General features: G+C 35.8%; 1 protein-coding gene across 5 annotated transcripts; it reads left to right on the top strand.

Annotated features, from left to right (window-relative positions):
* The first annotated feature begins 15,070 nt into the window (after positions 1 to 15,070).
* On the top strand, positions 15,071 to 63,529 carry LOC115456448. Of its 5 annotated transcripts, XM_037439876.1 has the most exons (34): positions 15,072 to 15,125; positions 15,296 to 15,492; positions 42,578 to 43,063; positions 43,421 to 43,502; positions 44,029 to 44,313; positions 44,750 to 44,922; positions 46,356 to 46,450; positions 47,195 to 47,258; positions 47,543 to 47,598; positions 47,949 to 48,078; positions 48,813 to 48,946; positions 49,256 to 49,358; positions 49,830 to 49,959; positions 50,462 to 50,554; positions 50,948 to 51,074; positions 51,435 to 51,533; positions 51,798 to 51,913; positions 52,175 to 52,279; positions 52,394 to 52,454; positions 52,703 to 52,797; positions 53,125 to 53,338; positions 54,108 to 54,232; positions 54,572 to 54,683; positions 55,126 to 55,199; positions 55,414 to 55,516; positions 56,136 to 56,223; positions 56,488 to 56,593; positions 57,204 to 57,344; positions 57,746 to 58,002; positions 58,193 to 58,279; positions 58,423 to 58,508; positions 58,750 to 58,865; positions 59,780 to 59,828; positions 60,037 to 63,529. In XM_037439876.1, the coding sequence occupies exons 4-34, from the start codon at positions 43,434 to 43,436 to the stop codon at positions 60,090 to 60,092; spliced, it is 3,549 nt and encodes a 1,182-aa protein (XP_037295773.1). In that variant the 5' UTR covers positions 15,072 to 15,125; positions 15,296 to 15,492; positions 42,578 to 43,063; positions 43,421 to 43,433; the 3' UTR covers positions 60,093 to 63,529. The 5 variants fall into 5 exon arrangements, with proteins under 5 accessions (XP_037295777.1, XP_037295774.1, XP_037295776.1 ...); XM_037439880.1 differs by having other exon boundaries at positions 15,071 to 15,492; positions 48,816 to 48,946; positions 51,810 to 51,913; XM_037439877.1 differs by having other exon boundaries at positions 15,071 to 15,492; positions 48,816 to 48,946.
* Positions 63,530 to 72,089: the final 8,560 nt, after the last annotated feature.

Here is a 72,089-nt window from a genome sequence, read left to right as displayed (position 1 = left end):
CTACGAGGCGTGGCCTACAGGGAAGGGATAGCAAAAAATCCCGTCACAAAAACACATACAAGTACATAAGACTAACACGTCAATAGCATCTCAACACGTTTTTTAAACACACCAACTCGTCTGATTTCAAATCGTCGGCATTAGCATATTTTAATAATAACCAGTGTATCGTGACATTTGGCTGGGACTACTTTCGCTTGAGTTAGAGGTCTCGCTAACTGGTCATGCTCGTTTGCCAGGCAGTTAGCGACGAATCAAGGTTCTCGTGTTATTTTCCATTCTTAATATGCTTTATACATATATTCAGTTTTTTATGTATAAGAAATACCTGATTTGTATTTTTGATTAAAATATTTTAAATAAGGCAACGAGCTCAGCTGGTCGCACGTAGGTGAACAGTGCGCATGCGTGAGTGAGTGAATTATCCTGGTCGAGGAACGATCCGATTCAGTAGCATAAATAGCGGATATTTAAATAAAAAGGATGTTAATCTCCCGTAATACAAGGATTACGTAGCTATAGGTAACGAAATTTATATTCTTGTCACAGGCCGTAGAATCAAAACAGTAGAATAATATGATGGACTGGCCGGTGTTACATTTATAAAAGATTATAAAGCCTATCTCAATCAAAAAGATATATTTGCAACAATTACCCCATGTCTAGTGGAAGAGAAAAAAATCGACGCACCTTTCCATATTTTTATGGGAGTTGGAGTAAATGAAATACCACAAGATGGCTTTTTTTAAACGAGGCGCTATTTGTATACATTTAGTGCTTTTCATCCCTGAACATGATTATAGAGAGGCCTGTAGTGTTGTTCTATTTAGTATATTATAATATTAGAAAACAAAAAGATTTAAAAATACGTTACAGCGGCCTTCTTAGTCTGGCGCAGTATGAATGGGATGTGGACCAAGAGGTCCTAAGTTCGAATTTAGCTAGCCAACACTTTGTATGGCGTCTTTAATAATATTTGCAAAAACTGATTTCGGAAAAATTAAACTCATTGTTTCTGCAACATGATTGAAAGATTGTTGCGTCGATTTCACATTGGGATTGAATAACGAGTGGAAAAAGTCAAACAAATTTTCTAAGAAGAGTTGATGTTTATAAAATGCCCATACAGTTTGACGGAACAACCTCTTAATATAACTGAAACCGCATGCGTCAACTAGGTAAGGTATAATTACCACGTATATTATAAGAAAAACAATGTGAAGTCGAGGTCACCTTAGGGTCGACGATCAACATCGAATACATTTGAATCTCGGACAAATAACCACCAAGATTATTGACCAACATGTTTATCAACATATCGCTACTCTTAACTTGTTTATCAACATAGCCTGAGAGGTAACGAGGTGACGCGCGTCTTTTTGTTTGTATTCGCAAAAAATGGAACTCGTCACATAAATATTTAACTTTTTCGCTGGACATATAGAAAACTATGTGGGTGACCTATAGTATGATGTGTCGATGTCTATTTCTGCTACTGAGCAACACTGTGCCCTGATGTGTTTGTGATTTGAGAGACAGAGGCCACTGTCAATTATTGCATTCATTAAATTTTATACATTATTACCAAAGCCAAGTGTATTTTAATATAGTTTACTGCAGTGCTTCGTAAACAATTCTCATACTAGTGGCAAAAGGCGAAATTTTCCGAAAGAGAATCCGACACAAAATATAGGCACTACGTATAAATGCGGTCTGCAAATCATTCTAATAATTATTATTTTACATAAGTTACGAAAGGAATCGTTTTATGTAGACCATTCACCACTGCTTCATACCTAAAGTCTCTCAGTAAAAGCAGAATAAAGTATGGAAGATGAATATAAAATCTGATGGAGAAGTAAACCTTTGCAGGGTTGGTAAAACAATGCGATGGTCTTAAATTCCAGTTTTATCTAGTAAATTGCTCGACAGCCAAAGTCGCATGTAAAGATAGTGACATAAGATCTATGAGATCACCCCGTGGGCGTTAAGGTGCGGTCTCACGACTCACGAACTGGTCAAATTTCGACATTTAAACGTCAATAAAACAAAAAAACTAGCGGATGCCGATTGCAAAGCAAATTCACCTATCATGGCCGATGATTTACTTCTGCACATATTTAGATGTTTTGTCACAACTTAGTTCTAAAATTTGCGCATCCTCTTTCAGACAAAGTGAAAGTTGTAGTCGAATTCCCAATATACATGGAATTATTTTTATTTATCGTAACTGATAATCTTACTAATTAATATATATGCGAAAGTATCTGAAAATGTTTTTATGTTAGTTAAAAGGTAACACAGAAACAGTTCAACGAATTTGGTTGAAATTCGGCACATGAATAAATTGTCTTGTGTTAACACTTATACAACTTTTTATACCGATAATTTGCTGCCATGGGAGATAGTGAAAAAGTTTAATCTGATTTTTAATAGACGGCACTGGCGTGGCGCTTTGAATTGTTAGTGTTTTAGGAACTTTGCAGCGGGAAAGGGTTTTCAGACGAAGCCGTGAGCAACACCTAGCTATTGTATATTATTGAAGAGGACTGTCATTTAGTGGGCATTATTGTATGATTAAAAAAAATTGTAGGTTTGTGAGCAAATGCGAAAAAAATATGTTATAAAATATGTATTCTAAAATTTTTGTATAATATGTTATATTCTAAATATCCCTAGGATCATACAATTTTAATACTTACTTGCTCTTCAGGCAATATAATTTAAATTATATGCTATTTGGTATAATTAAAAAATCAATTCTCATATCACTGTGAATATTAGAGGAAATGATGCGCGTCATAAAATAAATCTTATAGATCCTCTACACTTAAAAGCAATTTATTGAGTTGTGTCTATGCACATAATTAATTCACACTATAATTATTGCATTACGTCAGCGCAGTCGAGGTAAACGTCCTTATACTTGGCACGCCTGATTTTAAACTACACTTTACACGTGGACACCTATGTAGGTCAAATTTTATGTATTGTTTAATTTTTTATTTAATAGCTAGCGAGTTGTTATTGTCCCTAATAGAGGAAAAAAACTTTGGGAAAGATGTCATGCTTGGTGAGCCGCGGTTCCTTATTTTTATACCTAATGTAATACTGACTTGGGGTCGTGATAATGTTAACGATCGTTAAGTAATAGCGATTCAATTATAAAGTTTTTTTTATTAATAAAGAAAACTATAAGTGTATAACGTAATATTTCTTGCATCGTTATTACTAAAAAATTTTAAATGTTTGTTCCTAAATAAATAAAAAAAAAAAAAGAAAATTATTGTCACTCAATTTTAATCTGTAATACTTTATTTTTAGGTTGGCTTGTTTATGAAAGGGACAGTCCCTTTGTACCGTAACAGCTCTATATTATATTATACCATGATATATACCGATATACTAGACTGACAGGTTTGATGTCATCGCAATTTTATTAATTATATGCATTCCTTATGAGTTTGCGTAATCCTCGACCAACCTTTTGATTTCCTGAGAATAGCAGTCATTAATTATGTATATTGCGAGTTGTAATTAATTTATGATAGGCATAATATATTACTAGAAATATTTCCCTTAAAATAGTCTAAGTTGCTAGAAATTAGAAAACATAAAACACAACATTTACTAAATACTGTAAATTTATTTGTTATCTATTAACTCGACTAAAGTAACTTTTTCAACAATTATTTTAATTTATATTTATTCAACATAAAATGTAATTTTAGCCTATTTTATAGTTATAATATATCAGGAAGCTAAAACAAACTAAAACGTATCACTCACGTTGCGTTCCACACAGGTGGAGAAGGTGCGCACGCGCAGCGAATTTTAATAATTACAAGATACTTCTTATTCTGTAAGGTCACAATCCGCAGGATCGTGACTTCCACACAAAGCTAGTGCGATTAAAGGTGTGTTAGTTATACCAGGCATTCCAGAAATACTTATCTTTATAAAAACGAAACGCAACCTCTAAATTGTTTGAATTCACCGACCGTTAAAACAAAAATTTGATACTGTTGAAGTGGATAATATAACATGGGACAGTGATCTAATAGAGTATATCTATAGGAAGATTCTAGTTATAAATTAACATATCTACTGAGATACATGTCTGGGTTTGAAATTGAAGAAAGAAGTATTCTTTCGGATTGTATGTAAAATTTGAAAAAGGAATGTCCGCTAATTTACTAGCCATGCAAAACACTCTCTATAGGTTAAGCTCGAACTACCCGTCAACAACAGCTATACCGCAAATAACTTAAAAACATTCACTGCATGGCATTGTGCTCATCATTTTGCGTAAAAATGACATGTATAACCTATTATACTAGTAAATTAAGAAGTATGGCGAATATTTATTTTTACATGGCATGTTGATTCATGGTGACAGATATGGACAAAGCAAAAGATCGTGTCCAGTCGACCTGTTGTTTACACATTTACTAAAAATTAAATAATACACACAATAAATAACCTATGAGCTCATTAGTCGATTTATACAATAAAAAAGAATGACACTGCAAGGTAGAGGAGGTATATAGATATATAAATATATGAGAAGAAGAAGTTTAATCTTTGTTTGTTAAACGTTTGCTCATTATAACTACGGGCAACCATGACATTTTAATATGACAGGCTTTATTGCTTAGCAATAGAAACGTCATTTATAAACTGAGATTAATTATTCATAAATACAATAATTTTGTTACATCAATGCATAATATTCTATACTACACTTTTCACCGTAGAGCAGAAGTTTGACACAAATGAAAAAAAACGCATAAATGTATTTGTAATGCGAAAATGGCTTCGAAATTTGAAATTAAAAACGCTATAAGTAAATTTTTTAGCATTGTGTAATATTGTTATATAGTAACTTTCTTGGTTATTTCAAATAATCTAAAACGCAAATTGGCAAGACACCGGTTATATTGATCACCAATTATAATTTATGGTACGACCCTTAACTTTTATGTAGGAGTCTTAATTGCACAATTGCCCAGTTGCATAATTTACTTAATTTTATTAGGTTTCCATCTGTTATGGTGTACAGTTTGACGGCCATTTACCTGACTGATCTATCGTATTTGAAATCACATTTTTATCATCAGTCTGCAACGGTCTTAGAGTGGTTTGCGTCAAGAATCTAAGTCTAATAAAGTAGACATTTGTCTTGATTAGAATAATAATAAATTTGAAATATTCGAAATATTGCAAGTACCTTTTTACTCTTCTTATTTTTATATTTATTCTTTTTAATCATATTTATACTATGAAAATTAATGTAAATAGTTACTTATATAAGCACTCATTTATTCCATAATAAAATTATTAACTTCGAATATTAGGGTGCTTGTTACTTAAGCACGCCTGAACGACTGAACAGATCTGAAGGAAATTTAACATAAAGTTAGATTATAGTCTGAAATAGCAAAGAAGACCCTTTAAATCGGGAGAAAATTTATAATGGGCCCTTTATCCCGAAAAACGTTTAAATATGTATAGATATGGCACACTACTACTTTGATATACATATATAAAAAAGGAGCTTTAAAAACCTAGGAACAAAGATTTTGAAAATTCTTAAAGATAATCTAAAGTTTGATATATTATAATTGTGTTTAGTTTGCTGCTCAACTTTTTTCACGCCGCAGTAAATTTTTGCGCAAAAATATTAGCGGGAATTGTATAATTTCAGTTAAATCTTAATTTACACTTCAGAGTTTAGACACAATTGTATGTGGGCTTGAAATATAATCTAAACCTGACTATAACTCTATATAGCATCATCACGGATCGTGTCAAGGTGTGAATATTTTCATAAAAATATATTAAACTTTGCAAGAGTTTTTTTTTCTTTTTACAAAAAGGTATATATTTTCTGTCTACATGTAGTGTATGATTTGGACTTATTGAAATAAATAAAGGTAGATTAAATATTGTTTAAAACTCTACATAGAGACCTAAAAAATAGAGTCAAAGTGGAAATATTATTATACATAAAATAATTTATAGTCATAAAAGTATTCAAAAGCCGTATTGAGGTTTCCTACATTATTATATTTATTACACAGGTTTTAAATGTCCTATCAAATGTAAAAAGTCAGTGAAGGTTATTTTTTACAATCGCAATTATCCTAAAATATTTTACATAACAACTAATTATTTTTATCTCCAGTTGTCCGAAAAAGTTATAAAATAAATAAATGTGACGTCAAGGCCACTGTACATACATATTTCCGTACATTATTTTTTCTAAAATTCATTCACAGTATCATATTAAACTGCAGACAAATCAAAATTTTGTCAACAGGCCTTACCTGCCGTCCATTACGAATCTCGTTTATCGATATAAAACTTACCAAAACTATGATCACAAGCGCACGTCCTGCGAGCACTAGCACACTGTACAAACTGACGTACACACGAGGCAAATGTGTGACAGAACACAATGTCCTCGGAAAATGTTTTAAAATCTTTGAAACTGGTTGTAATAATTAAAACGTGGCGCCGTTGAGGATGCGCCCGCCGCGCGCCGTCGACTTAGTCCGTTGGCGGATTTAAAAATAAGTGCCCGAAAAAACAACTACAGTTGCTTATGGTGATTTGATGCTTCGCTTGGGCAGATGGGTTCTGTATCTGAGTCTACGCTTAGTGAACCTTAGTGCATTTCGCGGTTTCAATGTTTCAGGGAAATTCCGGCGTAATCAGTCAGATTTCTTTATTAGGGTTTTACTTTTTCAATATATAAGAACAACCACTATTTAAATTCTTATTGGTTATATTTTTATAGCTGAAGAAGTTCAAAAACTTTGTTGAGTGGCAAAGAGGACTATAAACCTTATAATAGTAGGATTTTATAGCTTAGATACCATAGGAATTCTGTGGGATTAATATTTTACAACTATAATATACTTACCTTAAAAGCATAACATGCTTACTTACTCTCCCATACATAATATTTACGAAATAGCTCTGCTTGTAAGTAAAAAACCCACTATATTTTAAATTTAATAAAATGAAAAGTGAATGATTTCTTATGTTTACGCTAATGTTAGACATTAAAATTAAAAATCGAAAAGTGAAATCATACTTTTATTTCACCTGCACCATGTTCAAAAAAGTTCATATTACAGAGCATCACACAAAATACTGCAACTTTAGTATCTAGACAACTGTATCTTCGTATAATGTAAGATACGTACAACACATAAATCCAAGTAATGAGCCAATTACGTTATTTTCAAGTTAAAGTGTAGGCTATCTTTGTGTATATAAAAAATCATGACAGTGCTAAAATAGATGAATGGTAACGTGGTATAATATGGTAGGATGAATGGTAAGCTTTCTTTTCACAGAAACAGTGCAATTAATGATAAGCCTAGAGAAGACGTTGTCTCTTGCGAAAAGTTAGAGACAAGGTGATTATGTGGTTGGTCCGTAGACATAGCGAGAGTGTACTTTTCAGACATAGAGATTGAAACAAATATTAGCCCAGAGCCACACAATCGCTTGTCTCTCTTTACAAATCATTCGAATTGTGAGGTATTCCTAATTTTATTTTAAGCGGCGACAGCCTAGTTGGGTGTGGACCGGACTGCCAAGACGAATGTCCGCAGGTTCAAATCCCAAGGGCACACACCTCTGACTTTTCTAAAAAATCATGTGTGTATTCTTTGTGAATTTATCGTTCACTTTAACGGTGAAGGAAAACATCGTGAGGAAACCTGCACATTTGAGAAGTTCTCTATAGGAATTTCGAAGGTGTGTGAAGTCTACCAATCCGCACTAGGCCAGCGTGGAGGACTAAGGTCTAACCCTCTCAGTAGTAGAGGAGGCCCGTGCTCACCAGTGGGCAAGTATATAATACAGGGCTGATATTATTATTATTATTACTAATTGTATTCTATACGTCTATCGGTAATCCAAATGGTTTTACCCACACGCGCGTGCGACTCCGAATCCCGTCTCTAAAATGTCAATGTTCAAGGTTATTAAGTACATATGACAAGACGAAATGTCAAACGGTTATTACTATGAATAGATACTGGCGCACATAATTGGATATCAGAAAGTGACACGTGGATTTCTCTCTTTTTAGAATTTTGTAATACCTTACCAGGTTTTTAGGTGTAATTGCGACGCCTTAGCATCTGAATATATCTTGTACTATATTCCAGGTCCATGAAAGTTAAGGCTTAAGAATTTTGTTTCCGCTATCAGAGAATAATAATGTGTCCAATTCTGAATATAAAGCAGAGAATAATGATTTACTTACTGGACATCATTTTTACTATTATATATGTTTTAAAATATTTTTGGAACTAATGGTTTACATTTTTGTAAAGACAATCTTATTTCGTTAGTTTTAAGACGTAAAGTATACTACCTTTACTACAGATATATCCTGCATTAAAACGGCAGAAAAATACTTAATTTATTATAACATTGTTATTATTCTGAGACGAAATACTGCTTCGTCGCATGATCTAGTCTTAGCTATAAAGAGGACAATAGGCTGATCAAAGTATGTCGACATTGATAATATAAGATGCATTCTAATGTCCCACGTACGAAGCGACCTAGACATGCAGGTAACCTTTAATCGCTGCCTAAAATCTAATATTTGTAGTCCGTACACTCTTCTGGTATTAGATTTGAAGAGCAACGGTAGCAAACGGAAATATATTTTTTATCAAACTGATAGAACTATATATGAGCTATATGATAACATATAGGTACTTCTTTAAATCCATTCAAAGCAATTAGTAAAGTCATGATAGGGCAGCATAAATTAACAAATAATTCTATTTTAATTTCTAAACCATATAGTTTGAACATATGGTTCTGTAAAAGGTACGTAGTATTTCAGAAAATTAAGGGAAAACCTTTTAGACATGAAAAAAATGTCTGTGGATAGTTAGGTGTCTGAAGCATGTTGAAATTTTGATGAATCAATACATATATTTTTTCTACTAATTAAAGCAGTTTTTTTTACATAATGCTGCATTCTATTATAAATATTTTATAATGTTCAACGGAATATAATTATTTAATATATTTATGGCTTTGTGTAAGCTAAAATCACCTCTATGCCGTCTTCAGACAAACAGTGCCGCGGGTATCCTCTAGTGTTAGATAAAGGTTACAAACACGCACACAGCTTACATGATTCCATACATAAACAAATTCAATGTACAGACGTTTTTATTAACATTTTATTGTATACATAATAAAGCATGTGGGTTTGCTTGCGTTAAAATGTTTCATGGGTATCTAATTAATCTTGTAGTTTTAATTCTATAGTTTTGTTATCACTGTTGCGTAGGGAAGCTCCCTTTATCTATTTCTGATCGACCTCCTTCGGTTTTACCCCGAAATGATATCGCTGATAAATTTTAATTGATTATCAACTCTAATCGAAATGTCATACTGGTTATAATGAGGATGACACTGAAAATTAGATAGCTTTTGTTCTATTGGAAGTGAGTTTCTTAAAAAATAGTAAAAGTAAAAGTTAAAGTAAAAGAATGATATCTGCAACAAAAACTATGTAGACATAGTAACAGTAAATTAGAGAAACTGGTCAAATTATAGTTTTGCTAAACATAACTGACGCTCAGACTGTATACATAGTGGAATATAGAATGTGTTACTCCGAGACTCGCTCAACCTTGCATTCCTCGTGTGCTAAGAAAAAAACATCAAATATGGCGCTCCGGCGATTTCTAACATTATACTCCATATATAGATATTATACAAGAATGTTAGTTAATTGTGAACTGCCTGTCTCGTTATTGGTACACGGGTTTAGTTGCAAATTGCAATAGTTTAATAGTTAAAAAATTAATTTATTCAAATTAGTAACAATATTATTTAATCTGATGAATCTAAAATTATTTCACGTCGGATAGTGTTAAAACAATGAAGAATAAAAATATTGTATTAACGATAGGTACATGTCAAGGAAATAAATATACTCTAAAAATACACAAAGAATCATTGGAAGCCAATACATTTTTAAAACGTTAATTTTCAAAAATCACAAAATCAAGAGTGTCGCGTATTTTAATTTATAATTTTTGTGGAAATATTAAGTACTTATAGCTGTCCATGTTAGTATGGATGCATAGAATTTGAAAAATATCCTGTATAGGTAAATATAAACTGGATAAAACGTCATCTAGAAACACCAACGACAGAGCCTGGTGAATTTGGTGGTAAGCTTCGTGGCATAACTCTTTAAAGTAAAATGTCAGCTGCCCAGGATACCTGTAAGATCAATAGAAAAACTGATACAGAAATTAAGAACTCCACCTGTATACACGTAATATTACCAAAAACGTTACAAAAATCTTATGGTTCCAATACCGGATGACTTTTGCTCTTAATCTCTAACTGGCATTTGAAATAAACGATCCCATCTTCTTTTTTCTATCTGGAAAATGGACCAATCAAAGCAAAAGTATTTTTGACAAGCTTACAAGTGAGTTATTTGGATTGGTTCATTCTCGGACTCCGATTGAAGATTCAGTTTGGGACTGTTTATTGAAAACGGCTTTAAAATGTTGAATTTCTTAACGTCCTTCTTTGTTAAAACAGATTATTTCACAATATTCATATATTTATAACTTTAAAGTATTTGCAGTAAAATATTTGGCGCCTTATAACATATTTATTATATTGTAAGTATTTTTAAGTACCATACTACAAGAGCGTACTTGTAAATTTTGTTTTGTTATGCTTCTTGCGAACAGTTTTTCGGACGGCTCATATTGTATACGAAGTTTGATAGGCCCCTTGAACAAATTGGCTAGCACGAATATCATGTCTGTGCTTTCATTGATGATCAATAATAAATAGAGGTTTTCTAATTTACTTTAAAAAAAATTATTAATTATTTTAGTAATACGTTATAAATAATATATATTCAAAATATTATTGGTTCAATATCAATGGATATTTTAGAGAACTATTCAGCTAAGTCTTCCAAAATTAGACTCCGACCAAAACTAGACCGTATGTTACAGACATAGAGACCTATATATCTCAGATACTCGCATAATTTTCATAAGATACCTAGGCATCTTACTATGATTTTTTTTCCTATTCCCCTACCTCGTATGTACCTTAATTTATTGTACATTGTTTTGTTCACCACCCAATCAGTCAATAAATGTTTTTCTTTCTACCTTTCTAAGTATCGTAGCAGAGCGTTTATATGTATAATGGGAGAAATTAAAGCGAAGGTCTTATGGATACTTAATTATAATCAGAATGATATAAGCCGCGTCGGGTGTGTTACAAGTTGATATTCAAAATTCTCCCTGCGCCGCCGCCACAGGATGTGATCGAATGCCATGTCGACGAGATTTTTGGCTTTTAGGGGTCTCTATGTTAAAATGGATACGTTTGTTAAATCTTTCTGAATATGTTGGTAAAGCTTTTTCATTTACAATTAATAGATGCTCTAAGCTAAGTAAGTTTTTTCAGTCAGCCAGAGAAACAGCTAAACAAAATTCAAAATCTTTCGCCTAATAACGCGGCTGTCTGATAACACATGTGGTATGTTTGCAAAGTTTTCATCTGTGTATTCGTCAAATTCAATTTGTTACAACGATATCAATTCATGAAGACTTTTTCGTTTTATCCTGCTTAGTACTCTTCGTTAAAATATTAAATGACTAGTTAAAAAAAGTCCAGATTAAAAAAATATAAAGAACCATAACAACAACGTGCCAGACATGCTTGCCGCAAGTTATTTTTTTGCTTCACCTCAAACAACGTGGCATTTTAATGGGCTAACAATATTTAGCTAAAATAAACCAGCAAAAAGTTAGGTCTAAAATATGAGCGTACCTCGCTTTTTGGACCTTTTGTCCATCTTGATTACCTGGGAATTTTGCAGACCTAGCCCTTTTTTGGGACGTATGATGTTTATTGTATTTCTGAATTGGTCTTGGTCATTAAAACAATGAAGCAAAAATATGAAATAGAAGGACCTAGTATGAGAATAAGTTGACTTATATTTATAATGCTGTACCCACCACGTAGTCTCTTCCTGCTGTTACGCATCAGAGTAAATTTTTTTTCAAGACGAACTTATATTCACTCGGATCTACAGAAACACACTTATACTGACTCCACATAACCTATCAGAGCTTAATTCATGGTCTTAGAATGAGATTAAATCACATCCATAACGAAACACTCCACGGGCTTTGCAAAAGGAACTGCCAATATGAATTATTGACTAACCTAAAGTAATATTCCATAGAAGTATGTCTACATAATAATCACAATAAGTCACAAAAAACAAATATTATTAATGTAGGTACTTATTACAATAATTTGGATCACATATGACACACCGCATTTTATGTTTACTATTACAATATACTATAATTTCCCCTGAGAGATTAAATATTACAAAACCCATAATTAATAGAGGTAATTGTTTCTTTTGTAAAACAACTAAACGGTCTGCCTGGAGCAGATCGCGTGTGCAACGGTTATTCTCTCAGTGGACAAAAAGCGGATCCGCGCTGTGATGACATCAGCGCTTAAACTACTAACGGATTTCATCTTGAACGGCTGGCTGTTATCTAATACTGAATGAGTGATCAATGGGATTCTATGAAGTAGCAAATTTAATCCTTTTTTAACCAGGAAGCCCCTCGTAAACATAAAGAACGCAGATAAATAGTATCGCCCGACCTTTGATTATAAAGCACTCAATGGTAATGCGTTATGCTCGTCATCCCGAGCCATAGGTATGGAGTCTCGTAACACCTACTACCTAGTTCTACACTGGCTAAGTAGAGAGCAAAAGAGCACATGGACACAACTCAATACGGTGATCGATCAGAGAGATCAACATGATCAGTTCCGCACCACACTTTATACATCTATATACGTCACAATACAAGTGGCCAACATTCGGGATCGATGGCGTGACATCATACGACGGACGCTGGTGAGAGGTGGGAGGAAGCAGCTGGTAGTCACGACCCTCAAAACTGAGGAGAACGACGCAAGCATGAGGGCACTGACTACAATATTCTTTAATCTGGAGCCCTAGTACTTGCATAATATTGTTTGGTGGCAAAATTTCACTAGGCGTTTGTTCCCAGACGGACTACCGCATACAAGAGACCTATAATATCCCTGCGTTTCAGCAACTTCAGTAAATAGTAGTTATATTACAGTGTAGTGTTTCTTAGCATCAAATTAACGGCGTCTGCGCGAAGCCTGACTACCGAGAGACACTAACGTATGATGGCGGCTGGCGAACGGGGCTGCCGTCCAAGCCCTCACGCGCCAAGAGGCCCCTCGCTTGCAATGGGCTCAAAGAGAAAAAGATTATTCTCCTTGGACAATCGGGTAAAAAGCCGACGTAAAGATCTGACTCTCAGCGCCTCGCATTGGCCGAGGCCGCCCTTGCCCACGCATCTTTGTGTTTTACATTGCAATGCCTGGTATTCCTCACATGGAAGGCATTTAAATTGCAGTGTAGGCTAGTAGTGAGCGATGCTTAAAAACTGACAATTAATACAAATACTTGCGTAGTTGAATGTTTGTTACATGTGTATTCGTATTGGCACAATGTACTGATAATGTACGTTAAGTGATGGTTGCAGGTTCGCAGTTCCGTATCCAATGAGGCCCTCGGGGGGCATAGACTACTAATGATTTATTTTCTCCCAAAACCCCTAAAATATTATTATACCTGAGTTCTAAAACACAATGTTTACTTAAATAAAAAAAAATACTTCTATACATTGTGCAGACTTCCTACTACAGCGCGTAAAGTTCGTTTACTTAACAAATAAATTATTATATCAACGGTAGATATCCTCCGACAAAAACAATGAAAGTAAGTAATAGATATATAATAAGTAGGTATGCAATTTAATGAAAAACAACATTCTGAAATATGTTATACGAAAGAACTATAAAACAAAATATATTATCCCAATAATATATTATATAATTATCAGTATTAAATTACCTACTTGTGTTGAATTTGAAAGGGAGGGGGGCGTCGGCTCATGATTTCATTTTAGGCTTACTGACTATTTGGGTCTAAAGAACGAAGAATATACCTACTAGTATTCGTATAAATAACGCTACACAAGATTTACAATAAAGGGGCCCATTGTCCCACGCATGTAGGCGCGGCGTCGCTACGCCACTGGGTTAGCTAATCGCAAATCCTCGATAGTTTCATAGCCTCGATCTTCCACGGCCTGTGCTAGACGATATTTATGGCGTGTTTAGCATTCGGGCAATGCGGGCGGTGACGTCACACGTACCTGGCCAAGCGGATTCCTAGAAGGTTTTAGTTAGACTCGTCCAACCACGCCGAGCTACGAATTTGGCATTCTAACGTTTTTACCTTGAAAAACGTGAGCCAAGTAAGTCTTAGAAAAATGTGACCAAGAGAGAAATATTTTATAATGAATTTATATACTGAAATGACATTATATACTGAAAATAAAACATAAAACAACACCAAATTTTAATTTAGTTAGGTCTTTAAAATTTAATACCTAATAGATACATACGGACTAAGCTGATGTCAAAAATGTTTCAATGTTTATGTTTTATATTTATTTAATTAAATACTTACTTACATGTTTTTTTTAATATTCGATGTACGTTGTCTGTTGATTCGTAGCCCGAAGTAACTCCGACCACACATTGTTGAATCATTCGTATTTTTGGGACATACACACGACAAATTTTGATTCAACATTGTAATTATAATATTATTTTATAAAGGTATAGAATAGAGGGTAAAAAGGTTTCTCTAAGTTTCAAATACTAGGAAATAGTTATAAATTACATACAATCATGGAAACCTTCAAATCACAGTATCATTTCGTAATGAAAAATAATTATAAATAAAAATATGGTAAGCACCGGTTGGTAATAAAACGCCATCTTGTAGCGAGTAGCAATACTATTTCTTAAATTGAAACAGCTGTTAACTAAATTTCGCCATAGTAACCGGGAGATGGCGTAACTAATTTTGCAACTAGATTATGGAGTGCGCATGTCAAAAATACATGTCATTCACACATCATTTTATTTTGTGATATCGTAAAAACGAGGTAATTTTGTTGAAAATACACGTACGTTGTTGCATCGGGCATGTGTCCATTCTTTGTGCGGACCATTGTGTTGTTATACACCAATCGGACATTCATTTAGTGGACCAAATTTCATTGTGTTCAGCACTGGTTGAAAATTAAAGGAAAAATTTCGTACGCTTTTTTCGCAGTTTCCCTTTGGTTTCCAACTAGAGTGTTGTGTGCTAGCGTATCTCGTGTTTTGTTATACACTATGAACATAATGTGACTTACACATAACATAGGTATTGGGTGAAATATAAGTCTATTTTTGACTGCATTTCATGCTATAATTAACATTAAGAATCTGTTTTGATGAATTACACACGGACATATACTTGGAAATTGCGTAAGTAAAGTTATTATTTTTTCTTTTTTGTATTATAAACCATTATGTTGTAGGTTCCCGCCTTGGAAATAAACTTTTCATTATTTTATGCGTAGCAAATTGGAAAAAAATTAACCTCATCTGCCAACCATAGAATATTTTTTTTAAAACAAATATTTAGAAAATACTTCATAAGATGACATTGATGTATCCCGAATGTTAAAGTAATTAGTAAAGCGGTTTATTCAGATTTCGTTAAAAACGATTGTACGAAAAATAGATGCAAGAAGCAACAAATACAAATGTAAAATTTACTATAAGATTTCACTAGGCGCCAATTACGCATTATATACATACCTATACACACCCGTAAATTGAATTTCTTTTAAAAATACTATCATCATTATACATCATACATTATAAAAAACACAATGAAATGATGAGTTCTAAATTTACATGTTAATATTAATAAAAACATTCATATTTATAATTTAGTATTTTAATAAATATACAAACAAAAAATATTTTAAAATAAGCTTTTCTTTGCTGAGCTTTTGTAAATGTTGATAAATACTCTAACATGATATTGACTGAAGGTAATTGTTTTTAAATAATAATAAGCAAAGAACAATAATTTATCCCAAAATACCAAATTTTGTTAATGCTGTTTCTATCTCGTTAAAGTTTATTAAATTCAATTTGGTTTAGTAAATTTAATGAAAACAAGGTAATTAATAGTAAAATGAAACAGGTCAATTAAAAATATATGTTATCAATATATTTTAAATATTGTTATAATAAATAACAACATTGATAATCACCAACTGCTTACTTAAAAAATAAATTTATTTATTACAGTGGTGGTAGCCAGCAAATATTTTAAAATGTTTGTGCTTTGTCTGTGATTTATAGTTACAGTTACACAAGTCTTTGTTATAATGGCATTTTATTTATGAAACTAATGTCTGGTGAGACTACAGTCTCATAGTATCACTTTGGTATAAAATTTCCTCGAATGGTAAATTAATATACAAAATATTTAATCATCAGTTATTGAATGAGTAAAAATTGCAAAAACATATTGGCTACTATCAGGAAAAAAACTACAATAAACTAATTATACTATTTCTGATTTGATTGTGTTCTTATCAGTCACTACATGTATTATTGTTGAAGGGTTCTAATAAATTGATTTAAAAAAAAAAATCTAACTTTTCTCATGTAGGGTTGGCACAACATTCTTTTATACACTTTCTACTACTTTGTTCTAAAATATATACTTATCCCTAATTCCTACACCAATTTTGCTTATTATATCTTAAATAATTCAATGTTCATACATTCACATATTATATTACCATAGGAAGTGGAAATTTCTGTCTCATTAATATTACTGACTATGATATCAGAGTTTGAAGCAAATTGCTCTACCATAGGGAACGTTAAGATTATTAGTCTATTTTTTTTTTAAACACTTATGAGGTCATGTATGGCTTAGCAATTACAATATGCACATTTTTAAGTTTTAAACATGGCAGAATATTATTTGTGAGCTATATTACTTGTGTTACATTCTTGATCTGAATAATAGTAGTGGAATTACTTTATGAATAAACAGTTGAAAATGTATCTTTTAGAATTGTATGTGTCCAGATTAAACTATTGTATCTGGAAAATATTGAAATTCAGTTTTAGCGTTTCGTTATCTATGTACCGTTTACTACCAAACCCATTTAATTCAAAAGTTAATAAAAGAAAAAAAAATATTTACTATCTTTATTCCAATATGTTTCGTAGTAAACAGTAACTAGATGATGAAACGTCAAAAAAGTGAATATTGCAATTTTTTCAGATATGATAGTTTACTTAGGAGCCATCAATAAATGTACAAATATTGATATTTGTATGCTGTGGGATCCTATAGTTGAAAAAGCATGTCACATTGTTAATTGTGAAAATGTTCATTGTTTTTATTATATGTTGTATATCCTTCATTGCTGGTCCTTAAATACATAAATAATAAAGGCTGGTGAACTGTGAATCTGTAGAACTACAATACAAATAATCTGGTGATCGCTATCCTTTTAGAAAGCACCATACAGATAAAGGCCATAAAAATAAATAAAAATAAGCATAACAGTGTATCTAGATATGATAAGCTCAATTCATGATTAAAGCTTACATTATATTTTTCCTATTTATGGTAAGAGGATTCTTATAAGGAATAAATTTATGATCAGAATGGTAAATCTACTATAATGTATATAACAAGGTCTATTAACTTTTTTATTGGGGGCCGGAGGCCCGCCGTGGGCGCGAACCATACAGACCTAACGCGACGCGTACACCGCGGTGAACAGTACAGGGTGTAGAAAATCTAGAATTACAACTTTGCTTCTAATATTAAAAATGCTAGGAAGATTCTTTTAAAATTAACAATATTTCTTCATGGATTTGCGTCTTTAAATAGGTACGCCGTAAGTTTTTGATGATTGTCCTTGTCTGTGGTTTTGTAAAAACTGCGTCTTACTCAATGACGTTTTACAAAGTAATAAAAATATCTTAGGTCTGACTACATTGAAGTTAGGCTACATTTAGGCGGTGCCAAATAGAACAATAAATTCAACATTATATTTCTACAATATGCTATATTTATTTTGGTTACTTCAAATTATTTTTAATGTGGATATTGTTTCATTAACGTCAGAATGAAAATGCCACTAAAATTGTGAATTCCGGGCAACTCCTCCTAAAGTACACACAAATTTAATTTGCAACCAGCACCACTTAATAGACAATTTCATAAGGAAAAATGTTCTAATTTAAAATTTTTGAAAACACCTAATATTTAATTTTTAAAGAAATTATTCATAAATCTCAACATATTCCCGCCCGTGACTCGTGCGCTGTAAATGTTTGGAACAAAATATGCTGAAGGCCATTTGCTCGGTGGGGTCTTCAGAAGTCAAATTTAACGATTAAAAGTAGTCAAGCTCAATACAAGCCCAAGTATCTAAAGTTAATTATGGGTATATAATTCGAAAAAGGTTCCAGTATCATCCCGGAGTCTGGAATTAGTGCTCGATACGGCGTTAGGCTCGCGGCCATCACATCATGGGACGGAATACATATGGCAAAAATGGATACACTAATTGATCCTCTACGTATCCTTCGGGGTAAAAGTCGTGAAGTGTATTTCAAAAAAGGTGTTAGCCCGTCATGCGTTGAAATGCGGCACGCCCTGCTGGGCGGCGGGAGCCTCATGCACTCGCGCCGGGGCACGTCAATATTGCCCTTTGACATTTGGCGATGCAATTCAATAAAAGGGCGGGCCGTGCGCGAGCGTTATCAACTTTTATTCCTCTATGATTGTGTTATGCATATCGTTCGTTCAGTCACGACTTTCTCCCGGAAAAGTGAGACAAAGGCGTAAAATCATTACAGACAGTGTTTTAAAGGTGATACCCTCCCATGACGTGATAAACTCGCTTATCGTGGAAAAAAATTACTTACACACAATCTCGGATATTCACGTTATGAAAATCTACACAATTTTCGATATTCTTATGTGGGGTTGAATACGGTATCATAAAGAGATTCACATCTCTTTATCCGCCATGATGACGCGACAATGCACGTTTGAATGTTTCTATTGCTCTTCATAAAATTATATGTTCGAGGTCGACAATGAATAGTTATCAAATTTGTAGTATTAGTGTCTAAAAGCAGTCCAGCACAAGATCGACGGCTAGAACTCTATAGACCAAGTTGAGAATGGAACTGCCTTAAAAAATTTCGCAGGTTCAAACCCAAAGTATACACCCCCCTAACGTTTCGAAACTTTACTTGTGTATTCGCTGTCAATTATCGCTCGTATTTACGGCGAAGGAAAACATCATGGGGAAATCTACGTACCTAAAAAATCTACTTTAACATTTCGAAAGTATTTAGTATGTCAACTCTCACTAAGCCAGCATGAAGGGCTACACCTAAGCCCTCAGTAATAGACCTGTGTCCAGCAGTGGGTTAGTATACAACACAGGGGTGGTAGTATTTTAAATGGAGGATATTTCATAACCCCTAATAAAGACTTGTAGCACTACAGTATTTAGCAGGACAATATATTACACAGGACTGGTAATTCATTAAGGGGTGATATCTTGAAACTTAAAGTAATATAACTAGTACTTAGTCATCGAACTGCGGATCTAGTCTAGATATAAATCTATACCGTCATCGTTGCGATAGCGTTAAAGGGCCGAACAATGACTCAAAGGTGAAGGCTGTGTGAGTCACCTTGCATGGGATTGCGGCAATCGCCAGTAGGGTGGTTACCACCTTTGATGATCGGTGCTGTCATACGTTTTAATGGTAGACTGTCGCACGAAAATATTGATTCTTCGCTTGGTCTTCTTGAAAGGAATTGATTATAAATGATTGTAGTAGTGAAGTACTAGTTGATTGAAATATAAGAGTTTTTTCGAAACAAACAGTACCTTGCTTTTGTAATAGGCATTTGTTATGATTTCAATGTTTGGTCCGAAGTTCTCTGTTGTTGCTAATATTCCCATACAGGAAATCCTGGCTAAAATTGATGATATTTGCGACTTGGGTGTTGAAATATTTGTTTTATGCTCCAAAGGTTATGACGGATGGAAACCAAAAAATGGGATCTTTCACATTTTTTCCTCATAAAATGTGACCCTTTGTCGCATAATTTCGTCTGACGTGGACATTTATATTGAAATTTCCCTTTGGTCATAGGTAATAATAGATTTGTTTAACGAAACCTCACAAATTACTTTCTAACAAACGCGAAAGTTAAAAATGTACATTGTTTGTTTTCTGAGTTTTATAATAAAGAACATCGAAATGCAACTTTTCTCCGTCCTTCTATGGTTTCGTTCAAAGCACTCTCATTTGAATAGCTTTAGTACATTTCGATGTTTTTGTTTTTAATAATTATTATATTCCCTTATATATTTCTACCTTTAGTTATAAGGAACCAAACACATGAAAATTAAAGCCAACAATATACTTTAATGAAAATATGGTTTATTTTTTATGTACCTAAATTACGTGTAGACCATATTCACGTTCACCATCAGAATCCACGTCAGAATCATAACTATTGAAACAACATATATTTCTACTTGAAAAAGAATTCATCATTCCGGCTATTCACATTAATAACTATTGGAATTTGGTGTTCGAGTCCACATATCTCGATTTATCACTGAATAGTCCACTCTTTTTCTCTATAGACAAAATAATTGAACAATATTGTATATTGAAGATTTACAAACTGTATTACAAGACTTGGAGTTCTGTGTGTATGTCGTTTATTCTAGGGTCTACACAGTAATATAGTACTTTTGCTGCGGGTATATGGTTTATTAAACAATTGATTCACCTTTTTTCTGCTTTCTTTGTAATAGTAGTATCTCTATTAATAAACAGATGGATCGTTTTATGTGCTCATCGAGCAACACTAACTGCATAGGTTTTTTTTTTACTGCTACCTGTAAATATTGTAGTTTATACTCTGAAGTATTAACTAGTTTCCTATATTATATAAATTTATTTTAGTTTTTATACAGGAAGAGATTAAAAAATAATTTGCAGACATTGTTTAGTTTTACCTAAAGATTCGGGAAACAAAAATTAACCAGGTTCTTGTAATTCTGAGTGTCAAAACATACTGAAACTCATACTGACGCGGCCAACCAATAGTGCCCCTACATCATTCGAACCTACCAGTTCTGAAAATGAGATGAGATGATTTTATTAAACCGAAAATACTCTGCGAACATACGCCAAGTTTAACTCTTTGTATACGTATATGTTACGGCCTGTTTAGACATGATCTAAGGCTATACAAAATAGACGATGTAAATTCCAGAATAGATTTATCGCGCGTCTGTTTGTCTGCAATAAGGCAAACTATATTTAGTTTATTCACTCGGTGTATAATTCTGTTGGATATTTTTTATGAATACAATATGCTCAAAAAAAATCTTAAAGATTACTAAGTAATTGATTAATATATATTTGGGCCGGTAATGATGATGGTAGAGAAATCTCGTGGCCATTATTTCTGAAATGAATAGCAGAATACTCGCCTTAACTCGGATTCTAGAAGGGAAGATAATTCTTTAAGTTTGTCTAGAATTCTTTATTTTTGCGGACCTATTGGTTCCTTATGCGTTTTTAGGGTCGGCAAACGACGTAGTGACCGCGTCGTACGAATGTTTCTTTTGGTCTCATTAATTGTTTTTAAATTATGCATCTGTCTTAAGAGGTAACAAAAACAAAAGGCGCGCTGGCACAAAAATTAACCATTACTTTATCAAAAAAAATATGCTAAATTTTACTTGTTTATACATCGTATACAAGTGTAGATTAAGGTTACAATGTATGATTATAATTTCAATTGTTTTTAACTTTTCAGTTACGTTCGCGGGAAGAAATTTCTAGACTATAATACGAATGAAAAACGCTATGCAGAATGCTATACGAAGAAGTATAGCCGTGGCCTTTATAACTGACCTGAAATTAGTTACTTTATTCGCCCTTTACGCCACCCTTTATTTTCCTGAAACGGCATGAGTCATTTCTTAATTTTCTAGTAATACGTTGTACTTTAGGAGTTATACAAATTATAAGGCACGTGGTCCCAACCGTACTGCATTACTTTGAATCATGATAATATTGGTTAATATGCGGAAATCTAACTCTTGGCTGCTTGTATCTCAGCCAGTTCCTGGCCCGCGGCGCGGCGCCACAGAGGTCGTCGCGAAAACAAAATGTTTTCCACCGCGTCTGCGTTAATAATGTTTATGAGAGATTTTTGCACGCGCCGAATGACTGGCATCTGTCGATGGACATCGTTTTACGCGTTATTTCCGGCGTTTACGGCTAGTGATGCGCCACGAATATCGATGAAGTGTCGATAATTTGTTTTAATTAGGAGTGCGATGATCTCGGCACGGAGGTCGCCGCCTGTAGTCTTGCGATGAGTGTTTCGCAAATGTTTTGCGTTGATGGGTTGATATATTGTACAAAGTAAATTGAATAACGACTGTAAGATAGACTAATATTTACTTTTGTATTTTCTTTGATAAATTCAATTCTCTCACATACTAGTTTATAAATTACAATATGAATGCCATTTGCATGACTAATATGTACCGTGGAAATCCAGTTTAATCCGTTAGGTTTATTTTATACACTTAAATGATTCTAATCGACATAAAGCTATCGACAACGTATCCATTATCACGGCGCATCGTTCGACATTGACCGCCGACGACGCCCTCGCGCGGTCACTGATGTAACACGCTGAATATTTCAACATATCATCCTGGTATTTTGAAGCGAGATAATGTAAGGTTTGTGTGAATTTTGCTACTGTTTTAGACATCAATTTTAACTTTACTACCATTGAATAAAGTGTAATTTTCAACTAAGATACCAGAGAGGTGCGTGTTGATCATGGTGGTCCGTGGGTGTCACATACTGCAGAGACCATCCTACCCATCCACCTACTATAAGCATTGTAAGAAAAACAGTGACGGGATACTAGCCATACAACGAATTACATTGCCGCGGTGTCGTAAGGCAATGGTAAATAATGTATTTTGCAATTTGTCCTACATGTAAAAAGTGAGCATACTCGAGTTATAGTTTATTTTTTTTTTTGCTTTGAATGACTAAACGAGCTTGCCGTTCACCTGATGGTAAGTGATACGACCGTCCATAAACAGCGGAAACACCATCCAACACATCGAATTTCAAAGAATTGTTTAGTATTCTACTGCGCTCACCGTCATGAGACTTGAGATGTTAAGTCTCATTATGTCCAGTAGTTGCACTAGCTACAATGTCCTTCAAACCGGAAATCAACAGTGACTACACACTGCTGCTTGGCGGCAGAAATAGACATTGCGGTGACACCTACCCAAGCGGACTCTCACGTATGTGAGGCCTACCACCAGTAAAGATAATATACCCCATACGGCTAATACTGAGAACTTGAGTACTGTATTAAAAATAGAACAACTAGCATGATACTAGTTATAAGAACTAGTAGTTGTGACGACATAAAGAACGTCACACTAATCCTATACATGGTATGTTTCATTTATTGCATGCGATACGGTGATAGCTTTGCAGTCACTATAAGTACATTTCAGGTAGATATATTTTGCGAATTCTGGAAATTGCACAGTTAAGAATATTACAAATAAATTTGTATCCTCTTATTGTTTTTATATTACAAGCTTTTGCCCGCGGCTCAACCAGCGTGATTAAGTTTTTCCAGGATAACAGTCCCGCTTTATATTTTCCCGGGATGAAAAGGAGCCTATGCCCTTTGGGTCTCGAACTATCTCTATACCAAATTTCATCGAAATCCGTTGAGTAGTTTTTAAGTTTATCGCGTTCAGACAGCCAGACAAATGTGGCAAGGGAATTTGTTTTATAATATATTTTTTTAAATAATTTAAGAAGAACAATTCCGTCGTGCATGATTGTTGCGTAACTTTAAGCGTTTGAGCTTCCGTTACGCAGCGCGCGCAACGGAAGCTCTCAAAAGGAATAAATCTTCCCCGTTTTTGCATCATTTTTCACTGATATTCCGCTCCTATTTGTCATAATGTGATATAGCCCATAACCTTCCTGGATAAATGGGCTATTCCTCTTAGTGTTGGATACAACACTAAAAGAATTTTTCAATTCGAACCAACAGTTCCTGAGATTAGCGCATTAAAACATACAAACTCTTCAGTTTTATATAATAATATAGATTATAAACAACGTTTCTGTGTTTTAATTGAAAATGTTTTAATTACGTTTATCTCGGCATCACATCACGGTCTTGCGAATGATTTTCTATAAATATCATTATTTATTGGAATATTTGCATCGCGACACTATTAGTAAAATATTGCCGAAACTTTGTTCGCCCTGTTCTTCCTACAGAAAACAATATTTAAATAATTTAACATAACAATACGAATCCAATCTGATATCCACAAAAGAGACGATGTTTTAAACACTAAATGCGCCATGTATTGCTAGTATTCACAAGCAGCAACGATCTTCCATTGCGTGACGCATGGTTACGTCTTTTAAAAAATAAGAGTCGATAATCGAATAAATCCATCGACAACAAATCAATCGTCACGGCTCATCGTTCGGCATTGACCGCCGACGCCCTCGTCCCCACACTGATGTAACTGAATAGTTGTTTGAATTGAACATATTTTATTTATTTCACAAATAGACGTGCTTGTATGAATGTGTGCGTGCTTTACGTTTGTCAGTGAAAGGTGTGTATGATGCATGAATGACAGCCGGCGGAGTCATTTATTACAGCCCTAATGGAGATAGGAATCGCTCGGGAGAATTAACAACAAATCAATACTTAGTACTAATATCTGTGCAGTTATTCAGAAGACTTGTAAAGGGCTAAAATTTTGTTATTTTCGTACTTATGATATTCCTTTTCGGTGTGAGTTGACTTATTGAAACGTTTAATTATACGGCTCACTGTCATAACTATTTACCACTATCAGCACGAAGTAGGCGATAAAATAAAGATCATAGTACATTTTTATTATACATTTTCAACTTATGATATAGCGTCTATGAATTTACGATACTATTCTGTATTCAAGATGAAAATACACTATTTTGAAGTCGATTCAAAAGAGACACGCAAACCAACTAAAGGAAGGGCCTAACGCACATAAAGCTCGTTTTCTTAAGAAGATTCGATTAAACTACGGCTTTTGTAGTCCGATGGGTGCATGGCTTTGCAAACACACAATTTTAAGCATTTACTAGCTTCCGCTCGCAGCTTCGCCCGCGTGGATTTCGGACTTCAAAAATGGAGGAGGTGCTCAATTTGTCGGGATGTTTTTTTAATGTATGGTGGTATGCAGGTGGTCCGATTATCCGGTCAGGGTCTGATGATGGGATCCTGGTGAAATCGAAGGAAGCTTATAGCATGATTCAGTATTCACGCGTGATGGCTTATTATTAGCGTATTTCATGTATAACTTTGGTGTTTCTATACCGATTTCTATGATTCTTTTTATGGAATATTTAATAATGTTAACTTTTTTAATTAGGGATGACAGAGTGTTATAAACGTAAGAGTAGACAAATATAATGAGAAAGCTTCGAACTGCTAAGCTATCGGGAGTTACACGTGTTATTGTGAGTCAACCATAAAAGATAGACATATGCTGTCGTGGGATATTTTTTACATAATTTTAAGGAGAACATTTCCGTCATACATGATTTCGGCGTAGCTTTAACCATTAAGGTTGCACACGCGACGGAAGCTTAAAAAATGGAGTAACTTCTCCCGTTTTCCCAACATTTCCCTTCACTGCTCTGCTCCTATTAATTGTAGCGTGATGAAAAGTATACTATAACCAGCACAGGAGTATGACAAATAATTGTACCAAGTTTCGTTAAAATCCGTCGAGTAGTTTTCGTTTCTATAACGGTTATACAGACAGACAGACAGACAAAAATTTTACTAATTGCATTTTTGGCATCAGTATCGATCCCTAATCACCCCCTGATAGTTATTTTGGAAATATATTTCATGTACAGAATTGACCTCTCTACAGATTTATTATAAGTATAGATGACTTGTATTAATATTTATCGTCGCTGATCACAATTCTTTTCCTGTAAAAAACTTTTCAACAAAAAATTCAATCGACCTCAAAAACCACAAAAAAATTACCTCTATAGTTACTGGTTACAAATTTTGGAGCCAAACTGTACTATAGAGGAATTTTATTATTGTTGCTTTATGAAAACTACCGAACCCTTTAGCCGATTTGTAAAGGTTCATTCAAGGGTTTTAACAAAAAAAAAATACCGTCGCTCCCACAAATTACCAATATCTGAAATAATAGAGAAAGCAACAACATTTTTCACCAACTTATACGCGGCAACAGATATTACTACGGAAATTGAAACTACTAACCATAACTCTGTTACTCTAGCTAGATTCTCTACACAGGAAATAATAAAAAAAATCGAATTTCTAAAGTCCGGCAAAAGCAGCGGACCAGACGGAATCCCAAATGAAGCACTAAAATTAGGTAAGTTTATATTAGCACCATTCATTACAACTTTATTTAACAAGATTTTAAATGACAAAATGATACCCAAAGAATGGGCACAATCCGATATAATTTTACTTTATAAAAAAGGAGACCCTGCCGATATTGGAAATTACAGACCAATAAGCTTACAACCAAATATATATAAATTATTTGCTTCATGCCTTGAGAGTCGCCTAGCCATGTTCGTAGAGAAATTTCAACCGCCGGAACAAGCTGGTTTCAGGAAAAACTTCTCAACTACAGATCACATCCACACTCTAAATTTGATTATAGAGAAATATACAGAACAAAACAGACCTCTATACCTGGCATTTATCGACTACGCCAAAGCCTTCGACTCTATATCACATAAAAGCATTTGGAAAGCTCTACAAGAGTGCGAGATACCGTCAGAAATTATAGACCTTATAAAAGACATCTACTTTAAAAGCAAAAGTCGTGTAATATTAGAGCGAAAAGGCCCTGAAATAAATATTCATAGAGGCGTCAGACAGGGCGACCCCCTATCACCTACAATATTTATAGCTGTTCTCCAAAGTATAATGAAAACTCTAAACTGGGAAAGAAAAGGAATTAATATAAAAGGAAAACTCCTGAGTAATCTTCGATTTGCGGATGACATCATACTCTTCTCTGAAACAGCATCTCAATTACAAATAATGATTACTGAATTAAATGAGGTAAGCAATAACATCGGCCTACAATTAAACGCTATAAAGACTAAAGTTATGACGAACCACCAAACTTTACCAATAACTGTTACTAACAATACACTAGAATACGTTCAGAGTTATGTTTACCTAGGACAACAAGTATCTTTTTAAAGACAAGACATGAAGACGAGGTTAAAAGACGAGTTAATATAACCTGGAATAAATTCTGGAGCAATAAAGAAGCCCTAAAAATCAAAACTTCCTATAAAACTTAAGAAAAAATAATGGACTCATGTTTACTACCGTGTCTTACGTATGGCTGCCAAACATGGATATATAATAACTTCACTAAAAACAAAAATACAAGTATGCCAAAGAGCAATGGAAAGGAGTTTACTGAATATACAAAGAAAACACAGGAAAAGAAACTCAGAAATACGAAAAACAACTAAAGTAATAGATGCTTTGGAACATTCTCAAAAATTAAAATGGAAATGGGCGGGTCATATTGCTCGCATGGACAAGGAAAAATGGACACAGAGAGTAACTACTTGGCAAGGACCAACAAATAAAAGGATGAGAGGTAGACCAAGAGAAAAATGGATTGATGAAATAAAAAGAATAGCTGGAGAAAACTGGATCACAAAAGCAAAAGATAGGGAAACATGGAACAAAATGGAGGAGGCCTTTACCCACTGAGGGGTCCATAAATATAGAATTAGGAAAATTAATTTTTAAATTGGAATTGTTTAATATTAAATCTTTATGCATGCAAATATTATGTAATTAGTAATTATAATTTAACATTAATGTTTTATAAATAATTTGTTATGGAATAAAGAGGCTATAATAATAATAATAATAATGTTTGGTTTTAATATTGACTCTTATACTATATTCAAACATTCAGGACATATATTCGTATAGGTTTAGAACATGATTAGCATGATTCATGGGGAAACACTGACAAATCAATAGTTAGTTGTGTTAATCTCTGCACAATTATACGAGCAATGCTTGTGGGACAGGAAACGCTTCAACACCACACCATTAAGCGAATCAAATTATATAGTTGTATTATTTTTCGAGTTTAATGCCTAATATTACTTAAAGAAAATAACTACAAAACTCAAGTTGTGTCTGTTGCCTATCCTATTGCAAGATATCTAGAATTTCATTAGTATAAGTCTTTATGATACCGATATCTGTATCGGTATCATACGTACTGCCACAAAATATTTATGTATTGCATCAATTTATCTTCCGCAGGAATAGAATCTATGAGCTATTGTCTTCCTCGCAGCTAGCTAATCGTCACACCACTGTTCCTCAGAGTTTTTTTACATCATAATTTAAGGAGCTTTATCGTATGCTTATAACTATGGAGCTCTATAATCCGCTTTGATTAGTGCCTACATTTCCCCTCTTACTCTGTACAGATTCCAGTTTACCATTATCAAGCTGCGTATCTACAAAATATCATGGGTGAGAGCGTGCGGGGTGGTGGCGGCGCGCGGGGTGCGTGGCGCGCGTGACGTCACACTATCTGTTAGTTCAAAAATAGCAGGTGATCCATTCAAAGATGCCGGAGTGGTGTGTGCCAACAGTGCTAACACGCATCGCGTCAGGACGTCTCGCGCATGCTCGTCGGTGCCACTAGTGTGCATTGAAATCATTCGGTTTTGTAGCAATTTTCATAATGTTTCTATGATAGATATACGTCTCTTGTTATTAGTTTTGTTATTAACTGTCGGGTTAGTCATGTTGGGTTGTAGAAATACTCATAGTTTTGCGACTAGTTGTGTAGGATAGGTAGCTGCTGTTTACATAATTAATAGAAAATACTGACGTATTTTTGTTTCTTCTGCTATGAATTAGTTTTCTGGAAAGCAAATTCAATGTTTTCATACTGCCACCAGGTCCTTATTGTGTAGTTAGCGATTCCATGATCATTACACGATACAAATTCCTCAATACGAATTCGAAATTTAAGATGACATGGAATTAGGCCCCTTGGTCATTAATTGTTAAACAAGGTTTTAATAACTAATCAATGATTTATCGAGTTCTTTATGACAAATGACTCAAATATCAAAGACATAAGACAATGACTAGGTTCACCATTGTTTTAGACATAAAATGTTAAGGGTCCGGTAGTTATGAAATATATAATTAGGTATTGTAGATCGTGCTCGGTAAAATAATAATTAATAAAATTACTCTGACGTATATTATAACTACGAAAGTTTTTGAAAATGTTTGGATATTTAAATGTTTGTTAGAAGTAAACTCGGAAACAAATTCACGGATTTGAATGAAATTAGTCGCACGGGTAGATCATGTCCCAGATTAACACATAGGCTACTTTTTATCCAGGAATTTGCTCCTGTGGGAAATAATTGCTTTTTAATGTGAATTTCCAAATAGATAGCGCTGGCATCGTACTGCTGGCGCAATGGATCGCTATACTTATTAAGGCCTTTTTAGTGGGAAAGACTTTTCACACGGCCGAAGCCGCGAGCAACACCTAATATAATATAATCTTTATAACAGAGTATATTTGAAGACAGTCGTTAAATATGAGTGCAGTGATACTTAGTGTTTTCAAAGACAAGTTAATGATTATAATTATTAACCATTGAATGCCAGTGAGTTTATTACGCCTAAATGGATTAGGTATTATGATATAGAATTGACGCCTAGCTTTCAACTAATAAGTTAGGTTAAAAGCTTATTACTGTACTTTTGCATATATGGACATTCATACCACACCTCTATCCTATAGAGGTAGGCAGAAATGAAATAAAATATATTATTTGAATCTGTAAAATGTTGAACATTATTTAGATTCAGTAAAATTTTTGATGCTATTGCATTATTTTTAATTCTTTGAATTGTTCTCCTAGGAAACATCTAGCGAATAAATAGATCTTATAGTTGCCTTTTGGAGAGAAAGTAAACCCCAGAGTCTTTGGCAATCCACTCTGCCTGATTCTGGCACATTTCTTTTACTTCTACTTTCATCAATCTCATGCACTGCGGTTCAGGGTACTTTTGACCTGTCCTTGTTTACGAATGTCAAATATGTACAACTTTTACCTGTAACACTATACACGGTGACAACAGCGTTTACGTCATTCAAATGAGATGCATGATGTTTTGCTAATATAGTAGACGACGTGATAAATGTCTTGCCGGCGTTGACAGTACGACTCGCGGGCCTAGGTCAGGGACAAATGCACCGTCTATGTAAATACAGCCAATAGCAACTAGATGAAGGGGAAAAGGTTTAGTAACTAGCTCGCAAAATCTCGCGTTTGCTGCCTCTCTTATTTTACTTTGAGATGGTTTCTTAAATGAAGCATACTTTTTTAAACAGTTTTTATGTTATCGGAGCCTCGCTTTATCTCTGAAGGACGGCACAAAACCTTGTCATGTATTGGTTTTGTAAAATATTCATATTCTGTATTATACGTTATACCAAGTAAGGCTTAGTCCACCATGCTGGCCTAGTGCACGTTGAATTATATATCTTCAGAAATCATGTAGGATTTTTAGATATCTAGAATTCCTCACGGAGTTTTCCTTCACTGTTCAAGGGAGCAATAATTGGTTGTTTATATTCTATATAATATATAAACCTATAAGTGGTTGCATAGCTCAGAGCCATAACAAAGGCCGCCGTAGCTGATGTCATCATCGTAAGTAACGTAACATAACAAAGCACTGCACTGTTAGGTAGGTAAGGAAAGTAACATGATTCTCCTGGTGAGTGGTGACATCACTTAAATAGGTATATTAAACCCTTTTGACGTTCGCGGTTTTGGTTTACAATGCACAGTGACGCGTCAACTTTAAGGGTGAGTTTATTTTAAAATTGCGCTTAATTTAATAACGTCAAATCCTGACTGTCGGTGGGTTCGTTGGATTGCGTGCGCGATACGACTTCCTCGTTGAGGTCTCGGGTTCTAATCCGGATCGGACAAAAGGTATTCGGTTTTTCTTCTCAGTATCAGCCCGGAGTCTGGAATTTGTGGCCGATGTGGTGATCGGCTCGCCCTCTATCACATCATGGGACGGGGAGTGCACACGTCGAAAAGTAGGCGCACGAGTGTTACATACCCCGGCCAGGATAAAGGCGTGAATGCGTGTGTGTCTTTGATTACTTTTTGGTGTATAATGGTGACGTGCATTGACTGGTTATTATAACGCACTTGTTTGATTCTCAATTAGGTAATGGTTATCTGCGGAAAGTAAGTACATTTGATGCACTTAATATACCCGGTATTTGTTTATTTAGAAAGATTGGCATTAAAAGGGCGATGAGAAATTCCATGAGATTTTTTTTTCTTCTTCATGACGAATATTAACTGAGTTAATTTAATATATCAACCTTATGTTAGTCATAGTTGTAATGGAATCTGCAACCAAACTAGTCCCTCATCCATCTTCTTTCTTAATTAAAACGTTGGTAATATAAATATTAAATATAGAACTACGAATTTTAACATAAAAAACATTATGAACATAAAGTATAAACACTTTAAAAGTCGCGTGCATTTTATTTCTAGCGTTTTATTTTCTCCCTGTCGTGTCTAGACAGGTTTGTTTCGTTTCGCCAATTTATAAATTGGTCAACTAAAAATAAAATAGTTTATAGTTTGAATCGATAAGAAGAAACTGTACTCTATTGTTATACAGTGATTTTTTCTGGTAATATTAATGGAGATACTCAACAGAAACCTTAGTAAATTTTAGTATCCATGATCAAGGTTTTAGTAGTATTTAACCCACCTAGCAGATTATCAGTTAGTGTTGCGGTCTTTCTTATTATGTGATCAGTCCTAAGATGATACTCCTGTGTTGTTTACTTTCATCGTCTAATAGTGTTGTGGTTATTTTTATTATATTTGTGCCCAGTTATTGGGTTTAGCATATTAAATAAAGAATCAGCTCGACAAGCATTTACTTGTTCTAAAATTTTGTGTCGTTTAGCGATTTATATGAAGTTTGTGACAGTGTTTATTCGTAGCCGGGACACAGACCCATCAGGACAGCAACGTGCCCTGCTTATTATATAGTTGTATAAATACAAATATAATATATAAAAGTAGTAGTTTCCCGGGAGCCTATGTTCTTCCCAGGGTCTCAAACTGTCTCCATACCAAATTTCATCTTAATACGTTGGGTAGTTTTTGAGTTTAATACGTTCAGGCAGACAGATGCAGCGGGGGACTTTGTTTTATAATATATTTTTTAGAACTTTTTAAGTGAAACATTCCCGTCATACATCATTGTTGCATAATTTTAACCGTTTACGCAGCCCAGGCAACGGAAGCTCTCAAAACTCATAATTTTCCCCGTTTTTGCAACATGTTACATTACTGCTCCGCTTCTATTGGTCATAGCGTGATGATATATAACTTTGAGCACTCCACAAACAAAGGACTATTCAACACAAAAATATTTTTTCAGTTTGAATCGGTAGTTCCTGAGATTAGACATTACTGCTCCGCTCCTATTGAATATAGCGTGATGATATATAGCCTATAGCACTCCACGAACAAAGGGCTATCCAACGTAAAAAGAATTTTTCAGTTTGGACCGGTAGTTCCTGAGATTAGCCATTACTGCCCCGCTCCTATTGGGTATAGCGTGATGATATATAGCCTATAGCACTCCACGAACAAAGGGCTATCCAACGTAAAAATATTTTTTCAGTTTGGACCGGTAGTTCCTGAGATTAGCCATTACTGCCCCGCTCCTATTGGGTATAGCGTGATGATATATAGCCTATAGCACTCCACGAACAAAGGGCTATCCAACGCAAAAAGAATTTTTCAGTTTGGACCGGTAGTTCCTGAGATTAGCCATTACTGCCCCGCTCCTATTGGGTATAGCGTGATGATATATAGCCTATAGCACTCCACGAACAAAGGGCTATCCAACGTAAAAAGAATTTTTCAGTTTGGACCGGTAGTTCCTGAGATTAGCGCGTTCAAACAAACAAACAAACAAACAAACTCTTCAGCTTTATATAATAGTATAGATGAAACCGGCTCATTAAGGTGGAATCCGTTGCACCTACCCACAGAAATTGACCGTTCGTCGGGCCTGGAAAACAGTTATAATAACTATGATTGATGAATGATTCTGGTTGATAGGTAGTTATTAATCGACAACGCAAGTAATTCAGTATAGTAGTTAAAATTTCTTACCTAATATCAATCAACAGACTAAAACAATGTTATGTAGTCACAATCATTGTTCGCGGTATCGCCCGCGTGAAAGAGATTTCCGGGATCAAATGTAGTCTATGTCTTTCCTAGAATCACAAACTTTGTCAATTACCGAATTTCATCGAAATCCGTTGGACAGATTTGAGATTATCGCATTCAGACAGACGCGATGGGGGACTTTGTTATATGTAAGAATTATTATTATAAATAACACTCTATTTGACCAAATCAATACATTTGAAAATTACTTTTGTTTTAAGTTTTTTTACTGCTAATAAATACATTTTAATATATATATCTGCTTAAAAAGTTAACTTTCCAAACGATCAGATATCAAATCAAACAACCTCATTCGATCAGGGAAAATCCTGTATCAATGCAAATACCCGTATCCTTATAGATCTTTTGTTCATTAATTGTACGTAAAATTTTAATCGAATTCGGTTTCCCCCGCCTCAAAGTTTCCTTGAGGTATTCCCATCTTTCATACAATTCCACGAATATGCAATTATTTTTGTTCTTCATAAAAAACATGGTAAGCAGTGAGCCTAACACCCTTGCATGTCAGATGTAAGATGATTAGTTGGTTTAGGATAGAAGTTGCAAATTCAAATAACGATGTTAACTTACCTGTAGATTTAATCATTGGTGTAAAACCGCGTTTTAACGTATCCCGGCATTTACACTGACACATCAGCAACCTATCAATAACATCTGGTAAAGCTTCGTCATATGTTTTTTCATTCGCGCTCGTTTATACCGTCTCAAACGATGACGTCCATCCAAGACGCCCATCCAGTCGATCAATGTAATCGTACACTTTACACTACAAATGAAATGCCGCATTACAGTTCTGTTGAGCCAACATAAAAGCATGAGATCAAGCGAACGTGCAACAAAATCGTTGCGTATTACAAACACATAAATTTCAATAGAAAGTTTCCGTTTAAAATGTATGGAGAAATAAACATTGGCAGAATTAGGAGCGCACCTACGCGCCGCGGTTTCATTCACTGCTGCCGCGTGACGTGCGAATGTAGGCAGTTCGCAGCACGTGTGTTATGTAACTACGTCCGATGGTATTTCCTGTGTGCACATTTTGGCAGCTACGTGCAAATTGTAGAAGCATTTCACTCTGCTTGAAGGGACGCGAAAAGCGACCCACACATATTTTGTTATCGACGTCTATTCCTACCTTTTTGAAGGTAGACAGCAGGTCTCAGATATGTGAGAGGTGTTTGGGTAGTTGCCATCGCAGTGTCTACTTCAAAGCAGCCTTGACTCACACTTACCATTAGAAGCACTAACTTGAATATACAAAAACAACGATGTTCCTCATACGTAACCATTCCATTCGATATTATTTAACGCATTTTGACACACGTGTATTTTTTCTGTCATTATATCGGTGGGTCTTACCAGTAAGAGGTAGTAGGACCCACGGATATAATGACAGCAAACTAGCCCCCCCCTATTCCTAGCAAAAGGCTACAAATAGCCTTACTATCTTTTCAAATCACCACAAGCGTCAGGCGTGATATCACGATTTAATAATTTTCTTGAAAAAGGAATATTTTTTCCCTATTATGTACATGTCACTTCACCCTGCACAGCGTATGGACTCAATCTTCTATTAGACGGAGCAATTTTCTCGCCTCGAACGTGCGACTCTTGAAGACATAAAAAAGTCCGCCGTCTAATCATGCGCAATGGCGCGGCGATGCAATTCTAACCCGTGTTGACGGCGAAATTTGCCTCGTATAAGCAATAATCGTATAGCACTATTGGACAGATATTTAAAACAATTGGTACGATAATTGCAGGGTTGAAAAAAGAATGCTCGGAAAGAAGAAGAATCGGTTGGGCAATAAACAGTCGAAGTAGGCGAAGGAGTTGCTCGAGCGATTCTTACGTAGAGTAATCGAAAACGGGGTTTTAGTTCTCGCCTGTGTTTAAATACTATTATGTTATATTTTTAGCAATTATTGCTAGCGATAGCCTAGTTGGGTGTGGAACGGACTGCAAAGACGAATGTCCGCAGGTTCAAATCCCAAGGGCACACACCTCTGACTTTTCTAAAATCATGTGTGGATTCTTTGTGAATTTATCGTTCGCTTTAACGGTGAAGGAAAACATCGTGAGGAAACCTGCACATCAGAGAAGTTCTCTATAGGAATTTCGAAGGTGTGTGAAGTCTACCAATCCGCACTAGGCCAGCGTGGTGGACTAAGGCCTAATCCCTCTCAGTAGTAGAGGAGGCCCATGCTCAGCAGTGGGCAAGTATTTAATACAGGGCTGATATTATTATATTATATTATTATTATTGCTAGCGATATTTGCTTACGATTTTCGGATGAAAATATTGCTCCGCCTCAATTAAGGCTGTGAACGCTCGCCTGTTGTGTATTAGCACTTCTCTAACTAATTTCTACGGAGAATGTCTGATCTCATATGAATTACTGAAGTCTCATTGCCTCGTATGACCTAGTATTAAGCCATTATTTTATGCGTTTAGATCTATTTCAGAATTGAATGCGTTTGCTACTATATAATCTCAACAATTTCACACATATATTATATTGTCTCAAATCTGTTATTTTTTTATTTATTTAAGAATATTAAGCTGATCGTGTACGATATAGCATTATTGTATATAATCAGCAGAATGCATTCTTAGTTAATAATTTTCAGCTTTCTTATTTCAAGGGCACGTGTCTTTATTTTTAACCCGGGACGTCGGTCAACCCGTCGAAATGTCGTGGAAAATGACCGTTAGTCTAAATTTAACCGTTGAATCAAACCGGTTCAATCTTAACAGCCGGTTTAACTCACTATCTAGATTTAAGCCGTGCTGATAGACGTGGCAGTGAGAAAGATAAACTTGATTAAATGGATGCGGTATTGAGCTCTAAGGGTATCACTTTTATTTATCTAATTTATGTCTCGGTGCCTTGCGTAGCTCTGTCTAGACTGCCCACGATCCCACTCTAAAAAGATTATACGTGCAGTCTCGTTTTAAATGTTTGTGTTTGTTGTCTGTTGTGCATAAACACTTGCGTATACGCGGCAAGCTGCAATTATACTCCTAAGATGTTCACGCCGCCGCATAATATTTATTCCTATGCTTTGTATAATATAAAAAAACTGGCATTGGTCTATGAATCTATTAGGACTATTATCATTTCAGTATTCTGTGCTATTAGAATCAATAACATTAAAACATATCATAAATCATGATGATTGGTAATTTATTGGCAATAAAGTGATAAAATTTGTTATTTATTTCGTATCCTTATAATATTATGTTAAATAAGTAACTACATTATCCGCCAATGACTCATGAATGTATTTGTTTGATAAATTATTCAGTGTTAAAGCCGGCAATCAAACTTACATATTGGCTGATGGTAATTGATTAAAATTGCCCATGACATTGAAAGAACAATGAGTTTTTGTGTGTTGACGGGAAGAATAGGAATTTGCATAGGGGAAGTGTCTCCTGCAGCTAACTCACTGGACGTAATAAGTGAAATAAAAAAGTTGCTTCATGCCATTTGTTCGCAAACATGGATACCAACATTCTATTCGTACATTACTTACATACGGTAAATGAGACATTGTGTATGTTTTCCATTTTATTACGATTCTACATTGCTCCTCGTGCACACTAACTACGCTCAAATTACGACATCCAATCACCGTTATGTTCGAACATCCTCGTTAGGTCACCCTACGTAACTAAACGCGCCCTTTAGTGCTAAAAATAAAAGCGTTATCCGTTCACGTTTTATATAAAGCTCACCTTATGTATTTAGGCGCACCTGCGTTTTAGATTTTTTCGCATAATGAACATGGGTACCGGTTCTATATACGTTTCACGATGAGAGGGATCGGAATGGCGAAGAATCTTTTTTGTCATTGCATCTGTGGCAAAGGAAAGGAGTTGGTCGGTCATAGAGGACTTTCACCTGAAAAAAAATGTAACGTTGTTTACTGTTGTAGTTTTAATGTTGTGAATAACCTTTTAATTAAAGAATGTGACGTCCGCTAATATACCTCTGCACGGAGTAGGTAAGTACTGTTGTTTTAAATCGAAAGTACACTTACAATATTTTCTGTTATAGATATAACAGAGGTTATGTTAATCACTAATTTCGGAAAGCGGCGCTCAGTAATTGTGCAGTAGTAAAACTTTTACACCCTTTTACATCACGGCGTCAAAGATTAAAAATAAACGATTAAAACTTTACTGTGTAGGTCTGGATAAGTTTATGTTTAATTTAGGAATATTCCGCACGTGATTAAGCCTTCTCGGTGTATCGATTACCGGTAAAATTTAAAATATATTTACGTAAAAACTTGTAATTTTGTAGGTCAAACGAAGAAATCGATATTCGATGACCACGTTAACATCTTGATTGTGGTACATTCGGAAATAATTCGTTTTCATAAAATATTATTGCGATAGGGTTCTAAAGATACAATTAGCTTTTGCTTGCTTCGCCCGCGTGAAAGTCCTATAGCAGAAATTTTAAAATTGACTTATTTTTCTAAGACTAAATTCCGATGTGTTTAAAGAATTATAGCCTCTTGCCGTCAAGCGAGCGACTCGCTCGGCTAGTCAGTTAGTGCCCTAAAATTAGTACTTCTAAGAATAACGTCGGCAAATGTACAATAGATTGGTATTATGGTTTAAAAAATCCCGTTTTAACATTGTACTCAGTATTACGACAAAGCATATATAACGTTACCGCATTCGATTTTGACGTGCGGTGGGAACGCGCGCACGTGTTCGTGTCCGCCGCAGACCGCGGAAAAACGTTTGCGAAAACCGCAACGTGTGAAGTCACCGTTAATTTTCTTGAAATGCTTAGTGAATGGCAGGGCGAAAAAATTTTTTTTTTTTTTTATAAAATATTAGGCAACTGATAATTGGGCCTGATAGTTATTGATTTATTTTATTTTATTTTTATAATGAGGTACAGACATAAAATTATTGAATTTTATACAGAGATACATTCATAAATGACACGTTATAAATCTGGTGCCTAATTACTACTTGTACACAGCATTCTATTTAGACAGTTTCTTAGCAAAACAGAAATGTTATAATAAATTTAAATATTTTTAGGTAAATATAAAAAATTAACTACAACTACAATTAATATAATTTTGCGATTCTAAAGAAAGAATGTGACAAATGACAAAATAAAGTGTGGCATTATTGTATAAGAATATATTGTTACTTATGTATTTAAGCTATCTTGATACTTATGTATTTCCTTACAGAATCGATTATATTGACTACACATTATACTGAGTGGATTAATTTGTGAGACATTGTTTCATTGCATGCAGTTAAGCTAAATAGTTGGGGTATACGAACAGATAGCGTTAGTATTTTGAAATTTTGATGAGGTGAAATAATTTACAGGAATGGGAAATTTTGTTTTAAAGTCAATCTTATAGAAGTGAATAAGTTTCATTTTTTATGAGTTTAAGGTCCTCAAGGCAAGAAATTTACAATTGAAAATAATATTATCACGATGTGTTCAATGGAATGAGACTTGTTTCTTCTTAAACTTTATGACACATATGTATTATGTGCAAATACTACTGTTTTATATTATCTATTCCGTTTTTTCATTGTCAATTAAAAGCAACTTATAAGCATAGTATAACGAAAAAAATATATTGTTTAATTTACTTAAAATTAATACAATTAGAACCCCGGGCAGAGTTACAAACTTGAAACATTCTATTGCCAATTTAGCCATAAACCCGGCCGGCCGGCATAAAAATGATCATAGCCACTTCGGCAACTTTCGCCCGCGCTCGTGCAGCCCCGGCACGGAGATCCATCGCGCCGGTCACCAGGTCATCGGGCCATCGCACACGCGCCCCGCGACCCTATGTTTGCAAAAATGCTTCTTTATCCTTTATCAATGATGAAATGTAAATTTTAGAAGTCCATTGCAAGGAATATAGTCAAGTTAATTTCTTTTCGATTAATGAGTATTTGGAACTAAATATGATTGGGGAAGTAAGTTATTTGATTGTATTGTTACACTATAAAGTTAGCGGCTATTTCACCCAGTCTCAACAAGTAAAATATAAACAAGATCAAATTTAAATCCATGCCTACTTACCCTCAAGTACTCAATATGATCCGGAAAGCAATGCAGAAATATGTAAATACTTTCTAAGTTTCTGTATTAGCCATCTAATATGTTATTCCATTAAAGCCAATTAAAATATTGTGAAGGGCTATTGTCGGACTGCTATCAAGAAGATATTCTACTAGCCCAAGACTCTCGGTTTTGTCAGGAGTCGAGACCAACTGAACCCTTACGGCGCTGCGTACGCGATTGATAACATACAAGTGCATTTTACTTCCCTCGACTGCGTCTAATTGTAATTGCCAATTCACGTAGTTGATATTGGTCAACAGTACTTATGCAGTAGGTCTTGTACCACGGGTAGCCCTTCATTTCCTTTGCTCTTTTCCGATTTTTTTTAACCTTTATATAAATGTATACTTTCCATTCTAATTAGAATATTTAAGAGTGGCCGCTAGACATAAGTAGACCTTTTAAAAACCTATTTTATTTTATTAATCTACCACTAGATTGTTCTTGTAATGGGGGTAGTGAATAAATCAACACCACTGATTAGATTAGAAGGGGGTTGCCACGTGGACTGCACCGTGTGGTACGGAAAGCTACCTTGAAGGCCAAGGGCAGGCCCAAGGTCACTGCGGGCAAGTGGATTTATGGGGTACGTAATGACTGCCCACAGATGGGCACCGTTACTGATTACACGCAATTTGTGCTTCGAGAAAATTAATGGGGTAATGTTTTGCTATAATTTTGGAGGGCATAGTGGTGGATAATGGCTTGAATAACGGAAGCTTTCGCCATGAGATTCTTTGATGTTCGTATTTTGTTAATTTATTCAATAGCTCATTGTACAAATTCAAAGAAACTGTTTGATAACCAATATTTGAAAAACATAAACGTGTTTTGCCCGCCTGTATTACAAATCTATAATAAACAGCCTTAGATGCTAGCGCAGCATAAAACGGAGCGAAACGCATCACATCAAAATCAATCGTTAACAGAAGTAGCAAATTAGTTCAGTAGGTCACAAAGAGGGATCCTAACCTGCGGAATCCTGGGCCGTCCCGGGAGGGGTGGACGACCCGTCGTATTTAGGTCACCCCGTTGCATCGTGCTTCTTCCATATGCACGCTAGAGAGGGACAGATGCATGACCTAGTTCCAAGAAGATGATTTAATTTGGATATAAGAAAAGGATTCTATTGATAGGTAATGCGATTCTAATTGGCTTAACTTATTTGTATGTACTGTATTAAACTATTAAAACGTAATAAAACGATCATAGACAAAGATAATAGTAAAAGCCACGCCCTGTCTCCCATTGATCTATATGTGTCTCCCAAATGCATTCGTAAACGGTTACATTCAGCTCTAAAGTAATGTACGTGGGCAGATCACGATATGAGGTAATAAAAAAGACGTAAATGGTGAACTGATCGCCATAGGCGGTCTATCCGACCTAGCGGCAGATTGAATTAGTATGGAAAAGCTAAACGGTGGTCAGAATATGTCTTACATAATTGTTTAATATATTCACATATTTTTATTGTATATTTCTATAGACTAGGACCCTAACTACGAGTATATGATAGGCTTATTAATAAGGAAAACGTTTATGTCCCCTCTGATCGGTTCTGATGAAAAAACATTGTTCCCAATGTGGGAATGATAGCGAATTTTTTAACTCGTACGTTTTCTTGGATAGAGTTGGTCTGTAATATATGAATTACTGTCTAGTAATGTAGACCTAAGTAGGTACTACTAACTTCCATTTTAAGATGTTCTTGAACTTTATTATTAAAAAATCGAAAAACTGATCTACAAATACGAGTAGTATGAAATTATGTATGATCTCAAGAAACTAGATAAAACTATTTGAATAACAAAGGCACACTAGACCGGGAGGAATCTCTTCCACATATTATGCGATAATAAAGAGAACACAAGATTGATGCTCTACACATGGTGTACCTATATGAAAATTCTTTGTCTTTTATAAGTGGAGCCTTCGCGTAGATAATTAAATGTTGAACATAACAGTTTCCAAGCCGCATAGCCTGATGCTCGTAGAGGGCTTGCTTTGAACTTGCTTCACTCACAAGGGTAGCGGGTCAGGGCTAAATTCAATGCGAAATTTGTTTTCATTGTCGTACGTCAAAGGTCTGTTCTATAGAAGATACGAGGTGAAGTAACCCCGCCCGAAAACGCCTTGTAGCGTAAGAATCAAGCGAGTTAAGTTTTTATAAAATAAATACTATGACACGTGGGGCTATTTTTTTTTTAATCATTATCGATAACTCTGCTGAGTTTGCAAACAAATAATCTTTGGATAACAAAAGCGTTGTACTCGTTCGATAATATTCCGGTATGATTGGTAATTCGTGTATTTCAGTGACCTAAATTGTAATGATTACTACTTATGGCTAATGATTTTTTTCGTCCGACATTTGTAATGTATCGATATGATACTTTATTAATATGCTAAAGGCTATTGCAAACTTTTTTGAAAATAGAACCATTGGTCAACATAAAAATAATTTACCCATAAAATTTCGTGTCGTAATGAACAGTGGAGACAGTGTAAAGATTTTCCTGATAAAAGCGAGGCGATTACATTACTGCCATAGCATCCATACACTTTCTTAACTAAGTTTTATTTACATGCTTCACTATGCTAAGATTGCTAAGGCCTTATGTTGAAGGGCTAGTTTAAAACATTTTTTTTTTTTTTTGGATTCGGATTAGATACTCGAATTTAAATATTGTTCAACGGTCGAAGCTAATGCGCAGGTAGAAATTGAAATTGTTGAATAAAACGTCAACTTTGTTGACTGTAATTAAGAATCCAATTTATAACAGATACCGCTATTCTGCAGTCCTTTACTCCAAATGTTTGTTCCCGTATAAGATTACTTAATAGATGGCCTGTGTGTATTGTTACAGATTGATGGCGTCCGACATCCAGATACAGCGAGTCGACATCCCTGAGCGCCCCCTATCACCGTGTTCCGCCATATTCTTTTAAACAAAAATCTTAAAGAAAAATGCACTCCGTCAGCGACCGTCCACGAACGCAAAAAACGAAAAGGAACATTTTGAAAAGTTTAAAAATTAAAAAGAAAAACATCGAGCTTAACACTCCCATGTGTTCCAAATATAAATTTTAAAAAATCGAACGTTACCGGTTTTTCGGAACAGTTGCCGATACTCCAATCAGCGATTGTTTTTTAATTTCCGGTTTTATAAAAAGAGGCTTTAATAGATTTTTCGGAAGTTAGGTTGTTTTGAAGAAAAAAAAATAGTTGCCTTCTAAAGTAGATTGTTGGTCCAATCTGTTCTTTAATATTTAATAGTTAGAATATTTTCCCCTTGTGAATTAAATTTAAGAAGTGTTTTAGAGGTGATTTTTTTCCGTGTGGATAAGTGAAGGTTAGTATTTTTTAAATTACATTATATTATCTAGATTTATTCCATAATTTTATAAGTATCTGTGTTCGTTTACCGCAAGCGTTTGGTTTTGTAGTTAATAAACGTAGTCCCTCCTCATTCACTCTAGTCGCATACCAAGCGCGTAATCCAGTTAGCTATGAACCTCATTAGATACATTTGTCCCTATTTATTGAGTCCGTGTATAATCTGTTATACATGGTTGGTCATTGCAAGTCTACCAATGTTGATCAAGCTGAGAATTACCATATTCAAAGCGTCATTTAGTAAAATAGATTAATTTGGGGTATAGTAGCCCCAAAATTTGTTTGTGCTCACAAAAACCCATCCATTTTCCAGAGTATTTTAAGCAATGGAGAAGATAGATCTGGAGAAGGCTACCCCGGGACCCGAGGAGTCTAGCATGTTGACCAGGAATAGGGTAAGTATTTAGTCATCACGACACAATACCTGCTCTAGTGGCAAATATTTCCTGTAGACTTTCATTAACTGTTGGTTTTTATTATAAGTACTAAGTTTATCTATAGATGTATGTAAAACGTTGCTAGTCATTGCCAAATTTCAATTTTACTCGCTCATATATCAAGCATTTCTGTCTCTTTCTAAAAGTTTTTCTTTGCGTCGTTAATTTTCTAGAATACCAGAATCCTCTATACTACAAAATATGAATAAAACTGACACTGAAATTGTAAAAAATAGATTCTCGTTACCTATTGTTGGCTAATAATTCCACTTAATAATTGCAGGTCCTAATTACTTTTAAAATTAAGAATAGTCTCCTAAGTACAATTTTCTATAGTTGCCCTTTAGGCATATTCGAAAATCTGTCGTGATTATTCCAAAAAGGGTGGAAAACATAAAAAAATATATATATTATCTTGAATAGGTACATACCCAATATTAATACCATAAGCAATAACCTAAATCACCATCACATTCTTTTGCAGAGCTTCAAATCCAAACAACTGGTGCGCAGTCAAGCAATAAGGGAGACGCACTCGCCCCCGCGCACCTCCTCACCCGCATTCGTCGACAAAAACGTCAAAAACGAATGCGTGAACGACAAACGCGAGGACGAACCAATAGACGCGGCGTTGTGCGACAAAAACTATATCGATACTGGTGAAAGGACGATAGATGGTAGCAATAACTCTAGTCAGGGCGAACTGTGCGACGGCGGCTCGTGTGTTATGAGTGATAGTGATAAGAAACAGCAGACGGTCGAGATACAGGTGAGATGCCAATTGATACCGGCTTTCGAATTGCTCGAAGCTGTTGTATTACCAGCGAGTCACGGTAGCAGTTTCTGCAAGTGAACGGTTTAGGTTAAAGTTCAGGTTTAGGTGAGGGCGTATACATTGTTGATTGGATACATGGCTTTTTATATAAAGAAGTAACGATGTATGAACGCAAGTAACTTTAAATTTTAGATATAGTTAATTTGACAGTTTAGCAACACTTTTCTTTAGTGATAGCAAAATTGTTGTCTAAACAAAACTAGGTGCCATAAGAATGACTTTTTGACAAGCTAACACAGACTTCTTAAAGAAAATATCCTTTAGTATTAAATTTTCGAGCTACCTATTATTAGTTATAGTAACCATGTCTCCATAAACTGTCTCACGCATATCTCATAAATAATGCTCAAGTGATGGTGGACCCTCGCAGATAACGCCCGGCGCGACCGGGTGTTGGGACCTGGAGTCGCAGATGGACCAGCGCATGCGCACCAAGCGCTGGCTCTTCCACAAGAACAATTCGGACTCGTCGCGCGACCTGTTGTCGAACAATCCGCGCATTATCTGCGTCTGCGGCTACTGCGCCGCCTGCCCGCACTGCAGGTCGGGATCTTATTATAAACGAGCAACATTTTTATGGCAATATCGCAACCTTTAATCTTAGACAATATAGAAAGGGCGCGTCTTGTATGCTCTCTGACGAAATGTATGATTTAATGGTCATGGATACATTAATAACAGCTACTGTATTTGGGAGATTAGTGTATGTAAAAAAGACAAGCGTTTTAGACCCATTGCTGTGTGCGTTCATATCGACACCTATGTATATGTATACATAGTATGTATATTGGAAGTGACAAATGTTCGCGGTAATAATCACATAGCGCGCCCTTTCTAGATGGTCTAAGCGTTTAATTGACAATGTTTGTAATATGTTAGCGTCAATGTCTCCAACATTGCCCAGAAACTACACAATATAGCAGTAATGTGTAATAAAGGTGTGCCAGCATAATGATATTGACATATACATCAATATTGCCCACCTCACTCGCTAGGTACACTGCCGTAAAATGTTGCTTGTTTAGACGCCCCTTTAGTTGCTTTATTTATGTCGGTTCAGTTTTTATAGTAGAACACTAACAAATGATTATGTGGGTAAATGATTGCCAGGGTCCATGAACAGCAATAATACTAAAGAATTATGGATACGTAATGTAAACAAAGGCAATCCTGTCTCTCTATATCTCTTCAGTTAGGTTTTTAGGAGACTATGTAATATTACTATATTACCAAAGAACCGGCCTAATATGTTTCATTTAGATGTAAATACAAAATTAACTACTAAATGGTTCTATAGGTCGATTATCTGAAGCTGAATACATTCATATGTTGCGAGTGTACCTATATTGTCTCTGAATAAACATAAGGCAGTTGTCATGACAACACAATGATGTTCATTGATGTTTTGTTTCCATCTGTGCAACTTTATCTCTAAGGGGTTATTTTGCTCTTTTGTTTATTGAAATTTATAAAAAAAAAATACGTTATTTATAACATATAATCAAAATCCGGTTTAAAATCAACGACATATAAGCCTTTGAAAGCTGATAGAAAGACTTGCTGTCTGAAATGGCAATTATGACACAATAATATCTTGTGACGTCATAAGGCGATATATCGTGTGGAAGAAAGAGTTAAAACGAGTACGCCGCTGCACGCTCAGTCTTGCACATTACAATATTCGCAATATGAATTGGTGCCCTATTTTGTAGCCAAATTTATTGCTGGTTTCGATAATGAGTATCGTTCTCTTATTATTTGCTATTACGTTTAGTATATTTTTTGAAACGGACATAGTAAAACACCCTATTATGTTCATATGTTTTTTAGTATTATGTGTGCGTACTATGAACGTGCCAGCTTTAGTTTATCGGCCTATATTGCAAAGAATAAAAATATTTCCCAAATATTGGACATAATCAATGAACATGTACAATTACCTTAACATATCCTCATATCCATACACTTGTTCACAGAGGCCGCAAACGGAGGAAACCATGTCCGATAAAGCAGGACTCGGGCATCGCCTGTTCGGACGACTGTCCCGATTGCCTGGACAACCAACAGTCAGGTATGTAGATTTACGAAATTTACAGACACGGCATTATTTGCTATAGGTACTTCCCTATAAACTTGGACCTAACGTAACTGGTCGAATATGTGTATGATAACATCTCTATCTACCCCTTGATAAAGAACAATAGCATGATAGTACACATATGTGCGGTTATTCTATAGTCTGTACCATATATACGATTATGTTATACCATGAAATTGAGAATAAGACTTGGCATTTCCATACCAGATGCTATGAGTATAGTAATGATTCATGAAATTATTTTACACTGGCGTTCAATGAATTAATGATGTAAAGATCTATAAAGCTCATATTTTCGCATATAAATTATGATGCTTCATATTATCCCTTTACACCTGTGTAACAAACGTTTTCAAGGATAGACAAGCTAATGAAAGGGCATTTAACTCTTATAAACAAAAATGAATCTCGAAATTTAGAACATTGCTAGTACCTTTTACCTTAACTGTGTAGTTAATGCTGTTCAGGAATTTTGGACCTTCAACTTCAATATGCTCCAAGAAATATCTCAGTCCCTACCTAAGTAGGGACAATATATTAACCAGAGTCCAGGCTTGTATTGACATCCAAGCCTTGAAGTTTTTCCTCCGACCTAAATATAAATCTAATTCCTGGTCCCATACGTTTATGCCTTATCTATGCCATCAAGTATTTCGAAGCCAAAATATCACTCGGATTTTCTCCATTTTCTTAAATTTATAATATTTGTTTTTACAGCTCTGTATGACGCTTTGGAGAAATCGGGTAGCCTCGACGCTGAAGACCAGGCGTATTATTGCAAGTGAGCAATGTTTTATTACAACTCTTAATACTGATGGACTATCAACAGGAAAATATCTTTTTTTAGTTCTTCGATGGTTTGACAAATGCGTCAAAGTGCTTTTCAATATAAGCTATTAATATAACATTAAGTTTTTGTTTCGAAAGGTCACTACTCACAATGTAAATGATTAACAAATAAATTATTAACATGTAATGTATTATTATCTAAGAGTAATGGTTTAATTTTGATTTTTATCGTTACATGTGATTTATTTAAACAGCAATATTTATTTACGTGTTTAGATGCCCGGAGCGTAAGGAGAAACCTAAAAACGTGTCGCTGACCAGGAGTGACTCAGGTAATATATTATAATCAATTTATTGATCGATATCTCTAAGTGTTGGCCTAAGGCCTGTTTTTAAATGTTTTAGTAAAAAATATTCGCTAGTTAACGTAAAAGACAGATGGTGAACGCATTGTTTTGTTCACCCTTTATTTAGAAGTTTTTGTATTTGGTCGCCTTATAGTGTACTACGGTTCGCCTTTATTCACATATTGCGAAATACGCCCTAAGAGTCCTTTATGAAGAGTGGATTTTCCAAAATTGACAATTTTATCGCTCAAAATGAAACCTAAAACAAATGACTTCAAATACAAAAGGCATGACATTAATACAAAGAATCAAACAGCTATGTATGTGACCATCAGATGACAAGTCGGAGCCGACCGGAATGGACCTGGTCGACTTTATCAAGGAGACGCTGAACAAGAACCCGCGCGATCGGATGACGTTGTTGAAGATAGAGAAGGAGCTCACCAATTTCGTCATAGACAATGGGTGAGAATCTCTGTACATTTACGCGTTTACTTATTGAGAATTAAAGTTAAAGTTACTGTTACTTTTGCCTAAATTGTAACATTTGTGTTATGGCAACTTTTATAACTATTGCTTTCATAGTTATAACTGTTGTTTTGATCCTAAGACAAGAAACTGGCGGTTAATGTGCGTACATAAAAACGCATCGCGGATGCGGAATCCGCGGCGCACTCTGTATGATGGCCGAGTATTTGTATACATGGGTGTAGCTAGGAAGGGCGGGGGGGAAGGGTGGTGTGTTCACACTAGAAACGTTGCCCACATTAGAAAAAACCTTGCGCTTATAAGGGTTGTGCAGGCCTCTCGTTAAATTCAGTGACCATTTTTTTTCTCCTGTCACCTGCCACGTCTAGAGAAAAGTCGTGACTACGCCAATGTTTGTATCGTGTGGAGAGATACACATATAAGTACATATTTTACAACAAATAAAAATAAGAATCTTAGTAATTACATTATTCAGTGTTCCTTTGGTGGAGCTTTGGTTTTAAATAGATATCTCGAAATTATATGTAGAGGAGTCCTTTGTGATGCAACGTAAATAGTGCATAAGGGAATGAATGATACTTTCTATCCCAGACATAGTATACTATGGTTATAACCGGGTTATAACCCGCAAATCATACTTATGTTATATACTAATAACTTTTCCCAGCATCTTATCGTCAAATAATAACGATATATTGTTTAACATTCAGCAGAAGGTGTGTAGTCCGGTTTCCGGTGATGACGTCATACGGCAGGATGTTGGTGCATCGATGCGCGTCGTTGTACCAACTGTCGCATCATCTGGACCAGACCAATAAGACTTGCGTGTTGGTCTCAAAAAGTGGTGAGTTTTCGGATTTTTTTAATGTTTGTATATCTGGCTCGAAGGACCAATATCATTTTTTTCCCTACGAGTCAGGGACATAAATATCACACTACAGTCGGGTACAAAATGTATACAGTACTCTTTAGCAAGATATTTACGAACAATTTACCTCTATTCTAATGTCTAAAAACCGTGTGAAAATCGCAGGTGTGGCTACCTGTGATGATAGATTGTATAAATAGCCTGTTAAAATCGGATATGTGATTATATGTGGCTACCTGTGATGATAGATATTAAAGTCGGCTCGTTGTGAACGTGTTGTTCCAGGCACGAGCGGCGGCTGTCTCCCCTGCACGAACTTCCGTCAGTGGTGCACAGTCAACTTCCCGCCGAGCCCGCAGCGGCAACAACCGGACGTCACCAATGCCAAGTAAATCCAAAACCCATATATCACATTCATCATTTTAGCCCTTGAATCGTCCACTGCTGGACATAGGCCTCCCCCATAAGTTTGCTCGTCTGATGGTAAATCGCTTTACTCATTTATAAGCAATATCAACAAAATTTAATTTATAATAATATTTTCCTTGCGAGATAAGTAGTTACCAATGCTATCCAGCATAAGCGATGACTGAGTAATATTGGGGTCACTGGTCTTATGATCTAAGTAATGTTAAGTTAGCTAGAAAGATGGACAGCATTGCGACCGTAAGGCTAAAATGTAGTAAAGTTGCTAAACATTTGTTACCTCAACTGTTATGTAATTGTAACAATGTATATATGATTTAACTGTCATGTAATTGATTTTTTTTGTAAGTTTTTTGTTTATAAGATTTGATTGGTATGTTTCGACTGGCAACTATGATCGTCAGATCTATTGCCCAATTGTGCGTGTGCGCAGGTCGATCCTGAAGCGCGAGGCGTGCTCGCTGGAGGAGGGCGGCGCGGGCGCGCTGGGCGGCGCGCGCTCCAAGTCGCTGGAGCAGCGCGAGCGCGACTACGAGCGCGTGCGCCGCAGGATATTCAGCACCGTACGCACGCGCACACGCACACACGCACACACGCACACACGCACACACGCTCATACACCCAGCCAAGCATTTTGGGCCACATTTCACCTATAATTCTCCTCTTCATTGACAGCAACAGTCAAAGTTACTGATGCTTTTACCTAAATTATGTCTAAAGTGACCCAAGTGCTCCTGATGGTAAGTGTATTGGGGTCCAAACAGAATCAACATTCTGTTTGAAAACATCTCTCGTCGGTCAACATTGACGAGAGATGTTTCCCTCGCCAGACACAATTATGTCGACCTGTTTGAAACTAAATATGTTCTGACAACTCTGCCGCGATTTACTTTTTTGGCATTACTTTATTTTTATTTTTAGTTATAAAGAAACTTATTGTTAATACTTGAAAACAATAATGCTACTCAAAATTGTTTTCAACCTAATCCAATATATTAATTCGCTACATTTTATAATATATATAATATATATCATTTTATAATATGTATCATAAAATGTGAACAGGATAACTGCACGCAAGGCGAGCCACAGTGGCCATGGTCATCGGGACCTGTGAAACTGCTCACTCCAGAGACTGGCAGAAATAAACTATTAAAAGTAAATACATACTTTCAATTCAATTGTAGCTTCACAATGCTTTTCTCTCGGGCCATAGAAGTTTGCTTGGCTTCGTGTTAAGTACTATCGGCTGTTTTCAATAAATGATCCCAATTTTAATCTCCAAACCGATCCTGAGAATAAACCAATCAAAACAAGTTATTTGTAAGCACGTCAAGAAACGTTTATTCTGATTGATCTATTCGCGATGGATCGAATTTAGCGATTGGGAGTTTTTGTTGGAAACGACGGTGTATAAAGAATCGACATATTAATATTTACTCGGCTATATACTTACTATCAGCTATCTGTGTATTCATACAGTGCAAAAAAAATTATAAGTAGTTTGTCCATATTATCCGATACTAAACTATAAACACTGTCCATGTGCAGGTGCAGTCGCTGGAGAGCTCCGCGCCGGCGCCGCAGTCGTGGCGCAGCCGCGGGCCCGTGTCCAAGAGCCACAGCTTCAGCGGCTCCGCGCCCGACCACCACCAGCCGCGCCTGCTCAGCAGGCAGGGTGAGCAGCGCCAAACATTTCTATATCCTTAGTGGTAAAATAGCTAATACCTTCACTGAATATTGTGGAAGGTATTGGTCCCGCCCTAATTGCCATTTACAGATTCAAAGTTCAAGCGAATGAGGGATATGACAGCCAATAGAACGCAAATTGTATATATGTGGATGCCTTTCACGAATATGTCATTAATAAAGTTTCAATATAATCATTCAGTACTTTTTACATAATATAAAATAGTATACTCCTAGTAGACCTATATCTAAGGAATAGATAATTTGAGAATATAACATGATCGTTTGACGCTATCCAGGTAAGTTCAAGAAGCACCTAACATACTAATTGTATATACCTTGGTTGCAGGCGACCTGGCGTCCAGCAGTTGGCGACTGTCACCCTCCAGCTCGGGCTACAAAACCTTAAGCCTGAGGAGTACAGACTCTGTCACTCCTTCGCCTACAGGTACTTAAAAAAATACACTCAAACGTAAAAGTTATTTTTACTCTACAGTAAGATATATTGTGTCGTGGGTATCAAGAACTTTGAAGAATGTGCGAATCCACAACATGACAAAGTGACAACCGAGGGGCTAAAAGCATGTAAAAATAATGTACTATCCCGTCTCTTATAAAAAACGTGTTTTTTTTTTTAGTGGCACAAGACTCATTGATAATCTGATAGTCGATAAATGAGCAAATTGTAGTATCGGTTGTAAGTTATATGTAGTGTGTTACGCAGGAGGCGCGAGTCCGGAGCCGGCGCCGGGCGTGGCCGAGGGCGTCGTGTGGGCCGTCACCGACCTCGCCGCCGTGCCGCCCGGCGCCATCGTCATACACCCGCAGGTCACTACTCACCACCACCTACCACTCATCCAACCCCCACCATAGGCGTAGCTAAAAGAGGGGGGGGGATGAGGGATTAAACTGAGCATACCCTAAAGCTGCGTGGTGCTTATCAAGAATGTCGAGTTTTAAAACCCATAAACCCATAAAAATCATAGCGCCTCTTCGGAGAAAATTCTATATTTTTTTACAGTGCTTTATATGTTGTTGCGCACCAAATTTATAACTTGGCAAATTTACATATTAATTGTTCATTTTCAGACCGGACGTCCTCTGACTAACCCTGATGGAAGCATATACCACTTCGATCCCGCGAATCCGCCTGTGCTGTATGATCCAAACGTATACAAACAGGATGAATCAAAGGTCAGTATAATGAAAAAATCGTTTTAGCTACAAATCGTTGAAATTGTTAAACTATCTTAATCCTTATTCTTTCGATCAACGAAATGGACCTATCATATGCATTTATTGTTATAGGCCGATAATTCGGAGAAAAAGCGAGGGAGACTGGAGAAACAACACTCGTTCATGGATAACGGTACGTTTTTACGGCAAATAATCACGAACTGTCCAAACGCTGTTTGAACTAAGGCTCTGTCTTGTTAACTTAAATTCCTACAATGGACTAATTTAGCGCATGTGCGACCGTTCTGGAGGAACCAGAGTAATCGCTTTAAAACATTTTAGGTGATGTTACGTGTAAATTCTCTTGTTCAGAAAACTTTTTGGGTTGGTACTAATACTTTGTCCACTTTTTTCTTAATTGTTTTTTTTTATTGTGATCAGAATGCGAGTGTCAGCCGACTGAGGAGTGTCGCAGCACGTGTTGCTCCGAATGTCGCCGCCACGACGGATATCAGCACAAAACCACTTCGGATAAGGTGAGTTTATTTGTTAATAATTGATTTACAATAAATTTCATATGAATTCCAATCCCTAACTGTGGATCAGTGATAGGAATAAATCTAACAAAATAAATTATTTATAAGCATGTAAAAAAAACTAATTGGTTAATTTTGCTATTTATCCAAAGGCAGCGATTGAGGTCGTTTCTTAAAAGTGGATGTTATTTTCTACCAAATAAGATTGTAAATAACGTATAAATGAAAATAAAACTCGCTATAATCTCATAACGATTTGTCTTATATCGGAGTCAGCCGTTATACATATATGTAAGAAAAATGTTCAATTAATATTTTATACTACAGGAAACCAACACTAAACCAATGACACCAACAAAGAACCGATACGAGACGGTACAGAACCACAGGGATGACGGCGGCGAGCTGAAGCCCAAGTACGAGGAGGCGCCGCTCGCCGCGCACGCGCCGCACGCGCAGCACGCAGCGCACGCGCCCGAGCAGCTGTACGAGCCCGCGCCGCCCGCGCACGACCCGCGCCGGAACTACGACACTGCTAAAGGTAACCAAACCGCTTATTAACAACATCACTGCGAATTATATAAAAATTGTTATATCAGCCCTGTATTATATACTTGCCCACTGCTGAGCACGGGCCTCCTCTACTACTGAGAGGGATTAGGCCTTAGTCCACCACGCTGGCCTAGTGCGGATTGGTAGATTTGTATTGACTTCACACATCTTCGAAATTCCTGTAGAGAACTTCTCAGATGTGCAGGTTTCCTCACGATGTTTTCCTTCACCGTTAAAGCAAACGATAAATTCACAAAGAATACACACATGATTTTAGAAAAATCAGAGGTGTGTGCCCACGGATTTGAACCTGTGGACATTCGTCTTGGCAGTCCGTTCCACACAAAACTAGGCTATCGCCGCTTTTTTTTTTTTTTGTTAGTGCCCTATGTAAATTGTGATAGTTGAGAACGTGTAAATACGGCCGTTTGCAATAGACGATCTTAATCCCTTTTTTAGATCGCGAAAATGGATAAAAAAAATCAAAGTGTTTTTTGTCATATTTGCTAGTGACTTATTTTAATTGGTTTTGTTCTCGGGATCGTATCGAAGATTAAGATTGGGATCGTTTATTGACAAAGGCCATTAGCACATGCAAATCTTATTTTCCTGACAAACCATGTAAGTTAAAAAACATGTTTGGAATTGAAAGCTTAAACATTTTTTAAAGCCATCATTTATTTATATAATAATATTTCAGTCGTTAAGTATTTTATTAAGTAGAAGATAGATAACTATTACATGATCCGTATTTTCAGAACCGACCAATAACCAGCGGTCGAACAATGACGTCAACAACAGGCAGGCGAAGCCGACCAATCAGGCGAGCCCGGAGGTGCCCGTGTACGCGCAGCAATATCAACAAACTTATGCTATTGAAGAGGTAATTGATTAATATTACACCGTGACTATTTTTTTTTTCCAATAATCGAATGAGATAATAGAACGCTGAAACGTAATGTAGTATAATCGAATATAGTAGAATATTTATTTATTACCGGCAATAGAAGTTAGTTAGTTAGTTTCTTTCTTTCTTTCTTTCTAGTGTACATGTCAATTTTATTCAATCTTAATTTCAGATGTGACTTTACATATTTTTTCGGGGGCAGTGGTACTTCATGGACCTTCATGGCTGCTTTAAATGACAAATTACACCCTTTTGAAGACATTCATCACAAATGCCATAACAAACCTTTTGAAAAACTGAACATTTTTGTTTCAGATATCGACACCCCCGCACCCAAATCCTTATCTGCAGCAGGAGTTGAGCAACATGCCCGGCGTCATGGCGCAAGCCAAGGTCGCGCCGATGCATGTGCCGGACCCTAACATGCGTGAGTATACGGCTACCTAACACGCAAAGGTATACTTTCGTGGGTGAAACTTAAAAAATGCCGAATCCATTGTACAAAATAATTTCTTGTGTTTACGCGAATCTTAGACATTAAAATTATGCTATTTTTCGGATTTTATCGCGGTTTTAATGTTTTAGTTTCTTCCGATGTTTCGAAGCCATCACCGACGTCAAAAGAAAACTAAAACATTGTATAAAAATTAGAAGTCAACCGATTTCATATCGATACTGTAATGTTGAAAACACCTGCTCTCTGAAGTTCTGAGTTATGTGGCAACCCTCCAATACATACCATAGGCATTTTTTTTTGTTTGATTTACTCCTTAAGGTGAAAGTAAAGGCGCTCAGCCATACAGCCTAATACCATAGACATCTCGTAAGTCGTAAGTCCCGGAAAAATAATAACCTAAAACGTTTTATAGGTCCGATGTCGCTGACAAACATGGTGTATCCCACGCCGATTCCACCGGGCTTCCCTTACGTTGGACACAGGATGGTGAGTTAAATTATCATTTTTTTTAATCCAACGTCAAAATCGAAAATTATTCCTGTTTTTTTTTTAATACAGTAAAAGAACATAATCAATGTAATTCTTTGAAACTGAACTATGGAATTATATAAATGAAAGGAAAATCTGTAATTTTGATGTAAATAACAGATGCATCAATTTCATTTATATTTATTGATAATGTGTGTGTGTGTGTTTGTAGGACGCTCCGATCCAGCAAGCGATGTACCAGCAGGCCATACAGCAGGAGGAACAGAAACAACTCGCCGCCTCGCCGCACGCCAACGAGAGCACCTTCAGGATCGGTGAATGATACATACATACATACGTACATACACACACATACATATTATATAACGATATACATAATATACATTAATGTAATAACGAATAGATGGAAGGGCGCTGCTTACATCGAGTTTTCCTCACTTATGATAGGGGACGAGACATTTGGTTAAACAGTATGAACCACAAATTCAATACTGAGCAAATTTACAAATGAAAGTCGTTATTTATTACTTTATTTATACTTCTTACAATCTCACGTACTACTAAGATTACAATGATCAGTGCCATTCATAACTATGAATTAATTGTTGTGACGTTGCTATCATTATCAAATGCGAACGAGTGAAAAATGTTATCAAAAAATATTTTTGTTTTAATTATCAAGAGTACAATTAATTCACTGTTTTCCTACAAATTGTTCTAAGTAACTACGTTTTGATTCCAAAACGAGTATAAAATTACGGTGTATATGTACTGCTCTCCTACAATACGCCGGGGTATGATTATCTTGTCTCGAATAATCGGTAATGTGTGACTTTCCCTCGTACACCCAGACCCGAAATGAATATTTGGTGATACCAAAAATACGTGTCTCAGACTGCAAATATATCGATTGACATGTGTATGTATCTGCAGACCCGAGCTACCCATACGCAGCGGTGGATTACACCGCCGCGTACGGATCGTGTGTCGACACGTCCGCCTTGCAACATCAACATAGAAGGTAATAATGACCCAATTTAAATAGTACTGAGGTGTGATAAAAATAATTTATACACACATAACACTATTCCTATAAAAAAAAATATATCAAAAAACAATATTACAGATCACCGAATTTCAAAATGCAAAAACACTGCGATACTAACCTATTGATGTAATATTTCGTCAGCGTGGTTGTATGTCGTTGTTTTCGTCAACACAACATAAGTTGTGTCGGTATTAATTATTTGGTGCTCTATATTCATTTTGACATTATTGTTGCCAGTTACAGTGTGCCGTATAACCAAGTGGAAGTGCAACCAACGGTGTTACCACCCACGTATCCGGTCGGCAACGTGTTGCTACCACAGCCGCACTTGCAACCATATCCGGTGAGCTATTTATTTATTTATTTACTCTTTATTGTACAAAACATAAAAAAACGATGCAAAGAAGAAAAGAGAGACAAAAGGCACATGTACATTATATTAGCGATACACAACTATTAATATATCGGTTGCAAAAAGATCGTGTAAGCCTGGTTGCTGTAACTGCTTCGTTAATCACAAACCGCTAACGGTTCGCAGATTTTAATATAACTTTCAGTTTTCACTTGTATTAGGTGTAAGACAACATAAACATGATAACGAATGATTTTCACATGTAACATTGCTTACATTGTTTAACATCAGTTATCATGTGCAGTCAGTGGTTTGTTTTGAATGATTTGCGTATGCGCAGATTTAACGTCCAAACCCTGCCTTTTATAGATCGAGAGTTGTAATTTTTTGTTCACGCGCGTACGCCTCAAAGTATGCGACATCGTTCGCCCTCCGTAAAAAATATTTTTCGCCGTGGTACTTACACCTGCGTTTTACCACACACACGAGTTAATTTATCTCATATACCAACTTCCTACTATCTGCGGCGGCCCCTTTAAGTGCCGAAGACATAATATTATAATTTACTAATTTAAATATTAAATGTTATTTTTGTCAACAGTACCAAGATGCAGTGCAGTGGGCGGGTGTGTCAGGAGTGGGTGGCGTGGCCGGAGCCGCGGCGCCCAAGATCATGGTGCCCGATCTGTACCCACTTTTGCAGTACCCGCAGCCGTTCCAGTACAACTTCATGTATCCACAGGTACCACGCCTAGAAATTATACCACCTTTAATAATCGATTTATCATAACTATGGCAAATGAATTTTTTATTAAGTTTAAAATACATATTTATTGCCACGCCACAGACATTTGCTTGCAATATGAATAAGCCGGTCAGCGTTAAAGTAATAGCTTCATGTTGTCCTGTCGTGTTTCATAATATACTAAGAGACATTTTTATCGACCCAGAAAACATAATCTTTGATTCGTGTGGTATTGTTTTAATTGTGTTTGGTTAGATATCTCAACATCGTACAACCCAGTCGATTGTCAGTCTATGTCATTAAAAAATAACCAACAATTATTATTTTTTTAAAAATAATTTTATGATATAAATGCATATAAAATAATAATAAATAAACTATCTATTATTCAATTCCAGATGGTACCCCAGCCGTATCCGATATGTCCGCCAATGTACCCCTCCGTGGAGAAACAACCAGACCTCGGCCGCCGCAACAGCATCACGCGCAAACAGAACTCCATACCGAACTCGTGCCGCAACACGCCGCTACACACGCCACCCGACGAGAGGAAAGTGCCTTACGACCACCGCCGCGACAACGACATATCCAACAAGATACAACAGATCAAAGAGCAGATGGCACAACTTAATACGAAAGACAAAGACAAAGATAGGTAGCGTGTTTAATGAACTATTCATAGCTGTTCGTGTTATTGTTCTAGGAACGGTTCTCTGTACGATTTCTAATTCACTCAATCATTTCTAGCTTTGCGATGAGCTTTAGCCAATGCTATATAATATTTGTTTTAATTTATTCGATTTTCCATTAGTTTTCGTTATACATAAAAAAAACTGTTACTTCAGGAAAAGGGATGACTGGAAGCGTAGGAACAGCGGCAATGGGATATTGGGCAGCTATCCGAGCAATAATTACGGTGGCCGAGTCATGGGGTGAGTTTTAAGACTTATTTTGGACCACGTCTTAACTGTACTTAGGAGCTGTTACTTGGTTGCTTTATATGACTTGCTTCTTCGTAGCATTAATTGCTTCAATTCAACAGAATTTCGATTTATGTAATGTTTTTTTCCGTTAGCCGACCAACGAATGACGAGTCTCAGCTGAGCAACGAGGCTCGTGTCATTGTCAACTCTATAAGGAACATGCAGGCAAAGAATACATGTTAGTATTTTTGGAGATTTAAACCTAGTGCTGGTTTTGTTTTGATATGGACAATGTAATCATTTCCCTGTAGTTCGAATGGTCTGAAGTTAGTCGATCGTCTTTGCTGTCATTTAACTTACCCAATAATGACAAATGGCAATAAGGATTGTTAAAAGAACTAACGATAAACTGGCAAAGTTAAGTTGCATGTAATGTGGACAAGGAAATTCCTGTGTTACATGTAATGTTTGCGCTGCAGATCAGGGCGACGTTCGGCGCGAGTTCCGGCGCGCACGACCGGAGCGCACCGACCGGCCCCCGCGCGCGCACCACGCGCCGCTCATCCGCGCGCCCTGCCCCGCGCTGCTGCGACAGGTAACACGCAACACAACACAACACGCAACACCGAGACACACTCGCGCGCAGCTCGGAGCGCACCGACCGGCTCCCCGCGCGCGCACCACGCGCCGCTCATCCGCGCGCCCTGCCCCGCGCTGCTGCGACAGGTAACACGCAACACAACACAACACGCAACACCGAGACACACTCGCGCGCAGCTCGGAGCGCACCGACCGGCTCCCCCGCGCGCGCACCACGCGCCGCTCATCCGCGCGCCCTGCCCCGCGCTGCTGCGACAGGTAACACGCAACACAACACAACACGCAACACCGAGACACACTCGCGCGCAGCTCGGAGCGCACCGACTGGCTCCCCCGCGCGCGCACCACGCGCCGCTCATCCGCGCGCCCTGCCCCGCGCTGCTGCGACAGGTAACACGCAACACAACACAACACGCAACACCGAGACACACTCGCGCGCAGCTCGGAGCGCACCGACCGGCCCCCGCGCGCGCACCACGCGCCGCTCATCCGCGCGCCCTGCCCCGCGCTGCTGCGACAGGTAACACGCAACACAACACAACACGCAACACCGAGACACACTCGCGCGCAGCTCGGAGCGCACCGACCGGCCCCCGCGCGCGCACCACGCGCCGCTCATCCGCGCGCCCTGCCCCGCGCTGCTGCGACAGGTAACACGCAACACAACACAACACGCAACACCGAGACACACTCGCGCGCAGCTCGGAGCGCACCGACCGGCCCCCGCGCGCGCACCACGCGCCGCTCATCCGCGCGCCCTGCCCCGCGCTGCTGCGACAGGTAACACGCAACACAACACAACACGCAACACCGAGACACACTCGCGCGCAGCCTTTGTTCTATAATGTGTAATAAGGATATCGTAAAACAATTAAGTCAGGTACGGACTAAACGTGTTTCTTTTTACAGATGTCTCCCGGGACATGGTGCAGGCGCTCTCCCGGACCAGTGCATCCAGGTAAAACTCGTTTACCCAATCATCGCATTTTACTAATAATAATACTTTTCTTTACTTCACGGGATAAAAAGGCGCCTAAGCACTCAGGAGTAATTTAACTTCCTATTAGGGAAACAAATATCAAAATCGATTTAGTAGTTCCTGAACAAACAAACTCTTCAGCTGTATATAATAGCATAGTTAAATAATATAATTGTATTTGTTCCAGTGTTGAACCACCCGCGGCGGCCACATCCTGACGCGCGGAACGGCGCGCGTCGCTAAACGTGACAACCTACGTAAATTATTATATTTATTTATAAGTATTTATATTGTTACGTTTTAAACAAACGCGTCACGTCTGCCGGGAGGCTCTATCCAAATTATTCCACATCATACCAACAAATAATAATTACAATATATGTACCTTCATCGTCACCAATAATGGCATAAAATATTCCTCCAAAACAAATCGAAGACCAAATTCACTTCTGGTCAATCATCACAATAATATGACACAACGATTACTTCGTATTGTATGATGTAATCATAGTTGTATCTTCTCATAGTATTCCCTTCTGCCAATGATTCCATTCGTTTTTTTACCATAAAAGTAAATTACTACCCGCGTTATTTATAGTCGTTTTTAAACAATTTTCATTTGTAAGTGTTGTTATCCCCTTCCAAAGTACCGTTACATCCATAGATGCATACATAGTAATTAAAAAATGTTTTACCTGATATATGTACTAAACATAATAAAAATTTTGATAACAAGAACTAGTGCTACTACACACTGTTTGACGGCTCCAAATTCTTTAAAGAAAACCCCTCTTATTCCCCACCTTTTCTCCCTAATTATTATAAGTCACCTCGCAGACGCGACGCGACCAAGCCGAGGGAACTGTCGCCTGCCGCGCTAAGATCTCAACCGCTAACTCACACTAGTCATTTGCATGTATTTTATTCAAAGTTTAGATTTTTAGTTTATGTATTGAGCGTTGATTGTTTGACAGTAGGGTATTTTGGAAATCATATTAGTTATCACTTTATTAATAACCGTGTCAAATGTGGCTGTATTGACTTCTCCCTATTCGTGTTACAACTTTCGATGCCTGTGGCGCCATCTATATTTGAGAAATATGCATCGACTCACGTGCAGCGACCCTAGGGGCCTTATGTCAGTTATTCAGCAACATTTTACAATACGCAATATTTATCATTTAATTGTTTTGTTTTAATCTTTTATTATTTGTTTTACAATGTTTGCAAGATACTGAATTTCCAAAATACCGTACATGAAACTCGGCGCTTTTAAAGTAATATTTTGTTTAGGTTTTGCGTTAGACGCGTCGCGTGCCAGCGCGCGGTTCCCACGACTTCCGATAACTTTGGTCACGAGGAGATGTTAAAAACTTTGGCTCATTTACATCTGTGATTGCTTCTCAACTATTCCATAGAAAATATTCCCATCACAGTGATTTCTTAGTATAAAAATATTCATTATAATATTTTTTTATGAATTATTACACATTATCTATTTATAAAAGCGAAGTTATACGTTTAATATCAAATAATTATTTAATTGATTTTAAAAAGCCTGATCATTTATTCCAATTTTATTAAATATTTTTTATACAAATTAAAATGTTAACCAAGTATTACTGTTTCAAATCACAATTGTAAATATACCACAGTTGACAATAATCTCTAATTGACCGAATGTTAAAGAGTGATACTTACTTATCCATAAGTTTATATATTTAAGTTTTATTTTAATACGAACTTAGTTTACCGATACGAAAGCCGTAATCTCTCACATGACGCAATACTTGCGACGCCTCCGCAACAAAACTATGAGAGACAACACAAATGGAAAATAAAAACAAAAAAAATCATATAAAAATATAATTATATAAAAAATATCGATACGAACTCTAATATTAATCTGTGTTAGACAATTAAGAATTACCTTCACTAGAAGCGCATAGTATTCGCGTTATGTGAGGGACTATGATCAAGTATTTCGACGTGTACATTCCCATATTTCTATTCGAAAATGTACACAGCGGAATCCTATCGACACAAGTATATTTATTTTTTATTTCGAAACAAAACGATACGCAAACGAAATGATTGAGACTTACATGTGGTTTGTCGAGCTGGAAGTAGTCTTGTGAGCGAGCCAGTTCGCAACGCCTGTTGTATACGAGAGATAGTCTCCAACCATATTCAAACGTACAATACTGATGGTGAACCGAGCTTGGTTTTAACAACTTGCCAACTAACTACTATCGATTTACTTAAACCTTTACTCGACTTTGTATGAAGTCTTGATTTCCTTAACCATAAGTGATGCAATCCCAAAAACCTAAAATAATATGAAAAAGTTGAAAATCCGGTGACATACCAATAATCGAATTATGAACCTTTAATAATGAAACATTTTCTCTATTTGTCGAAAACTGATTGACTGCCATTATAAATATATTACTATGGAAAATACATAATCAGTCTAAATAATTTACAAAGGAGCTGTCGATTTATAAACTTTCAACTCGACAAGTCAATTTCCAAGTATATGTGAATTCGAGTTTAACTTCATCTAATGCCTTGGCGTTTTTCTCTACATAGATGTCGTAATTAATTCTATTTTTCGTGATTAGATGTCTACTTTGACGGACGCGGTGGCGGATCTGGGGGATTTAGTGACGTACTCAATATCTTCTCTCGTGTTGCTAGTAAAAGAAATATGATTGCGAACACACGAGGTGTCCTAAAGGCGGTCCACTTTATTCCCTCTGTAATAAAAAACTAAAACTAGTATAAGGTGAGTGGATCTTCTATCTACATTAATAAATCAATCCTTTATATCGTTAACCACCCAAAATCAACTGTTTACCTGATCCCTACTTGACGTCAAGAGCCTTTACAGTGTAAAGTGGTGTATAGACATATCTCGCACCCGAACTTCTCGTATATCTTATTAAAACCTCTGTCTAGTTGCTCTTCATAGCATCAAGTAGTAAATTGGTCAATGTCAGATTTTTGCATCTAAACCTGCGCGTTTCCCCTCCGTAAAGTGTTATAGATATAAATCCACTCAATTTAAAATGATAGCTGTTAAATATCCGATATTCCGTTTTGTCTAATCGTACATATCATTGACTCTTTTAGCTTGCTCCAATTTGATTTTTAAAGGTTAATTTTACTTTCACAATTTTATTAGTATGTAAGCAAAATATTACCGTGTATAATAAATATTGAGAAAAACGCCACCTCTCGGCAAAAAAATAAACTGTCTGTGACTTTTTGATACTGATAGATTTCAATTTAAAACAAAAAATTTCATTATTCCTGAGGTTCATTACACCTTACAGAAAACATACGACGAGCTCTCACTAATTATAATTAAACATAGTCATGAACTTTTGCTTTTTAAAAGCTGACTATTTGGTTACCCCAAAATAGTTAATTTATTATAAATGGCTAAATGTTGTTAATAAAAACTAAATGGTTTATTTCGCGCATTGACACTTTCCAGATAGACTAACCTTCAAGATATAAAACTGAAGTCTATCAGTGACAAACTATGTGTGTCAGATGTGACAATTTTGTGAGTGTAATGGCGATCGGCCCTTAGACCGATATTTATATGTGAAAAGTTTATTGTAACTGTAGAGTATATCACTGTTAATATTAAAGATTTTAGCCTATACAAATTGTGTTTTATTTCATTACACAGATCCTTATAACCTATCAAAATATCAGCGGAACAAAATTTTGTAAAATGTAGGATGAGCCCTATGACAGCCGTCATGCAATCACGTTTATACAATGTCATATTTTTGGACGTTTAACTACAAAACTTATTTATCTTTACAAATAACATTATAAAACATATCTAAATGCTTTTGCAACTCATAAGTATGAATAGTTTTTTTTACATTTATTAATTTTTGTCGCTTTTCACATGATCATGGTATGTACTATTCTTGGAAATGTTATAGAAATTGATACAAATTTATTTGTTTATTTTTGTGTGTTGGAGCATCCCTATATACAACATTACCAAGAAATTAAATGTTTTTCTTTTACTTGTATGCGTATTTCACGACAATGCCAAGTATTAATACGGTAAAAGATTTAGATTGCGCCCCTAGATGGCAGAGTTTCCGTCATACACGTTATGCATCTTACTCTCGTTGCTTAGTTCCATAAACAGCGACATCTATCAAGTAATTGACAAATTACTTGAAATGAGTTGATTTTATAAAGCATCACACCATTAATGGGAGATGGCGCTAGCAGGCATTTATTATTTGAAATTGCCCAACTCATTGCCAGTAACCGCTGAAATATACAAGCGACTCAAATAATATTATGATGTGTGACAAAGGTGAAAATAGTTGGTGGTTAGCTGTGTTCGAGGAAGATCACTAGTCCAGTTACAAGTACCCGGTGTTATTATATACTTCATGTTTTAGAGTTGGAATAAAAATAACATTATCCATAATACCTACTTATTTTATGTTCATGAAGATTCATAAATATAGACACCAGAACTATACAAGTACTTATTTATCAATAACCTTAACTCTAACTTCTCTAAGACCCAAATCTTAAATTATCTATATAAATCAAACTGAATGATCTATTTAAACACTATCTCTATCATCCATCATCGGAAAACGATGTTAACACTTTTAAATGTTTATAAAAGCAGTGAGATTTTAAAGATTGTAACTTGTATTTTGATTTATTACTTTGCTTTATACTTTTCTATATAAATCATTTGCTTGTTAACAAATTTATTTGTAAATCAAATGTGATACTTTTTTGGGGTATTTAAATGTATATAGTTCTATGAAAAATAAAGTTTTAACATATAGATAGGTAGGTACTTACGTGTCATTAACACTAAGTCAATTTTCAAGACCCCGGAAGAATATCAAAAAATTATATAGCCCCTATATTTAATTAAAAGTCTGGATTAGTTTTTGAGACAAATGTATAGATTTATGTTATCGCTTTTCTACATAGATAATAGGTGTTTACCCCGCAAAGAAGCCCATTAGAACGTATCTCTCACTCCTAAATATTCATTAAAATATGGTCCGTCGAGACGTAGGCTCCTTGCAATTATAATTCTATGCGTCAATGTCAAGATAGGTTCCGTAAGTAAATCATCATTATACAAAGGTAACGGAACGTGTATCAACATGTCATTCAGCACACAGCTTGACAACTATATACCTATATATGTCGTCATTATTGATTATTTCACTATCTAGTTGAGTATCTTAATAAATATTTAAGGTACTTATCATATAACTTATTTTTTCAGAGAACCGAACGCTAAAACTTGCGTACATTTAATTTTATTATGATGGATTAGAACTGGAATACCTATTCAATCTACTTATGTAAATAATTTTTGAACCTAATAGGCATGAACAGCACTAAAATGTGTGTCTGTATCAATTTTGGTAAGTATAAACTAAACCAATCCCAAAATCCATTAACTGAGCCCCAGAGTCCGTCCCACACGGAGCGCAGACAACACAAGTTGATTAACGTTTTTCTTCGTCCCTCTCCCGCGTGCCCAACAATGCTATCTCTATCACAGCGGTAGCTTCACTTTGTTTCAGGCGTTTTAGCCAAACTCCCGCTTAGTATAAATAACGAAAATATTTTAGTAAAAAATTATTACAAAAAATCTCAAGTGAGTAAAACCGTCGACTCGACTCACGTCTCGTCAATAATTTGGAGACTATACGTAGTTTTATTTACAGTGTATTTGAAATGAAAAACTAGAAAATTGATTCGGATTAAGCCAGTGAAAACATTTTTTTTATTTAGAAAATTAAAATAAATACGGTTGTTGTTATTTTTCAGAGTAATCCAACCTACACTGAAATGAATTAGAAGTCACCTAGTAGCTTCTTTATAAAATTAACGCAAACCGCAAGACACGGCGCGGCGTGACGCTAGGCCTGTGTCTTGTCTTTAATTTCATTTTTAATTTCCAACGCGCTTCGAGAGCTAGGTACAATGTGACAGTATTCTCGTCTATTATAATAAATTAAAGAATTTTCTATTCTCATTTTATGAGAGAAATTTCGGTTTCAAGAAAGTCCTCGTGTCAATAATAGAAGCGGATTTAAAAAACATTAGTGGATATCCCATTGGATGAAAGCAAAGTTTGTAAAGCCCTATGATTAATAAACGACATACTTATATCACGTGGGCGTAGCCACGGTCAAAGGCGAATCTGTTAAGTATATCTCAAAAATATTTTGATAAAAATAACTCAATGTGATGTAAGGATCGACGTCTCAGAGCTCATAAGGAATATTACCGCGAAATTATGAAGCACCTAGCTCCCAAGCAATATTTCAACATTTAAATAAAACAGAGATAGCTTAATTGCGACAATTAACGAAAATACGCTCTTACAACGCTCACAACTGTGCGTTAATGGTTAATTTTCCAGCGGTGAGGGGATTTGGGAGGGATTCGAACTTAGTATCTTTAAAATTGTAAATTTTCTTTATATATTTTTGGTCGCCAAAAGAGATCTGTAGAAACTATCTATTTTAATTTATCACTGATATCAAAAACTGTTTAACAATCGTTAACTTGTGACAGTTTGATGTTTCCCCTATCATCATTTTAAATATTATGATAACCTAAAAAGTTGTCTATATCGTGGGATCCTCTCACATGTAGTTCCTTAGTTGCCAGTGTACTTACTGGACATTAGGAGAATTAATATCTAATGTCAGAATGTCGAGCGCAATACAATGCCGGTCAGTGATTTTTGTAAATATTAGTTTAATAATCATTTTGTATTTTATCTGAGATAAAGAACCCTTTATTACGTTAAACTATGACAGTGTATTCTCATAAATTCAAATTTTATCCAAATCAGTTTAGCGATATCCGAATTCACTTCTAACATCCATCTGCGCATTTTCACAAAGAATGTAAACTTATTAGAATGATTAAAACTATATAAAGGTAAATTTGTTTGTTTCGCCTGCCGAGTCCTACCCTGCATCCCATCCAATTAGCGATCAGATTAAAGATATGCCCGGGGAGCTATTACTCGGCGAATTAGCCGCCTGGCGGGCGGGGCGGCCCGCGCCTCCCCACAATGGGCCAAGTCACGGGAGGTAGCATTTACACAAATCGTCTTTTTCACTTTTGTAGTGTGAATAATTAAAATACCACAGTATATTCTTGTTCACGGAATACTCTCAGGCTTTAACAAGAATCACTAATAACAAAAACTCTCTTGAGAAAACACTATTTTATTGTGACAATATTCGCAATATGCAGGTACCTATTGTGTAACTAACAAATTATAGATAATTTTAATTCATTTTCTATGAATTTCAATAAACGCTTGTAACAAGGATATGTCACCTAATATCAATTGAAAACACAAATTTTAAGTAAAACGCTCTCCAGTTTATAGAACCCTCTATAATAGTAGAAACATCCTTACTAATTTAATCCTTGCTAGTATAATCTTTTAAGCCATTATTGTTAGAATAAAAAGCAAAACCATAAAACCTCTGCAAAAAATATTAACCACGCGATCTCTCCAAGCTTGGTCGGTGGAAAAACGCTTCCCGTTTCATTCAGAGCTAATTGTTTTAATCGCGCTTTACCTATCGTTATGTACTCGCAGTAACTGCCGGCCGCCATCACACCGCTCGACGCTGTCTCGCCGCATTTATACTCGTCTGATTTTACTTATAAAGATTCCATAGAAGATCGTAGCTATATAAAGGTATGTAGCTATGTAATTAGAGATGTGGAAAAAACTGGCATATGTACATGGATGTGACTAAAGATTAAGAATTGAATTACTTACTTGTATAATCATATTTATTGAAGGTAGGTATAAATAATGGGAATTTATTTTCAACTATAATTTTTTTTGTAGTCTGCAGTATACACATTAGCCGGTATATTTTTTCTGATCAGTATGGTATCATATGAAAGGTCCTGAAAAAGATGAACAAGAGCTTTCGAAAGCAGGCATCTAAATAGGAAGGCATACCTTAGCAACTACTTTAGGATAACCGCATAGATTTGAAAGAATTGTAGGGCTCTCTTGTAATATTGGGTATTCTTGGAAAATTATGAGATTAAATGAGGCATTAAAATTTCTAGGAGCCCCATTTTGACCTGATTTTATCTCCTACGATATTAAGTTATTCAACTATACTTTTTAGAAGCTCAAGCAGGTCTCCCCAAAAGTTACGCCCACACATTAAAACCTTGAAATAACTGATGATCTGATGGCGTCAAATCTGAAAACATTTTCCAACATTCAACCCTTTATCTATAAAACATTAAGGCAAACAATATTTATCGCGTCCGATACAGTAGCACTCTATGTCCATTAAATGATAACATATTGCCGAACGGAATTGAACCCGCGACGCCGCTCTGTTTACACTCACTTAACGTCGCTTACTGTCAATTAACGTGTGTAGATAACCACTGATAACAGATAGTGAAACATGTTTTTGAAACTTCCTGTGATATTGTTTTGGAGCAGACTGCCACTCTTCCCAAAATTTAAGATTAGATTTTCACTTCATTGCTATGGCCATGTATATTCCAAAATAAATTACCAAAACTTGTACCTTACTATATATCGCATTTTCTACAGTAGTAAACTTTTCTAAAAATATAGGGCATTTACAGTGCAATAACCAACAACTAAGATCCTAATGACTTAAAATCGTAGTAACACTTTTGAAATAATACGTTATTGCATCTAAAATAGTATACTCAATTAAGAGTTCTCACATGGGTATCAAACAGAAAAACTGCCGGCGGCCAAGCAGTCTACCACTACAACCCAATACAATGACGAACTGTAAAACAGTACCGCGAAAGCTTATACTTCGAACAACTACAATATGAAATCAATTTGTAAATTTTACTAAAAATATCGCTGTATATGACAGACGATATTGGCGTGTTTGCACAGCGACCGCGGCCGTGCGACCGCCGTATCTACATACAAGATAAACAAACAAATTACCGCCACAAACCGCGGTGCCAGTATTAATAGCTTTAACATTCTATTGCGACCGAGCGCTAATTTCAAAATGGCCGCAAAACTTTTTTAACTATTAAGGCTAACAAAGGAAAGATTTAGAAATGCCATACGCAATACAAAACTATTAGTACAAATGGGTAATACTCTCATGTTGATAAATGTTTCTTTTTCGGCAGTTAGCAATGCTCAATGTATCGCATCCGAATATGGAAAAATATATTTGGCAAAGTTGCCGACTTATACGGGTCTTTATGACCGAACGAGCGATTAAATAACTGAGAAACGAGAGATCTTAAGCTCAATCGCGTCTGCAAAATTTTCAAGATATTAACAACTATTTGTTTTGTATCTGGAATTAATATTGAAAATACTGATAACCACTATAACATAGCAAATGTTCAGGTATGAATTTTTGGGCGTATTTATTTACTCGGACACTGTCATAAATTACTATAAGAAATGGCTCCAAACATGGGCAAGCAGAAATCTTCTCATGGCGATAAAGTGTGATATGTAAACACATTTGTGTGTAAATCAAACAGGCGCGTTGTTAAAAAGCAAATAATTCACGCTTAACGCGACTCTATCTCGACAGGTGACACCATTCAGACTTCGACGGGCCGACCACGAGCTAGACATCGTACTCGTTTTATTTAGTAGGAAAGGTTTAAAAGTCTTTTTTTGAAAATAATACATTTATAGAAATTAAAAAAAAATGTGTTGCAATTGGTAGAGAAACGCTTGTTCTAGAGTTAATGCGAATTGTTTAAAAAAAATAATGTTTATTACGTTACTTTAATACTTTTTTTACCACTTAACGTCAGTTTACTTTACAAGTAAACTGATGTTAAGTGGGGTGTGGTAAACGTGTTTAATATATTATATATCACCTATGCGTCAATATAAAGGGTAGGAACGTGCATCTATCCTGCAACTTTATATCTGACCTAAAATCATTTGAAAATGGCCATACAACTGTATTTTTTAGAGACTAAAGGGACACGAGTTCCAGAAAGAGTTAATTTATCTATTTACTTCAGGCCGACTAAAAAGTTTACGAGAGCTGTTATTATAAGTATAATGCCATCATTTCCATTATCGATGATTTCCCTATTGAATTTATATATTATATATCTACAACACGGGCAAAGATATTATCACCTGCCTCGTATGCAACTCTTAGACAACATGACGAATAGAGCCCAAATGATTTGGAAATTATAGTGTGATTCACACGTGGCGTGTCGAGATGACTTATCGCTGTCGACTTTCGATATGCGTTACGAAACGATCAGTCGCTGCTCCCGCGATACAATCTTAGTTTTATTTAAACTTTACTACATTTTTGCTATAGCATAGTGCACACACACACTTCGGTGTAAGCCTATATTCAGCTGTGGACTTTATGGAGCTGATGATAGGGAAAATAGTACACACGAATAGATAGCACAAGAACAGTTACATCTATTACTAAAGGCAATGGAAACTGGTACGCGACAAAAACATATAGGTATTCTATAATGTAGCAGCTAAAGAATATCTACATTTTACTTAGACTATACTACTACTGTCTTCTATACCTAATGAAGATAATCAAAGTAGCCATCATTAATAAAATTCAAAGTCATTTCAGTGAGTCATCATTTATTCGAGATGACGGCTATCTGCTGTTCAAAACCCTTAAAAATTTGCAAACACCTCGCGATGAAATTTCCATTTACAGTTCTTGCTTGAGTGCATGACAACGAGAAATTCAAAGAAAACTGTATTTATCCATCGTAAAATATGAAAACGAACAAATCGGTCATCTAATAATAAGTAATTATCGGAACCTCCTTTTAATACTTAACTTGCGAAAACACGATATAAAATAATTACGTGAACATTTATGAAAAATAGTGAAGTAAGCCGAAAAAAAATAAAAAGTGCAACTGACTGACAAATGATATCGCAAAATAATAAACATGCCGCAAGAACTACAGATGTTATCCAATACCAATATAATACATAATTTACCGGTACACAGTCGAGTATAAATTAATTTTTTAAATGCAATGCTTTATGTTTTAAACCATAGAGTACAAAAAAACACACACAATCGAATTGAGAACCTCCTCCTTTTTTTAGAACATTTGAAATAGGCAGAATTGCCGACATCGGCACTAGTTGCGATAATAAAAATAAACTACAGATACGTTTTAGGATAGAATATACAATAGAGTATTTTTCGGCCCTCCGTAATCACTTCAATTCCTAATTAATTGAGACAGTCCTTTTCTATATTCTCCAACAATAAAGCTATCCTGTCACATCAGTTTTCTGAAATCCAATGTCTGATCTAGGCAGCCCATCTATACCTTAGTTAAATACCAATATTATAAAGAGTAATTATAGCAAAAGTAACAGATGTATTTATTGTCTAACCAGCAAAACATAAAAGAAGTAACAAAGATGAATACAAGACATAGTTTTACAATAAGCGATGTTATTGTTGACAGCGATTTCTGAAAGACTTGATGTCTTTAGGATTGAATTCAGAAGTAATATAGAAAGAAACTGATTCGATTCTAGATTAACCATTAGGAACCTTAATTCTTTTTGATTTTTATAGGACAATGTTTATATCGGGAACAGACATTAAAGCAGGTAGAGCAGCAAACTTAAACTCATATTTCATAATAATTGTTAACTAGTTACAACAATACTACTATTGAAAATTTGTTAAAAAAAATACTACTAAACTAAACTCTTACATACGTGAAGCCGACCACCGAAACGTCTACATATTTTTGCAACTCAGACTGACTATGAAACTTTACATCTCAAACACCTTATCAATATTGCTTCAATTATTAAGATGCAAGATGTACAAAAATTACCGATTATTCATATCTCTGTGTATAATAGACTTGCATTAAAATTTGCTACGTGTAATATAAGAATACTGTATGATCTGCGAAACGAGATAGAGTATATTGTATTAAAATTTATAATTTCTGTATTCAGGAAAACAATTAAGACAAGGAGCTACTGGTTGAGAATGAAACGCTGACGACTTTACATTAATATTATTATTAAGGGGTGTTCTGATGGCAAATACTGTATAATGCAATACTACAAAGATATTGATAATCCCGCTATACAAAATTATGATTTCGCAAACAAAACCCCAATGCAAAATTAAATTAGTTTAC

The sequence above is a fragment of the Manduca sexta genome, chromosome 18 (genome assembly GCF_014839805.1).
Source record: "Manduca sexta isolate Smith_Timp_Sample1 chromosome 18, JHU_Msex_v1.0, whole genome shotgun sequence".
NCBI lineage: Eukaryota > Metazoa > Arthropoda > Insecta > Lepidoptera > Sphingidae > Manduca > Manduca sexta.
Note: the sequence above shows the minus strand (reverse complement) of the source record. Positions and strands in the feature narration are given on the sequence as shown.

What these genes read in the sequence shown, in the direction of transcription:
- LOC115456448 (XM_037439875.1), top strand. Translation starts at nt 43,434, where the DNA reads ATGGAGAAGATAGATCTGGAGAAGGCTACCCCGGGACCCGAGGAGTCT. An exon ending in GCCGCCTGCCCGCACTGCAG is followed by an intron (nt 44,923 to 46,355) that starts GTCGGGATCTTA and finishes ACTTGTTCACAG; the next exon opens with AGGCCGCAAACGGAGGAAAC. An exon ending in ACACTCGTTCATGGATAACG is followed by an intron (nt 52,455 to 52,702) that starts GTACGTTTTTAC and finishes TATTGTGATCAG; the next exon opens with AATGCGAGTGTCAGCCGACT.